This window comes from Tasmannia lanceolata, unplaced genomic scaffold (genome assembly GCF_043159265.1).
Source record: "Tasmannia lanceolata isolate RefF3 unplaced genomic scaffold, GAP_Taslan_0.1 ptg000004l, whole genome shotgun sequence".
In the NCBI taxonomy this organism is placed as follows: domain Eukaryota; kingdom Viridiplantae; phylum Streptophyta; class Magnoliopsida; order Canellales; family Winteraceae; genus Tasmannia; species Tasmannia lanceolata.
The window spans coordinates 7,012,216-7,083,782 of record NW_027518681.1 but is presented as its reverse complement, the minus strand read 5'-3'; the positions used below and the strand labels follow the sequence as shown (position 1 = coordinate 7,083,782).

At 40.7% G+C, this 71,567-nt stretch overlaps 5 protein-coding genes across 5 annotated transcripts; all 5 read left to right on the top strand.

The window, feature by feature from the left end:
- The first annotated feature begins 5,461 nt into the window (after positions 1–5,461).
- LOC143875965 (agamous-like MADS-box protein AGL62) lies at positions 5,462–6,138 on the top strand. Its single transcript, XM_077377543.1, has 2 exons — positions 5,462–5,545; positions 5,719–6,138. Exons 1-2 carry the CDS (start codon positions 5,462–5,464, stop codon positions 6,136–6,138), a joined length of 504 nt encoding a protein of 167 aa, XP_077233658.1.
- Positions 6,139–16,124: 9,986 nt separating this feature from the next.
- Positions 16,125–16,837, top strand: LOC143875964 (agamous-like MADS-box protein AGL61). Its single transcript, XM_077377542.1, has 2 exons — positions 16,125–16,208; positions 16,382–16,837. Exons 1-2 carry the CDS (start codon positions 16,125–16,127, stop codon positions 16,835–16,837), a joined length of 540 nt encoding a protein of 179 aa, XP_077233657.1.
- Positions 16,838–18,946: 2,109 nt separating this feature from the next.
- LOC143875782 (agamous-like MADS-box protein AGL61) lies at positions 18,947–19,860 on the top strand. The gene is made up of 2 exons (XM_077377384.1): positions 18,947–19,044; positions 19,218–19,860. Exons 1-2 carry the CDS (start codon positions 18,961–18,963, stop codon positions 19,671–19,673), a joined length of 540 nt encoding a protein of 179 aa, XP_077233499.1. The 5' UTR covers positions 18,947–18,960; the 3' UTR covers positions 19,674–19,860.
- Positions 19,861–41,209: 21,349 nt separating this feature from the next.
- On the top strand, positions 41,210–41,911 carry LOC143875963 (agamous-like MADS-box protein AGL61). The gene is made up of 2 exons (XM_077377541.1): positions 41,210–41,281; positions 41,456–41,911. The coding sequence occupies exons 1-2, from the start codon at positions 41,210–41,212 to the stop codon at positions 41,909–41,911; spliced, it is 528 nt and encodes a 175-aa protein (XP_077233656.1).
- A 13,317-nt stretch (positions 41,912–55,228) lies between these two features.
- On the top strand, positions 55,229–57,885 carry LOC143876170 (formin-like protein (DUF1005)). The gene is made up of 2 exons (XM_077377858.1): positions 55,229–56,197; positions 56,844–57,885. Exons 1-2 carry the CDS (start codon positions 55,569–55,571, stop codon positions 57,541–57,543), a joined length of 1,329 nt encoding a protein of 442 aa, XP_077233973.1. The 5' UTR covers positions 55,229–55,568; the 3' UTR covers positions 57,544–57,885.
- The last annotated feature ends 13,682 nt before the right edge of the window (positions 57,886–71,567 follow it).

Below are 71,567 nucleotides of genomic sequence, written 5' to 3'. Positions count from 1 at the left end.
TTTAATTTTATAAATTGTTTTAGAAAAGAAGGAGATCAGATAACTACTCTATTCGATATTATCGACATGAGTACTGTCTGATTTCAAGGCGGGATTAGAAATATTATCATGTGTATTATGATATCAGATGATTACTTTAGCATCATCTGATTTCATCCCCATATTGGGGTGGTGTTTGTGTTTGGGCATAGAAGTGTTTGATATTGTTTTTGCTTTATTAGGCTATCCAGCGGCTGGTCTGGACTAATTAATGAGTGTTTATCATTTTATGATTGCTACAGGTTGTGCACTCTTTAGTTGTAAATTATACTTTGCTAATACTTGATTTGTTTTTATAATAATTGAATGGAAATTTGAGATTACCTGGTAGCCTTTTTCTTCTCTATTTTGATTAGACTAACACAGTCTTCTAGATTTCTTTTAGACTTCTTTAGATACTAGAACCTGTACTAGAAGACATACTTTGTCTCGTTAGGCGATCGTCCTTTGGAGGCAAGCCTCATTTTTAGCTTAACCTCAGGGAGGTTGCTTTGATTTTGATAAATGATTAGCCTTTAGAAGGCCTGCTTGGCCTCATTTGTAGAATCCTCTCTGAGGTTGCACCTCAATTTGTACCTCTGTTAATTAGAGACCAATTTGGTCAATTAGTTGTCTCAGCCTTGCTTCCCCCTTGCAAGGGCAATGATAAGGTTACTTGGAGCCCATCTTTGTGTGTGTTTGGGAGACCCGCCCGGTCTCATTCTCTTGCTAAACCTCCTCTTTGTGCGCCGTTTGGTTTTGGAAGAACACCCTACTCGGCTTGGCTTCATACCCTTACCCTTATGGGTATTGGGTTGCACATTTGTTGCACCCTAGGGCTAGGTAGCTGTCCGGCCCGGTTGGGTGTTTTACCTTTGCCAAATATGCACAAGGTCTCTTATTCCTTTTACTTGTAAGCTTCTCCGTAGTCGATAGTCCATTCGCATAGGAGTCGGCCTTGATTAGAGAGTCTTTGACTCATTCATCCTTTAGATAGTGTTATTAGAGAGTCTTTGACTCATTCGCCTTTTAGGTGGCGTTATTAGAGAGTCTTTGACTCATTTGTCTTTTCAGTAGTGTTGTAGGAGAGTCTTGGATTCATTTGTCTTTCAGGTGTTGTTATTAAAGAGTTCTGACTCAATCTTTCTCTTTTAGAGAGTCTTTGACTCATTTATCCTTTAGTCGGTGTTTTTGGAGTCTTTGACTCGTGTTTCCATCTCTTAGAGAGTCTTTGACTCGTATATCCTTTAGTCGGTGTTTTTGGAGTCTTTGACTCGTGTTTTCATCTCTTAGAGAGTCTTTGACTCGTGTATCCTTTAGTTGTTGTCAGTGGAGTCTTTGACTCGTGTGTTCTTCTCTCTTAGAGAGTCTTCGAATCGTGTTTCCATTTCTTTCAGAGAATCTTTGGCTCATTTATTCCTTTGGTGATGTTATTAGAGAGTCTTTGACTCATTTATCTTTTTCGCAGTTTTCTTAGAGAGTCTTTGACTCATTTGTTCTTTCAGTTGGATTTATTAGAGAGTCTTTGACTCGCCTTTCCTTTTGCAGTATCATTAGAGAGTCTTTGACTCCGTTATCTCATTTTCAGTGTTATCAGTTGCTCTTATTAGAGAGTCTTTGACTCATATATCCTCCAGTTGCTCTTATTAGAGAGTCTTTGACTCATTTATCCTCTAGTTGCTTTTATTAGAGAGTCTTTGACTCGGTTGCTTCCTTTGTGCTGTTATTAGAGAGTCTTTGACTCATTTGCTCTTATAACGGTATTATCAGAGCATAGTTTCCCTTATTCACCCTAGGGTTTGTCCCTAGGGTGTTGTTTTTGTATTTTCCCTCCGGTCTTTGGCCAAAAGGGTGAAAACATCAGAAATTTTAAAATCCATAAACATTGAAATCATTAAAAATCTCAAAAACATTAGAAACTTAAAACATAAAAAATAGTTGATTTGCTGTAAGTGTTTGTTAGGTAGAGAGTTCGTTTCGAACTACGTTGGCTTGATCCTCTCCCATGAGGTACGTAGCGCAGCTTGGGATTTATATCCCAAGTCCAGCCAAACTTTTTGTAAATAATATTTTAAAATCTTTTTCTTTGAATAAGCAACCTTTCTAATCTTGTTTTCAAAAGATCTTCCTCTAGAGTTAGGAGTTTCTCCTAGATAGAGAGTTTTAGAGTTAGGATTTTCTTTTTTAGGTTGCTTGATTCTTTGTTTTGTTGTGTGCTTGTTTGTGATTGTTTTAGAGTTAGGGGTCTGTCCTAGAGTTATAAGAGCGCCTCTGTCCGGTCAGTCGGTGATACACATCGCCGAGTGATGACTAGAGTAGGATACGCTAGTCCACCCTTTGTTTTCCTTAGGAAACGCAGCCTAGTTACACATAGGTTATAGGAACCGCCTGCATTAGCCTAGGGCTAACCTGTATTTAGTTAGGGCATATAGGGTATCCTAAAATCTACAATTCACTAGAATTTAAATAATCATTCAAGAAACTTTAATAACTAGTCCGGTCTTTTAGATCGAGTCTAGGATAGAGGGCTAGGTGTCTTAGGCATCATAGCTTAGAATAGGAGCGAAGAACTACGTTGCCTTGATTCTCGTGGAGGCGGGGATACGTAGGCTTCTTTGGATGAATACCAGACCATCCGAGGACTCGGGCTAATAATTTAGAGTCTTAGGATTTGTTGTGCAGTTATTGTATTTCTTTTGATGTGTTTTCTTACTTTATCGTACTGATCTTATACACTTAGCTATAGCTTGCATGTGTTTGCATCAGAACTTAGACACCCTTTAGGCATGTCACTCATAACCTAGCTATGCTTAGGTGACACATCTTTCATTTTATTTTATGTGTGTTTATTATCTTTATCCTCAAGAAATGCATGCTTAGGTAGACGATTCCTGAGGATTGTTCCCATTTCACATGATTTTTACCCAAACTTCTTCGAAGTTAATGAAAAATGGCATAAGAGACCAAGTGTTCGCACTCGGGCGAATTGGGGGCGCTCTTCGGACCTTCTCCATTCGTCATCAGGCACGGACCTTTTGTATCTCTGGTTATCCATTGCAAACAGAGCATTTGTTTTGGTTCCATGGCGCATCCATGGATGGCGACTCTGAGTTTATTTCAGGTATGTCTTGGTTTCGAGCCTTGGCTCCGGATCGAGACATATCTCTTTCTTTTTATATCGCCACTCGTGCTATGCTATGAGGGTGGCATCCGTTTTGAGAGTTCCTTGGTAGAGCTCTCCACACACGTGGATGATCCAGATGGTGTTAGGGACCCGTTCCCTCGCCGCCTATCTCGGATCGGGGTCCACAGGCTGGCGACTCTGAGTTTATTTCAGGTATGTCTTGGTTACGAGCCTTGGCTCCGGATCGAGACATATCTCTTTTTTTTTATATCGCCACTCGTGCTATGCTATGAGGGTGGCATCCGTTTTGAGAGTTCCTTGGTAGAGCTCTCCACACACGTGGATGATCAATATGGTGTTAGGGACCCGTTCCCTCGCCACCTATCTCGGATCGGGGTCCACAGTTATATGACAGATTTATTCCATTTACATTAGTAAATTAAATAATAATAAAAGAATGTTACGAGAAGGGTACGCATCGTGCATGCTACGTCGTCGGCGACCATTCTTTACCCTGTTTTTTAGGTTCATTAAATGAGAAAAAAAGTCGGAACAAGGCAGTTAGGCAACCTGGATCCGGAAATCCCATTTCTCCCATTTTCGCCATGTATATCCATATAGAATTGGGTCTTGAAACTATTTTTATTAAATCCAGATGGGGTATTTACATTTAAATCTTAAGTAAATGTACATTTACTTAAGATTTACATTTAAATACTAAGAAGAGGAAAGAAGAACAGACAAAAAAAGAGAAGAAAGAACCAAATTAAAATGGTGTGTTTCGGACGAAACACCATGTTGTGGCCTAAATGAACTGAAATTATGAAGGAAACGGAATTTGGGTGTGTTTCATTCCAGTTTTTAGAACGAAACAAAATGAAATTAATAACTAGGATTGGATTTGATCTTGTGCATAGTGTAGACACTGATGTTTATGTATATATACAGACAATTTGAATATAAGGAAATTTTTAAGAGAAATTCTAGATAATGTTTGCTACCCTGAAATTTTCTTGTCTTTCCCGAATGAAAAGGAGAAAAAAAAGATTGGGTCTCAGTAGGATTCGAACCATTTTGTGCAACAGCCCTTCCTATCTGATAGAAAAGGATCCCATGATCCTGAACCGATCTTACCTCGGATCGCAAATCCCAAGTTTGTCTATGAAGAGCTGAAATGGAATCTGTTCCAAACATATATGCCATGGTTCCTTACTTCGACAGGGTGCAAATATCTCAATTTCACCCTTTTAGATACTTTTTCAGACCCATTGCCGTGGAAGTTTTATTTTATAGAAAGTAAAGATGCAACTATTCTTCATCCGCATTTTATGGAGCATAGAACACTAGTAAATTGGAAAGATGTCATTCAACAACCCCTTGGATTTCAGCTATTTGGGCGGCAAACATGATATTTTTCGAAGTGAGTCAAAGTCCTTTATGAAGATTCTCATTATCTTGATTCCGCCCATTTAGTCGGGAGAGAATGACAGCCGCCGTTGTCGAACAAGAATTTTCTATCCTTCCATAAACTCATTTTCTACCGAATTTTATTTTAAAAAAATTTTATTTCAAAGAAAATTACATGCCTACTATGCTATGGACTTTATTTAATTTCAATGGAATTTTTTTCCAAAGTTACAAATGTACCTAGACCAGCTTTTGTAATTGCCAACGCGGCAAAGGGCGAAGGAAAATTCAAAAAAAGAAAAGAAAAGAAAAAAGGATGGTAATCCCCAGACTACCAAAGTTGGTAGCCCGCCCTAATCTCCATTGCAAACGGTGACTGCGTTTTGGAACTAATCACCATAGTTAAAAAAATACTCAATAGGATGATTGAAGCCGTCCAATCGCCAAACGTTCACAATCATCCAATCACACACTATTCTACATTATTGTTTCGACTATCCCAGTGGCAAGATACCAATCGAATGGCTGAGATCAAAAGAATAAAAAACAGGTGGGACCTAAGCCTCATTGCCCAGTATTCAGTGGGACCGGCCATCCAGTGACTGGTTTCATTCACTGTATCTATATACTACGTGTATATAGAATGAATACATATAGGGTGGAGAAATACTAAATTCGGTAGTCCAAGTGCTCCAAAACCAGACCTCATTAAAGCCTTACCAGATTTTCTGCAGCATGAATTTATAGTAATACACATATAGAATCCAAGATAGATTAAGACCTAAAAAACGATCTTAGACAGCTATAACCAAGCCTTCTTCTCCCACATTAAACTCCTCTCCCTATATAAGTACACGGACTCCTGTCTCTTTCTTCACCACTTCTCCTTTTCCAATCTTCATCATCTTCCCCATGTCGTCCTCCATAGTAAGAAAACGTAGCTTGGGCCGCCAGAAAATAGAGATCAAGCGAATCGAGAACAAAGACGCCCGCCAGGTCTGTTGGATCGCATGCCCATGTGCCCTCGATTGGAAATCCGTGATGGTGATGATCATCACGTGATACTCCCTAGACACATATTCACATACTCACATGCATTGATTTATAGATTATAATATATTTATCATTTTGTATTGAAAACTGATTTCCAACTGGGTGTCTTTATTTAGGTTTGCTTCTCGAATCGTTGGTTTGGGCTCTTCAAAAAGTTGACCGAGCTATGCATACTTTGCGGGGCGGAGATTGCCATTATTGTCTTCTCGCCAGGCGGAAAACCGTCCTCCTACGGGTACCTATGTGTGAATTCTATCGTGGATCGTTACCGCTATCACGATACTCCATCAATCACCCTAGGAAATAAGATTAATTTTTCAAACGGGATGCAACGTATGAATATGTTGAGTGAGCTCAATCAGCAGTGTTCGGAGCTTTTAAATCAGTTGGAGGCTGCGAAGAGGACGAGGATCGAGCTCGAAGAAGCGGCAAAGGCCAGGAAGGTGGATGGGTTTTTGTTGGGCCGTGAGATTGGGGAACTTGAAATGAATATGCTTCAACAGTTTCAAGCATCAATGGAAGAGCTAAAAGGCTGAGGTTGTGAAGAGAGCCGACGAGATCATTAAGGGGTAGCCTTTGGTGGCGACTTTGCTGTCATCTGAGGTTCTTCGTGATCTGGTTCTTAATATCGGTTGCAACCTTTTCTAATGATCTCTTGGCATGAGTTGGTGGCTTTTATATCGTCATCATCTTCTTCTTCTCTATGTTTTATGAATTGGTTATCTGCTTTTAAGCTTTATATGCGACTATCTACTGTTATCTTGTGTATTTTAAGAAATAATTTCCGTACTAAGTAGATGAGGCACTCATGATTTGGAAATGATATTAGCATGATCTTGACCATTCATTGAATAGGTTTCGTTTTAGTGAAGAATTTTGGAGATTTTCACGAATCTTGGATGATTTACAATAGAGCTCAAGGTGTGCTTATATTGAGCACATATATGATAAACATAGAAAGAGATCAAGCAGACTATGGAAAGAGATAATGATGGAATATTCTAATATAATCTACTTACTAATTAAATCTAGCTGCCTATTCTAATGGGTTGCCTCATTAACCAACTTGCCTAATCTCCCACAAGAAGATCTAACGGTGAGATCTACACCTAATCCAACAGTGGATCTCACATATTCTAACATGCCCCCTCAAACGTATATGGATTGAAAATCGATATATGTTTGATTACAATAAAAATCCCCAATATGAAAAATAAACCTCCACTTGAAATTCCCATAGGAAAATAGAATCCTATGATTTGAGCACGCTGACGAATTTTGATGATGAATATCCCTTGATGTTATAATATCCTGATGTTGTTGATGAAACACTGCTTGTTGATATGCCGCCAAGAGGGCTTATAAAAGCCAATGGATCATAGATCCTAGAGAAGACTCAAGCCTCGTTGGGCGAGTAATAATGAGTCACTACGGACCAATGCCGGAATGGGCAAGAAATGGTGGGTCACTATGGACCGATGCCGGAATAGGCAAGAAATGGTGGGTCACTATGGACCGATGCTGGAATGGCCAAGAAATGGTGGGTCACTATGGACCGATGTTAGAATTGGCAAGAAAATGGTCACTATGGACCAATGCCAGAATGGGCAAGAAATGGGTCACTATGGACCAATGCCGAAATGGGCAAGAAATGAGACCTTATGGACCAATGCCGGAATGGGCAAGAAATGGGTCACGATGGACCAATATCGGACCATGGACAAATGCCGGAATGGGCAACAAAGATGAGAAAAAAAAAAACGAAGAGATGGGCAGCTATTAGCGGCAAAATATGAACAAACAATGATCTGCAAACATCAAAGATCAAACGAAAACTTTTGTTTTTTAGGAGAAATAGGACAGTGTAAAAATGGAGGTGTGCAAATATCAAATTTTGGAACTGTTTCTTAAGATGAGAAAAGGGGTGTGAAGATCAATATTGGGTTGGATATATAGGTAAAGACCAAGAGGTGTGTTAATGAAAAATAGGAGATGCTAATTTCACACCTCCTCTCAAGGCCTAGACTAGCTTTACTTTTCATCACCAGGATAAAGAAAGGCCTTTGGCAAGGGTGTAGTCACCAATAGTGCTGTAACCATCACAGCTAGAAAAGTTGACAGGTGAATAAAATTGAATGGGTGCAATTTTCACATATGAGAAAATGAAAATCAATATACTGTAATCTCTCTGTTCCTCTCGCACTAGGTTTGGTTTTGCCTCTTTTTTTTTCTTTTTTTTTTCTATCAAATTAGCTAGCAGGCATACTCCAAACCAAAAAAACAGATTCTGATGGTAAAGATCATCAAGGAAGATGTAGCCGGAGGAGAGCAAAGGAGCAGAAGCGGAAGGCGAGTTGTGAATAATGAAGATGAGGAAGAAATAATCTTAATGAGATATAAGAGTTATGCAACCAACGAAGGAAGAAGGCCTGGTGGAATTGAATACAACCACAAGGTGTTTGTGAGAGGGTCTAAGAGAGACTTAGGAAGGGGAATGAGGTTTAGAAATCCAGCGGTAGTGGGGATTAGATGGTGGCCGGGCGGACGGCTCGATCGGCCGCCCGCCGGAGGACGAGTGCACGGATTTGTGATCAGGCCAGAGGATCCAAGATGATGCAGTGACATATCCAAGTGGCACCGTAAGATAATACCATTTGTCATCCATGTGGCACATCTATGTGGTTTGACTTGGTCTTGGGTTTTGCATGGGAATTTAGATAAGCAATTACTATGTCTAGTTTTTAGTATGTGTTAGTTAAGTCTTTCTTTAATGATTTATAGGAACTTTGTTAAGACTTATTGGTATTGTCATGAAAATTGTCCTAGAAGTTATTATAGGGTATTGATAATAGGTATAGAAGTTATTGGTAAGTCATTTTCCATGTATCTCATTTAATTCTTGTATCTTCAAATATATCAATGAGAATGAGCAAAGAAGGGATAATAGTTTTTGGTTAAAAAAAGAAAGCTTTTCTAAGCATTTAGCAAGAGTTCTACTCTTGTGTTTTTTTCCACAACCCTAAGGATTGCGATCGTCAATCCGAACGGTATGAAAGTGGTATCAGAGCATCTAGGTGTAACCTTACGACAGTGATCGTGAGGCGATCCTACGCTACTGCTTACCAACGAGAAATTTGTGCTAGTTCAAGTTTCTCAATGGCCAATCGACGTCGCCAAGGTCTGATTGAACGAGAGGCTCCTAATCGAGAGAGGGATCTTCGTGATACCGAGATTGAGGAATTGAGGCATCAAGTCCAAACCCTCACCAAGAGGTTAGCTCTTCAAGAGCCTCAAGATGAGGTGGAGGAAAGCAATGGATCGGAGTCGGACGTCAACCCTTTCGCTCGGCCACACCAACGCCAAGGAGACAGTGACGATTCTTCTTTGAGACATCCCCCTTTACGTCAACGCTTCACCAACTTTAAGATGGAGGTTTCCGAGTTTGAAGGTAAGATACGATCGGATATCTTTGTTGAATGCCCTACTTCCGTTGTATTGAATGTTCTAGATGAACAACCACATTTTGATGACTACAATGATGAGGAGAGTGATGAGATCATTTGGAACAATCGTGGCGAGGCATTAATTATTCGGCATGCTATGAATATGGCCAAAGTAGAAGAAAATCCTCACGGGTTGTCGCATATTGTTTTTTATATAGGATATATGTCAAATGAAGAGTTGTGCAATCTTATCATTGATAAGGGGCGTTGTGAGAATGTGGTGGCACAAGAGATTGTCGGCAATGTCAATCTTGAGACCAAGATGAAGCCTATGAATTTTGAACTTGCATGGTTCAAGAAAGTGAAGGAGAGTAACTATCTTCTTTACGAGAACAAATTTGATCAAGAGACCAAGGGTAATGGCATATCTTATGCTCTACTTGATGTTGAAGCTAATGAGGAGCACAAAGAACTTCATCGACAATTTAATGAATTCATCACCAAAGGAATTGGATTGGACAACATATTAGGTGAACCGATGGATATTGAAGAGATGGGTAAATGGAAAAGAATTACATCAATTTTTTCATCCAATTACATTGATACATTTTTATTCGATCCGACATCGAATCCTATAACATATTTTCATGAATTCAAGCATATTCAAGATGGAGACATATTCTATTTTCGTCTTTGAAATTATGTAGGAGGATTTGTTCATCGTCTTTGGAATTATGTAGTAGGATTTGTTCATCAAGAGTTTAAGATTCTTCGACACATCAAAACTCGAGGACGAGTCTTCTTGAACAAGGGACGTTTTGCGAACTTCAAGATTGTGCGGGTGGTTCGTTTCGAGTTTAATCATCCGAAGATTATGGCGTTTCAGCTACTCTCAATATTTTTGATCTTATTCCATATCATGTGGCCCGGTCAACTCAGGGACGAGTTGACGTTCAACCGGGGGAGAATGATACAGTGGCATATCCAAGTGGCACCGTAGGATAATGCCATTTGTCATCCATGAGGCACATCTATGTGATTTGACTTGGTCTTGGGTTTTGCATGTGAATTTAGATAAGCAATTACTATGTCTAGTTTTTAGTATGTGTTAGTTAAGTCTTTCTTTAATGATTTATAGGAACTTTGTTAGGACTTATTGGGTTTATATTTTGACTACTTAGGAAATGGTATTGTCATGAAAATTGTCCTAGAAGTTATTATAGGGAATTGAGAATAGGTATAGAAGTTATTGGTAAGTCATTTTCCATGTATCTCATTTACTTCTTGTATCTTCAAATATATCAATGCGAATGGGCAAAGAAGGGATAATAGTTTTTGGTTAAAAAAAGAAAGCTTTTCTAAGCATTTAGCAAGAGTTCTACTTCTTGTGTTTTTTTCCACAACCCTAAGGATTGTGATCGTCCATCCGAACGGTATCACAAGAGCTTTGATACCATGAAGAATTTTGGAGATTTTCACTAATCTTGGATGATTTACAATAGAGCTCAAGGTGTGCTTATATTGAGCACATATATGATAAACATAGAAAGAGATCAAGCAGACTATGGAAAGAGATAATGATGGAATATTCTAATCTATTCTACTTACTAATTAAATCTAGCTGCCTATTCTAGTGGCTTGCCTCATTAACCAACTTGCCTAATCTCCCACAAGAAGATCTGACGGTGAGATCTACACCTAATCCAACAGTGGATCTCACATATTCTAACATTTTAGAGATGCCATAACTTGTATTCTTTCGAAGATCTTAACATCCTTTCATTGGGTTAATTACTAATGGATCGTTAAAAAGAATTGAGCAACAATCCATTTTCAAGTCCTAAAAAATTGTTGGGATGATTTATAAGTGGGACATATAGGCTATGACATCTCTCCATGGTAGGGCTCAAGACTCGGATGATCATGTACAAGGCATGCGAGTAGCCCTCATGTGTTTCATTTAGGATTTTACTTCATATTATTTTTTCATTTTGGGTTTTACTTAATATTGTTTCCTCATGTGTTTCATTACTTAGGGGTTTTTTCTGAGTACGGTTTCCTCCTCATTTTTTGGCAATATTATTGTAGTTTGCACCTCTCATATCTAAATTGGAAGAATACATGTGAGAACATGGGATTTTATGTTGTATAATCTCCTTTAAATCTCTACTAGCAAATGAAGTAAAAAAAGACATGACAGTGTGATCAATAAAGCCCTAATTAATTAGAACAAGATGTTAAAAGTAAAATGTTGTAGATCTATTACTCCATACTGGTAAAATGAGGTATTTCAGATTGTATGCTTAATAATTTAGAAGCGTTATATGACAGATTTATTCCATTTATATTAGTAAATTAAATAATAATAAAAAAATGTTATGAGGAGGGTACGCATCGTGCATGCTACGTCGTCGGCGACCATTCTTTGCCTGGTTTTTTAGGTTCATTAAATGAGAAAAAAGTCAGAACAAGCCAGTTAGGCAACCTGGATCCGCAAAGCCCATTTCTCCGATTTTCGCCATGTTTATCCTTATAGAATTGGGTCTTGAAACTATTTTTATTAAATCCAGATGGGGTTTTTACATTTAAATCTTAAGTAAATGTACATTTACTTAAGATTTACATTTAAATACTAAGAAGAGGAAAGAAAAAGAGACAAAAAAAGAGAAGACAGAACCAAATTAAAATGGTGTGTTTCGGACGAAACACCATGTTGCGGCCTAAATGAACTGAAATTCTGAAGGAAACAGAATTTGGGTGTGTTTCATTCCAGTTTTTTGAACGAAACAAAATGAAATTAATGACTAGGATTGGATTTGATCTTGTGCATAGTGTAGACACTGAATGTTTATGTATATATACAGACAATTTGAATATAAGGTAAATTTTTATGAAAGTTTTATTTTATAGAAAGTAAAGATGCAACTATTCTTCATCCGCTTTTTACGGGGCCGAGAACACTGGTAAATTGGAAAGATGCCATCCAACAACCCCTTGTATTTCAGCTATTTGGGCGGCAAACATGATATTTTTCGAAGAGAGTCAAAGTCGTTTATGAAGATTCTCATATCTTGATTCCGCCCATTTAGTCGGGAGAGAATGACAGCCGCCGTTGTCGAACAAGAATTTTCTATCCTTCCATAAACTCATTTTCTATGGAATTTTATTTTAAAATAAATTTTATTTCAAAGAAAATTACACGCCTACTATGCTATGGACTTTATTTAATTTCAATGGAATTTTTTTCCGAAGTTACGAACCTACTTAGACCAGCTTTTGTAATTGCCAACGCGGCAAAGGGCGAAGGAAAATTCAAAAAAAGAAAAGAAAAAAGGATGGTAATCCCTAGACTACCAAAGTTGGTAACCCGCCCTAATCTCCATTGTAAAGGGTGACTGCGTTTTGGAACTAATCACCATAGTTTAAAAAATACTCACCAGGATGATTGAAACCTCCAATCGCCAAAAATTCACAATCATCCAATCACACACTATTCTACATTATTGTTTCGACTACCCCAGTGGCAAGATACCAATCGAATGGCTGAGATCAAAAGATTAAAAAAGCAGGTGGGACAAGTGGGACCCATCCAGTGACTGGTTTAATTCACTGTATCTATATACTACGTGTATATAGGATGGATACATATAGGGTGGAGAAATACTAAATTCGGTAGTCCAAGTGCTCCAAAACCAGACCTCATTAAAGTCTTACCAGATTTTCTGCAGCATTAATTTATAGTAATACACATATATAGAATCCAAGATAGATGAAGACCTAAAAAAAGATGTTAGACAGCTCTAACCAAGCTTTCTTCTCCCACATTAAACTCCTCTCCCTATATAAGTACATGGACTCCTGTCTCTTTCTTCACCACTTCCCCTTTCCCAATCTTCATCATCTTTCCCATGTCGTCCTCCATGGTAAGAAAACGTAGCTTGGGCCGCCAGAAAATAGAGATCAAGCGAATCGAGAACAAAGACGCCCGCCAGGTCCGTTGGATCGCATGCCCATGTGCCCTCGATTGGAAATCCGTGATGGTGATGATCATCACGTGATACTCCCTAGACACATACTCACATACTCACGTGCATTGATTTATAGATTAGACTATATTTATCATTTTGTATTGGTAACTGATTTCCAACTGGGTATCTTCATTTAGGTTTGCTTCTCGAAGCGTTGGTCCGGGCTCTTCAAAAAGGCGACTGAGCTATGCATACTTTGCGGGGCGGATTTTGCCATTATTGTCTTCTCGCCAGCCGGAAAACCGTCCTCCTACGGGCACCCATGTGTGAATTCTATCGTGGATCGCTACCGCTATCACGATACTCCATCGATCACCCTGGGGAATAAGGTTACTTTTTCAAACGGGATGCAGCGTATGAAATTGTTGAGTGAGCTCAATCAGCAGTGTTCGGAGCTTTTAAATCAGTTGGAGGCTGCAAAGAAGACAAGGATCGAGCTCGAAGAAGCGGCAAAGGCCAGGAAGATGGATGGGTTTTTGTTGGGCCGTGAGATTGAGGGACTTGAAATGAATATGCTTCAACAGTTTGAAGCATCAATGGAAGAGCTAAGGGCTGAGGTTGTGAAGAGAGCCGATGAGATCATTAAGGGGTAGCCTTTGGTGGCGACTTTGCCGTCATCTGAGGTTCTTCGTGATCTGGTTCTTAGTATCGGTTGCAACCTTTTCTAATGATCTCTTGGCATGAGTTGGTGGCTTTTATATCATCATCATCTTCTTCTTCTCTATGTCTTATGAATTGGTTATCTGCTTTTAAGCTTTATATGCGACTATCTACTGTTATCTTGTGTATTTTTAATAAATAATTTCCGTACTAAGTGGATGAGGCACTCATGATTTGGAAATGATATTAGCATGATCTTGACCATTTATTGAATGGGTTTCGTATTAAAGATGCCATTACTTGTATTCTTTTGAAGATCATAACATCTTCTCATTGGGCTAATTACTAATGGATCGTTAAAAAGAATTGAGCAACAATCCATTTTTAAATCCTAAAAAATTGTTGGGATGATTTATAAGCGGGACATATAGGCTATGGCATCTCTCCATGGTAGGGCTCAAGACTCAGATGATCATGTACAAGCCATACGAGTAGCCCTCATGTGTTTCATTTAGGATTTTACTTCATATTTTTTTATTTTGGGTTTTACTTAATATTGTTTCCTCATGTGTTTCATTACTTAGGGGTTTTTTCTCAGTACGGTTTCCTCCTCATTTTTTGGCAATATTATGGTAGTTTGCACCTCTCATATCTAAATTGGAAGAATATATGTGAGAACATTGGATTTTATGTTGTATAATCTCCTTTAAATCTCGACTAGCAAATGAAGTAAAAAAAGACATGACAGTGTGATCAATAAAGCCCTAATTAATTAGAACAAGATGTTCAAAGTAAAATGTTGTAGATAAAATGAGGTATTTCAGATTGTATGCTTAATAATTTAGAAGCGTTATATGACAGATTTACTCCATTTACATTAGTAAATTAAGTAATAATAAAAGAATGTTACGAGGAGGGTACGCATCGTGCATGCTACGTCGTCGGCGACCATTCTTTACCCTGTTTTTTAGGTTCATTAAATGAGAAAAAAAGTCAGAACAAGCCAGTTAGGCAACCTGGATCCGCAAATCCCATTTCTCCCATTTTGGCCATGTATATCCATATAGAATTGGGTCTTGAAACTATTTTTATTAAATCCAGATGGGGTTTTTACATTTACATCTTAAGTGAATGTACATTTACTTAAGATTTACATTTAAATACTAAGAAGAGGAAAGAAGAAGAGACAAAAAAAGAGAAGAAAGAAACAAATTAAAATGGTGTGTTTCGGACGAAACACCATGTTGCGGCCTAAATGAACTGAAATTCTGAAGGAAACGGAATTTGGATGTGTTTCATTCCAGTTTTTCGAACGAAACAAAATGAAATTAATAACTAGGATTGGATTTGATCTTGTGCATAGTGTAGACACTGAATGTTTATGTATATATACAGACAATTTGAATATAAGGTAAATTTTTATGGAAATTTTATTTTATAGAAAGTAAAGATGCAACTATTCTTCATCCGCTTTTTACGGGGCCGAGAACACTAGTAAATTGGAAAGATGCCATGCAACAACCCCTTTGATTTCAGCCATTTGGGCGGCAAACATGATATTTTTCGAAGAGAGTCAAAGTCGTTTATGAAGATTCTCATTCTCTTGATTCCGCCCATTTAGTCGGGAGAGAATGACAGCCGCCGTTGTCGAACAAGAATTTTCTATCCTTCCATAAACTCATTTTCTATGGAATTTTATTATATAATAAATTTTATTTCCAAGAAAATTACACGCCTACTATGCTATGGACTTTATTAAATTTCAATGGAATTTTTTTTCCGAAGTTACAAACCTACTGAGACCAGCTTTTGTAATTGCCAACACGCAAAGGGCGAAGGAAATTTCAAAAAAAAGAAAAGAAAAGAAAAGAAAAAAGGATGGTAATCCCCAGACTACCAAAGTTGGTAGCCCGCCCTAATCTCCATTGTAAAGGGTGACTGCGTTTTGGAACTAATCACCATAGTTTAAAAAATACTCACCAGGACGAATTGATACCTCCAATCGCCAAAAATTCACAATCATCCAATCACACACTAGTCTACATTATTGTTTCGACTACCCCAGTGGCAAGATACCAATCGAATGGCTGAGATCAAAAGATTAAAACAGCAGGTGGGACAAGTGGGACCCATCCAGTGACTGGTTTCATTCACTGTATCTATATACTACGTGTATATAGGATGGATACATATAGGGTGGAGAAATACTAAATTTGGTAGTCCAAGTGCTCAAAAACCAGACCTCATTTAAGTCTTACCTGATTTTCTGCACCATGACTTTATTGTAATACACATATATAGAATCCAAGATAGGTTAAGACCTAAAAAAGATGTTAGACAGCTCTAACCAAGCTTTCTTCTCCCACATTAAACTCCTCTCCCTATATAAGTACATGGACTCCTGTCTCTTTCTTCACCACTTCTCCTTTCCCAATCTTCATCATCTTCCCCATGTCGTCCTCCATGGTAAGAAAACGTAGCTTGGGCCGCCAGATAATAGAGATCAAGCGAATCGAGAACAAAGACGCCCGCCAGGTCTGTTGGATCGCATGCCCATGTGCCCTCGATTGGAAATCCGTGATGGTGATGATCATCACGTGATACTCCCTAGACACATATAGACATACTCACATGCATTGATTTATAGATTAGACTATATTTATCATTTTGTATTGGTAACTGATTTCCAACTGGGTATCTTTATTTAGGTTTGCTTCTCGAAGCGTTGGTCCGGGCTCTTCAAAAAGGTGACCGAGCTATGCATACTTTGCGGGGCGGATTTTGCCATTATTGTCTTCTCGCCAGGTGGAAAACCGTCCTCCTACGGGCACCCATGTGTGAATTCTATCGTGGATCGCTACCGCTATCACGATACTCCATCGATCACCCTGGGGAATAAGGTTACTTTTTCAAACGGGATGCAGCGTATGAAATTGTTGAGTGAGCTCAATCAGCAGTGTTCGGAGCTTTTAAATCAGTTGGAGGTTGCGAAGAAGACAAGGATCGAGCTCGAAGAAGCGGCAAAGGCCAGGAAGATGGATGGGTTTTTGTTGGGCCGTGAGATTGAGGGACTTGAAATGAATATGCTTCAACAGTTTCAAGCATCAATGGAAGAGCTAAGGGCTGAGGTTGTGAAGAGAGCCGATGAGATCATTAAGGGGTAGCCTTTGGTGGCGACTTTGCCGTCATCTGAGGTTCTTCGTGATCTGGTTCTTAGTATCGGTTGCAACCTTTTCTAATGATCTCTTGGCATGAGTTGGTGGCTTTTATATCATCATCATCTTCTTCTTCTCTATGTCTTATGAATTGGTTATCTGCTTTTAAGCTTTATATGCGACTATCTACTGTTATCTTGTGTATTTTTAATAAATAATTTCCGTACTAAGTGGATGAGGCACTCATGATTTGGTAATGATATTAGCATGATCTTGACCATTTATTGAATGGGTTTCGTATTAAAGATGCCATTACTTGTATTCTTTTGAAGATCTTAACATCTTCTCATTGGGCTAATTACTAATGGATCGTTAAAAAGAATTGAGCAACAATCCATTTTTAAATCCTAAAAAATTGTTGGGATGATTTATAAGCGGGACATATAGGCTATGGCATCTCTCCATGGTAGGGCTCAAGACTCAGATGATCATGTACAAGCCATACGAGTAGCCCTCATGTGTTTCATTTAGGATTTTACTTCATATTTTTTTATTTTGGGTTTTACTTAATATTGTTTCCTCATGTGTTTCATTACTTAGGGGTTTTTTCTCAGTACGGTTTCCTCCTCATTTTTTGGCAATATTATGGTAGTTTGCACCTCTCATATCTAAATTGGAAGAATATATGTGAGAACATTGGATTTATGTTGTATAATCTCCTTTAAATCTCTACTAGCAAATGAAGTAAAAAAAGACATGACAGTGTGATCAATAAAGCCCTAATTAATTAGAACAAGATGTTCAAAGTAAAATGTTGTAGATAAAATGAGGTATTTCAGATTGTATGCTTAATAATTTAGAAGCGTTATATGACAGATTTACTCCATTTACATTAGTAAATTAAGTAATAATAAAAGAATGTTACGAGGAGGGTACGCATCGTGCATGCTACGTCGTCGGTGACCATTCTTTACCCTGTTTTTTAGGTTCATTAAATGAGAAAAAAAGTCGGAACAAGCCAGTTAGGCAACCTGGATCCGCAAATCCCATTTCTCCCATTTTGGCCCTGTATATCCATATAGAATTGGGTCTTGAAACTATTTTTATTAAATCGCTTTTTATAGAAAGTAAAGATGCAACTATTCTTCATCCGCTTTTTACGGGGCCGAGAACACTAGTAAATTGGAAAGATTCCATTCAACAACCCCTTGGATTTCAGCTATTTGGGCGGCAAACATGATATTTTTCGAAGAGAGTCAAAGTCGTTTATGAAGATTCTCATTCTCTTGATTCCGCCCATTTAGTCGGGAGAGAATGACAGCCGCCGTTGTCGAACAAGAATTTTCTATCCTTCCGTAAACTCATTTTCTATGGAATTTTATTTTATAATAAATTTTATTTCAAAGAAAATTACACGCCTACTATGCTATGGACTTTATTAAATTTCAATGGAATTTTTTTCCGAAGTTACAAACCTACTTAGACCAGCTTTTGTAATTGCCAACACGCAAAGGGCGAAGGAAAATTCAAAAAAAGAAAAGAAAAGAAAAGAAAAAAGGATGGTAATCCCCAGACTACCAAAGTTGGTAGCCCGCCCTAATCTCCATTGTAAAGGGTGACTGCGTTTTGGAACTAATCACCATAGTTTAAAAAATACTCACCAGGATGATTGAAACCTCCAATCGCCAAAAATTCACAATCATCCAATCACACACTAGTCTACATTATTGTTTCGACTACCCTAGTGGCAAGATACCAATCGAATGGCTGAGATCAAAAGATTAAAACAGCAGGTGGGACAAGTGGGACCCATCCAGTGACTGGTTTCATTCACTGTATCTATATACTACGTGTATATAGGATGGATACATATAGGGTGGAGAAATACTAAATTTGGTAGTCCAAGTGCTCCAAAACCAGACCTCATTTAAGTCTTACCAGATTTTCTGCACCATGAATTTATAGTAATACACATATATAGAATCCAAGATAGGTTAAGACCTAAAAAAAGATGTTAGACAGCTCTAACCAAGCTTTCTTCTCCCACATTAAACTCCTCTCCCTATATAAGTACATGGACTCCTGTCTCTTTCTTCACCACTTCTCCTTTCCCAATCTTCATCATCTTCCTCATGTCGTCCTCCATGGTAAGAAAACGTAGCTTGGGCCGCCAGAAAATAGAGATCAAGCGAATCGAGAACAAAGACGCCCGCCAGGTCTGTTGGATCGCATGCCCATGTGCCCTCGATTGGAAAACCGTGATGGTGATGATCATCACGTGATACTCCCTAGACACATATAGACATACTCACATGCATTGATTTATAGATTAGACTATATTTATCATTTTGTATTGGTAACTGATTTCCAACTGGGTATCTTTATTTAGGTTTGCTTCTCGAAGCGTTGGTCCGGGCTCTTCAAAAAGGCGACCGAGCTATGCATACTTTGCGGGGCGGATTTTGCCATTATTGTCTTCTCGCCAGGTGGAAAACCGTCCTCCTACGGGCACCCATGTGTGAATTCTATCGTGGATCGTTACCGCTATCACGATACTCCATCGATCACCCTGGGGAATAAGGTTAATTTTTCAAACGGGATGCAGCGTATGAAATTGTTGAGTGAGCTCAATCAGCAGTGTTCGCAGCTTTTAAATCAGTTGGAGGCTGCGAAGAAGACAAGGGTCGAGCTCGAAGAAGCGGCAAAGGCCAAGAAGATGGATGGGTTTTTGTTGGGCCGTGAGATTGAGGGACTTGAAATGAATATGCTTCAACAGTTTCAAGCATCAATGGAAGAGCTAAGGGCTGAGGTTGTGAAGAGAGCCGATGAGATCATTAAGGGGTAGCCTTTGGTGGCGACTTTGCCGTCATCTGAGGTTCTTCGTGATCTGGTTCTTAGTATCGGTTGCAACCTTTTCTAATGATCTCTTGGCATGAGTTGGTGGCTTTTATATCATCATCATCTTCTTCTTCTCTATGTCTTATGAATTGGTTATCTGCTTTTAAGCTTTATATGCGACTATCTACTGTTATCTTGTGTATTTTTAATAAATAATTTCCGTACTAATTGGATGAGGCACTCATGATTTGGAAATGATATTAGCATGATCTTGACCATTTATTGAATGGGTTTCGTTTTAAAGATGCCATTACTTGTATTCTTTTGAAGATCTTAACATCTTCTCATTGGGCTAATTACTAATGGATCGTTAAAAAGAATTGAGCAACAATCCATTTTTAAATCCTAAAAAATTGTTGGGATGATTTATAAGCGGGACATATAGGCTATGGCATCTCTCCATGGTAGGGCTCAAGACTCAGATGATCATGTACAAGCCATACGAGTAGCCCTCATGTGTTTCATTTAGGATTTTACTTCATATTTTTTTATTTTGGGTTTTACTTAATATTGTTTCCTCATGTGTTTCATTACTTAGGGGTTTTTTCTCAGTACGGTTTCCTCCTCATTTTTTGGCAATATTATTGTAGTTTGCACCTCTCATATCTAAATTGGAAGAATATATGTGAGAACATTGGATTTTATGTTGTATAATCTCCTTTAAATCTCTACTAGCAAATGAAGTAAAAAAAGACATGACAGTGTGATCAATAAAGCCCTAATTAATTAGAACAAGATGTTCAAAGTAAAATGTTGTAGATAAAATGAGGTATTTCAGATTGTATGCTTAATAATTTTGAAGCGTTATATGACAGATTTACTCCATTTTCATTAGTAAATTAAGTAATAATAAAAGAATGTTACGAGGAGGATACGCATCGTGCATGCTACGTCGGCGGCGACCATTCTTTACCCTGTTTTTTAGGTTCATTAAATGAGAAAAAAAGTCGGAACAAGCCAGTTAGGCAATCTGGATCCGCAAATCCCATTTCTCCCATTTTCGCCATGTATATCCATATAGAATTGGGTCTTGAAACTATTTTTATTAAATCCAGATGGGGTTTTTACATTTACATCTTAAGTGAATGTACATTTACTTAAGATTTACATTTAAATACTAAGAAGAGGAAAGAAAAAGAGACAAAAAAAAGAAAAGAAAGAAACAAATTAAAATGGTGTGTTTCGGACGAAACACCATGTTGCGGCCTAAATGAACTGACATTCTGAAGGAAACGGAATTTGGGTGTGTTTCATTCCAGTTTTTCGAACAAAACAAAATGAAATTAATAACTAGGATTGGATTTGATCTTGTGCATAGTGTAGACACTGAATGTTTATGTATATATACAGACAATTTGAATATAATGTAAATTTTTATGGAAGTTTTATTTATAGAAAGTAAAGATGCAACTATTCTTCATCCGCTTTTTACGGGGCCGAGAACACTAGTAAATTGGAAAGATTCCATTCAACAACCCCTTGGATTTCAGCTATTTGGGCGGCAAACATGATATTTTTCGAAGAGAGTCAAAGTCGTTTATGAAGATTCTCATTCTCTTGATTCCGCCCATTTAGTCGGGAGAGAATGACAGCCGCCGTTGTCGAACAAGAATTTTCTATCCTTCCGTAAACTCATTTTCTATGGAATTTTATTTTATAATAAATTTTATTTCAAAGAAAATTACACGCCTACTATGCTATGGACTTTATTAAATTTCAATGGAATTTTTTTCCGAAGTTACAATCCTACTTAGACCAGCTTTTGTAATTGCCAACACGCAAAGGGCGAAGGAAAATTCAAAAAAAGAAAAGAAAAGAAAAGAAAAAAGGATGGTAATCCCCAGACTACCAAAGTTGGTAGCCCGCCCTACTCTCCATTGTAAAGGGTGACTGCGTTTTGGAACTAATCACCATAGTTTAAAAAATACTCACCAGGATGATTGAAACCTCCAATCGCCAAAAATTCACAATCATCCAATCACACACTAGTCTACATTATTGTTTCGACTACCCCAGTGGCAAGATACCAATCGAATGGCTGAGATCAAAAGAATAAAACAGCAGGTGGGGCAAGTGGGACCCATCCAATGACTGGTTTCATTCACTGTATCTATATACTACGTGTATATAGGATGGATACATATAGGGTGGAGAAATACTAAATTTGGTAGTCCAAGTGCTCCAAAACCAGACCTCATTTAAGTCTTACCAGATTTTCTGCACCATGAATTTATAGTAATACACATATATAGAATCCAAGATAGGTTAAGACCTAAAAAAAGATGTTAGACAGCTCTAACCAAGCTTTCTTCTCCCACATTAAACTCCTCTCCCTATATAAGTACATGGACTCCTGTCTCTTTCTTCACCACTTCTCCTTTCCCAATCTTCATCATCTTCCCCATGTCGTCCTCCATGGTAAGAAAACGTAGCTTGGGCCGCCAGAAAATAGAGATCAAGCGAATCGAGAACAAAGACGCCCGCCAGGTCTGTTGGATCGCATGCCCATGTGCCCTCGATTGGAAATCCGTGATGGTGATGATCATCACGTGATACTCCCTAGACACATATAGACATACTCACATGCATTAATTTATAGATTAGACTATATTTATCATTTTGTATTGGTAACTGATTTCCAACTGGGTATCTTTATTTAGGTTTGCTTCTCGAAGCGTTGGTCCGGGCTCTTCAAAAAGGCGACCGAGCTATGCATACTTTGCGGGGCGGATTTTGCCATTATTGTCTTCTCGCCAGGTGGAAAACCGTCCTCCTACGGGCACCCATGTGTGAATTCTATCGTGGATCGTTACCGCTATCACGATACTCCATCGATCAACCTGGGGAATAAGGTTACTTTTTCAAAAGGGATGCAGCGTATGAAATTGTTGAGTGAGCTCAATCAGCAGTGTTCGCAGCTTTTAAATCAGTTGGAGGCTGCGAAGAAGACAAGGGTCGAGCTCGAAGAAGCGGCAAAGGCCAGGAAGATGGATGGGTTTTTGTTGGGCCGTGAGATTGAGGGACTTGAAATGAATATGCTTCAACAGTTTCAAGCATCAATGGAAGAGCTAAGGGCTGAGGTTGTGAAGAGAGCCGATGAGATCATTAAGGGGTAGCCTTTGGTGGCGACTTTGCCGTCATCTGAGGTTCTTCGTGATCTGGTTCTTAGTATCGGTTGCAACCTTTTCTAATGATCTCTTGGCATGAGTTGGTGGCTTTTATATCATCATCATCTTCTTCTTCTCTATGTCTTATGAATTGGTTATCTGCTTTTAAGCTTTATATGCGACTATCTACTGTTATCTTGTGTATTTTTAATAAATAATTTCCGTACTAAGTGGATGAGGCACTCATGATTTGGAAATGATATTAGCATGATCTTGACCATTTATTGAATGGGTTTCGTTTTAAAGATGCCATTACTTGTATTCTTTTGAAGATCTTAACATCTTCTCATTGGGCTAATTACTAATGGATCGTTAAAAAGAATTGAGCAACAATCCATTTTTAAATCCTAAAAAATTGTTGGGATGATTTATAAGCGGGACATATAGGCTATGGCATCTCTCCATGGTAGGGCTCAAGACTCAGATGATCATGTACAAGCCATACGAGTAGCCCTCATGTGTTTCATTTAGGATTTTACTTCATATTTTTTTATTTTGGGTTTTACTTAATATTGTTTCCTCATGTGTTTCATTACTTAGGGGTTTTTTCTCAGTACGGTTTCCTCCTCATTTTTTGGCAATATTATTGTAGTTTGCACCTCTCATATCTAAATTGGAAGAATATATGTGAGAACATTGGATTTTATGTTGTATAATCTCCTTTAAATCTCTACTAGCAAATGAAGTAAAAAAAGACATGACAGTGTGATCAATAAAGCCCTAATTAATTAGAACAAGATGTTCAAAGTAAAATGTTGTAGATAAAATGAGGTATTTCAGATTGTATGCTTAATAATTTTGAAGCGTTATATGACAGATTTACTCCATTTTCATTAGTAAATTAAGTAATAATAAAAGAATGTTACGAGGAGGGTACGCATCGTGCATGCTACGTCGTCGGCGACCATTCTTTACCCTGTTTTTTAGGTTCATTAAATGAGAAAAAAAGTCGGAACAAGCCAGTTAGGCAATCTGGATCCGCAAATCCCATTTCTCCCATTTTCGCCATGTATATCCATATAGAATTGGGTCTTGAAACTATTTTTATTAAATCCAGATGGGGTTTTTACATTTACATCTTAAGTGAATGTACATTTACTTAAGATTTACATTTAAATACTAGGAAGAGGAAAGAAGAAGAGACAAAAAAAGAGAAGAAAGAAACAAATGAAAATGGTGTGTTTCGGACGAAACACCATGTTGCGGCCTAAATGAACTGACATTCTGAAGGAAACGGAATTTGGGTGTGTTTCATTCCAGTTTTTCGAACAAAACAAAATGAAATTAATAACTAGGATTGGATTTGATCTTGTGCATAGTGTAGACACTGAATGTTTATGTATATATACAGACAATTTGAATATAAGGTAAATTTTTATGGAAATTTTATTTATAGAAAGTAAAGATGCAACTATTCTTCATCCGCTTTTTACGGGGCCGAGAACACTAGTAAATTGGAAAGATTCCATTCAACAACCCCTTGGATTTCAGCTATTTGGCGGCAAACATGATATTTTTCGAAGAGAGTCAAAGTCATTAATGAAGATTCTCGTTTTCTTGATTCCGCCCATTTAGTCGGGAGAGAATGACAGCCGCCGTTGTCGAACAAGAATTTTCTATCCTTCCATAAACTCATTTTCTACCGAATTTTATTTTTAAAAAATTTTATTTCAAAGAAAATTACATGCCTACTATGCTCTGGACTTTATTTAATTTCAATGGAATTTTTTTCCAAAGTTACAAATGTACCTAGACCAGCTTTTGTAATTGCCAACGCGGCAAAGGGCGAAGGAAAATTCAAAAAAAGAAAAGAAAAGAAAAAAGGATGGTAATCCCCAGACTACCAAAGTTGGTAGCCCGCCCTAATCTCCATTGCAAACGATGACTGCGTTTTGGAACTAATCACCATAGTTAAAAAAATACTCAACAGGATGATTGAAGCCGTCCAATCGCCAAACGTTCACAATCATCCAATCACACACTATTCTACATTATTGTTTCGACTATCCCAGTGGCAAGATACCAATCGAATGGCTGAGATCAAAAGATTAAAAAAGCAGGTGGGACAAGTGGGACCCATCCAGTGACTGGTTTCATTCACTGTATCTATATACTACGTGTATATAGGATGGATACATATAGGGTGGAGAAATACTAAATTCGGTAGTCCAAGTGCTCCAAAACCAGACTGTCACGCCCCGAACCCAGAATTTTAGGTATGGCGCACGTGAAAGCCGCCGCACGCCCATAGGGTCACCCCCACAAGCATGCAAGGTTCCTTTACAATCAACTATTCTCAACATTCAGAGCGACTAATAAATGCGGAAATTTTAGTCTCAATTAAAGATCAAATGAAATACATATATAGGTCCAAAAGTCTAAATCCAAACAATTCTTCTTCGACGACAATCACCTTAATAAAGTAACAAAAGTCTCTAACTGGAATAATAAAAGAAAGCAAGAAATCTCCTAAGCTCCAATCCAAGTGCCTGATCTCAACAAGTCTACTGCCGCTCCTCTATATCTGAAAATTGTTAAACTACAGAATGAGCTAATAGCCCAGCCGGTTTTCCAAATCCAAGCCAGCTAATAGGAAAACGAAAACAATGCTGGTGCGGAAAAGAAGTAACATGCCATAAAATTTTAGTCTATGTAGAAATTGATAAGAAGCAAGAAAATCATTTCTACATAAGCTACATAAGAAAAATACATGTTTTTACAAAAACGGTTCCAACCACTCGGTTATGCAGTTTTCCACTTTGAAAACAATGACAAAGAATATATATTTTCAAACACTTGGTTTTGCATTTTTCCACTTGGAAATCAAATACTTAACAGTCTTCTCTGTGGCCAATTTCCAACCTTATTGGCAAGTAGCGTAACCCAAGGCGAACACTCGTTCGCAGGACTCACAAGTCCAAAAGCGTGCAATGTAATATTATCAATAGCCAGAGGACTCCCTACTGGCCCCCCGAGATCAATCTTACGGGCAGATAAAATTTGACCGGTCTACGTGATCACGTCCAGTGTACTCATCCACTGGCAGGTTGGGCACTTGATCCCCACCAGAGATCAACCTTACTGGCGGAATCCATTCCATACCAAGACTGTATACAAATATAGAGAGAAGCAATTTAATGTTTGCAATACCGTGCCATAAATTTTGTAGACGTTTCAAACCATTGGGGGCTCCCCCATTCCAAACCATTGAAACCATTTCATATATAAAATGCTTTTCAATAGTGTTTCATGAACTTGAGTTTCCAAAAATCATGTTAGTCACAAAGCTCTTTTTTTTTTTGTATAGATAAGGAAGCATGTTAAGAATAAAGCATTTCATGGATAATGACAATTCAATCATTTGGAATGACATGCTAAAAGAAAACAGTGAGAAACCTTTTCAAAACAAGTTCCATGTAATGAACTGTAATAAAAGCTTGCAACAAATCTAAGTATATGAAATATACATAATACACTGACATAGGGTAGGATCACCTACTTCTTGCACGAATTTCTGATTTTTTTTCCCTTTAGGACGACGTTGACCCGACAAAAACTCCTCTTTTTCCCCTTCACATCAGTAAGTAAACCAAGGTCATTTAACTATCCTAATGTGTAACAGTCCCTATGAAAGTTTGGTTTTATGCTTATTAACGTATATTTGTGAAAGTTTCGCATGGACCTAGTTTATGCAGCACCACATTTATTTTTAAAAAATTGCATGGAGCTGGTTTATGCAGCACCACACTAAAAAAAATAATCTTTGGATGTTTGGTTTTGTAATATCTGTGAAGGGTTCATATGGATCTGGTTTTTGCAGAACCATAAGAATCTGGATTTGTAAGGAGCTGGTTTATGCAGCACCGCATAGTAAAAAAAAAACTCTTTTAGTGTTTGGTTTTATGCTTGTTTTTGAATATCTGTGAAAGGTTCATATGGATCTGGTTTGTCCAGAACCATATGAATTTGGATTTCATGGAGCTGGTTTATGCGGCACCATATAAAGAAAAAATTCTGAGTGTTTGGATTTTATATTTGTTTTGAGAAGGTCTTGATATAAAAATCTTAGAGTGTTTGTGATTTGTGTTTATTTGTTTAGTTGAGTCATGAGCGTTGGAGAGAGGCTATCTCTTTGAGATGTCATGGTTACTTTTTTTTTAGGGTTAGTGAGAGATCACTTCCCTATTTGCTTTGAGTCTTGTAGTGTCTTTTTGTTGTTTTACTTTTGTGGATATCATCTTTGAACCGAAAAACTCAAAAATTACTTTGTTTTGTTTTCGGGTCGATCAAAATGAGTTGTCTGTTCGGCTTTGGGATTCACGCGACAAGCACGCTCTGCCAAAGAAGGGCATCTGTAGACACCTCATTTTGACCGTGCCCTTCACCTTCCAATTTTATGCAAAACCGCATCAAATGAATGAATTAGGGTCCCAAACTTCACCCTAAGCTAGGTTAGGGTCTCATCTAGGTCCCTGCAAAATTTCGTCAGAATCCGAGCACGTTTGCCTAGCGATCGAGCCGAGGCGGTGTCGTAGTGTAAACCAGAAAGGGGGGTGAATTTATCCTGAAGGGAGGGGGGCGAATTTATCCTGGAAAAGACGCGGCCTGGGGCAGAAAAGACACGATTTCTTCGTGCGCCCATCAAATTTTGGCGCGAACCGCGCGCCTATCAAAATGGTAGTGCCAATATCAGTACCCCCATCTTACCTATAAAAATAAATAAAAATTCATTTAGAAGTGATTCTCCATTTTTTTCTAAACTCTAGCAGAGAGAGAGGGAGAGAAAGCAAGAGAGGGAGAAAATCCTTGTTGAAACCCTAACACTTCGTGCTTCTTCTCCGACAGAAATCCGCCGGAATCCGGTCAAGCTCCGATTGTTCAAGATATTGTCATTTCCTCCACATTCTCTACACTCCTAATAGTCCTTAAACCCTAACCTTAAAATTCTAGTTCTTTTCAAGCCCTAAATCTGTCATAGAAAACCTTAGATCCATATTTAAAACAGCAGATCTAAAAATCTTTGATTCGAAACCCTACATTCGCCTTCTCCTTCGTCAAAACCTCTAAGATCCAATCAAAACTCTATTATTTTTAGTCTAGATCTCTGTAAATCTGAGAGAATAAGAGGAATTACAGAAATAGAGAGATCTATGAGAATGAGGGTTTCAGAGAGGAAAGAATTCCAAAGAGATAGAGAGGAACTTGTGTTAAAGGAGATCGAACGACCTAATAAAAATCAGTGAAGAAAGAAAGAGAAGCTGAGGAGAGGGATTGAAGAAGATCAATAGATTTTAGGAGATCTGAAAGAAATCCGAAGGAGAAGAAAGAAAAATCAGGTTTGCTCTGTTGGAATTTCGATTGAGCATCGATTTATGTGGATTCCGTCTTTAATAGAAAGGAAAATCGTTGAATTGAGGTAATATCCTTTATTCTCTTTGTTGAATTTTTGAGAAGGTATTTTATTTCATATTTGATGAATATCTGCCTGGATTTGTTTAATTCATGCTCAGATTTATTGAACATAAGCTCTGATTTGTTAAATATACTCGGCTCTGTTGAATGCATGCTTAAATTTGTTAAATGTTTGTATAGTTTTGTTGAATACAAACTCAGAACTGCTGGTTATGTGTTGAAAGAGTATTTAGAACTATTGAATGTATAATGAAGGCCTGATGAGATTGGATGAATGCATAAGTAGGTCACTTAAATACGTGATTGTTACACGTTAGCTCATGAGTTTTGATTTTGATTGGTATTTGTGTTTGAAGTTTAATGGAAAGCAAAGAAATTGAAATATGATGGAGAACGGGTTCAAGAAAAATATAAGAAATCAGAGCTACATGTTATACACCTACTGTTTTGTGAAGTGGATGTAATGAATTCTTAATGAAGCTTTCATAGGGGAGGGTTTCCATTTTGTCTTAGGTTTGAATTGTGAGAATCAAAGTGAGGTAATCTCTTTATGGAATTTTAGATATATCATATGGCTGGTTGAAGTGTGTTATAAGGTGTATAAATGATCGCGGGATATTGGATTAGCAAGAATCATTTCATCAAATGATTTCCATTGAAAAATTTTGAGTTTGTCCATGTAGAAAAATCACATAGTATGTTCTGTTGAGTTAATATTGCAAGGGGTTCTCATGTCTGTTAAAACCCATCATAATTCAAGTCATTGCAGCTCCTACACACCTTTGATTGCAGCAGCCTTTTTTTTTCACTTTAATATTTGCAGCCCACTCATTTCACTTTAATATTTGCAGCTCTACACTTGTAAATCAGCCCCTGCTTTTAGCATTTCAGCCCATGGTTGTACTCTCTGTTTTAGTACATTTCAGCCCATGAATTAGCTTATGTTTCAACCCTTGTTTTGATACAGTTCAACCCCCGAATCAGCCCTGTTTTTATCACAATACAGTCCATGGCGATACTCCTTGTTTTCATGTAAACTCAGTCCATGTTTGGCCCCAGTTTTGGCACAATTCTGTCCATCATTTAGCCTCAGTTTTTGCGCAAATCTGTCCCTGTTTAGCACAATTTCTATCCACCAAATCTGCCCCCTGTTTGGCACAAGTTCTGTCCACCAATTCAGCCCTCATTTTGTTGGCTGAGCATGATGATATCCATGGCAGCCACTTCTTCATTTTGGTAATGACAACACTTACACTCTTGGTGCTAACAGCCCATGGCCCTTTACAATGGCAGCCCCACCTTGTTTTGGCATGCGCAGCCCCACATTGTTTTAATATGTGCTGCCCCGCCTTGTTTAGCATGTGCAGCCCCCACCTTGTTTTGGCATGCGCAGCCCCGCCTTGTTTTAACATGTGCAGCCCCCGCCTTGTTGTAACAAGTTTAGCCCTCATTTCAGCCCTGTTTTACATAGGTTCAGCCCCCGTTTTAGCCCCTACTTTGGAATATCTGTATAACCACATTTTGATGATTCATGCGCTCCTCTTTCCCTTCCATCCTTTTGATTGACATGTGAGAATGATAGAGATGTTGGAGTTTCAACTAATGGAAGCCCTTGCACACCTTGATGTTGTTTCTCATCATTATGTTTTAAATACAATTTGATCAATATTTTCCACTCAAATATATGTTTACTATTTCATTTTTATGGAATCAGTAGCTCATGGAAGCTTTGGATGATATGTATTAAAAAAAAAAAAAAAAAACTGTACATGCTTGCTGTCCGGTTTTGAGTTTGCTCATTTTCGACCTCAAACGCTGAAAACTTTTAAAAACAAACATCATCAATCTTGTAGATCTCGTCGAGCCGGTTAGTTCGACATATGGCGGCCCAAATTTAGCCAAAAGACGAGAGAGTTATGCCCGTTTAAAGTGTTCAGCCCATAACGTCGTTTGTCAAGTTTTTTTTAGAAATTTTCGTGTCGAGTAACTTTTGGGCTGCTTCTGATCGGAATTGTTCGAAACTATCAACTGGAAAAGTGTTCGTTATAATATCTCCTAAAACTGTCTTATTGAGCAAATTTTTCCATAAATGCTTTTTAATATGTCAAAAACGACTTGCAAGCTTCAGTTTTTCTGAAACAAGTCATTTATGCAACAGCAGCTTGTTGGCCATTTTTAGGCTATTCCAGGTCTGTTTCGTCCGAAGCCATACAAAGAAAAAATGTTCTTCAAAAGATTTTCTAATACTTTGTGCTTGAGTGAATTTTTCCAGAAGTGATGTTTTGAGTGTCAAAACTAAGCCCGAACTTTCAGTAAAAACACTAATATGTCTTTTAATGGCGATGGATCGGAAGAGGCCATTTTCCGGCCACTTCTGGCTTGATCCAAACGAAATGGTCAACTGAGAGAATGTCTCTTATGCTGAGATCTACAATTTTGATTAGTAGTGTTTTTGATGGTTTTGATGTTTGAGGGGTCCAAAAGTCACTGCAAGGTTGCATTTTTTTACACTATATGTCATAATTGTGCTATTTCTTGAAAATCATGGACAACTTGAGCTCTATTCAATTTTAATGATTGTTTTGGATGTTTTGAGCTTGGTAGCAAGTTTTAAATCATATATTGAATCATTCCCATGATTTGTTTGGCATTTTTGACAATTTTTGGTGAAAATTACATGTTGGGTAAAAATTTCACCTTTTCTTTTTTCTTTTTAGATTGTTTTGAGCCTATATTGATTCTAATGCTTGTATTGGGATATGATGAGCATGCTAGCAAGTCACAAATCATATATTGATCAATTTTCATGATTTACTTTATATTTTAGAGCCTTATTTGCGAAAATTGCATGTTGTGCAGAGTGCTTTCAAATTTTTTTTTTTTTATCCTAAATGAGTGGAACCCGTGCTATATGTCAACCTAGACATCTAAACTTCTAGAATCACTTCCAAATCATGTCCAGACCTTCTAAATTCCATGAGTCTCATTTTAGGGGACACACTTTGTCTCATTAGAATGTTTTCTTTTTTTTGGAGACAAGTCTTGTCTCATTTAGAGAGTTTTCCCTTTAGAAGGCTTACCTAGCCTCATGTTAGAGCCCTCCTTTCTAGAGCGAGCCTTTGACTCATTTGACCTCCTTTATAGAGCAATAGAGAGTCTTGGACTCATTTGCTTCCCATTTAGAGTTGGTTATCCTATATGTTAGGAGTATGCCCCGTAGCCTTTTAGTTCGTCTGTTAGATAGGAGTTTATCCTTTAAGATGCTTTTACCTGCTAGGGATCTTAGATCATTTTCATTATTCTTGGGACACCAGTTACTTGTTGTGGACCATCTCTTTGAGACACTAGTTGCTTGTTCGGGGTTTTCCCTTTGGATTTAGGGCTTTGCCCTAGTTTGTGGTGTTACTTGCGTGTTCCCTTTAAAAGTGAAAACATTTAAAGGTCCGAAGCATTGGAAAAGCTTTAAAATCCAAAAAACATTAGAAATTTGAAACTCAAAAATATTTGAAAAACATTAAAACCGTTAAATCATTTGAAGTGTTAGGAGAGTTCGTTCCGAACTATGTTGGCTTGATCCTCTTTCACGAGGTACGTAGTGCAGCTTGGGATCCATATCCCAAGTCCAGCCAAACTCTTTGTAAATAAATGCTTTAACCCTTCTTCTTCAAAGCCTTGTTTCCAACAAGATCTTCCTCTAGAGTTAGGAGTTTCTTTTTTATAGGGTGTTTGATTGTTTGTTTGTTGTGTGCTTGTTTTAGAGTTAGGGGTCTGTCCTAGAGTTATAGGAGCGCCTCCGTCCGGTCAGTTGGAGATTCACATCGCCGACTGATGACTAGGTCTTGGATACGTTAGTGATCCCATTGTTTTCCTTAGGAAACACAGCCTAGTTACACATAGGTTGTAGGAACCACCTGCATTAGCTTAGGGCTAATCTGCATTTAGTTAGGGCATATAGGGTGTCCTAAAATCTACAATTCATTGGAATCTAAATGATCGCTTAAGAAGCTTTAATAACTAGTCCGGTCTTTTAGGTCGTGTCTAGGATAGAGATTTAGATGTCCTAGGCATCATAGCTTAGAATAAGCGCGAAGAACTACGTTGCCTTGATTCTCGTGGAGGCGGGGATACGTAGGCTTCTTTGGATGAACATCAGATCATCTAAGGACTCGGGCTTAAACATTAGAGTATTAGGGTCTGTTGTTAGCTCTTAGGGCTTATGTTTGTATATCGATTCTTACATAGGATCATGATAGTTTGTGTTCATCTCCTTGCTTACTTACGTATTTAGCTATAACATTTATCTGCTTATGTGTTTTACCTAGTTGCTTAGTTGTAGCTCTTACTTGCTTAGTTGTAGCTCTACCTGCTTAGCTGTAGTTCTCACATGCTTAGCTGCAATTCTCTATCGCTATTAGGTTATTGATTATTATTTCTTTACTATCATCTACTGACGTTTGCTCATTGCGCAGGTTTATCTTCTTAGCTGTAACACTTTACGGTATTACTGCATTTTTTATCTGTTATTTACTGCTTTCTAGATGAGATGTGTTAGGATTTTATATTAGGCTCTATGTATTCGCCACATTGTAGATAGGCGCTATGTGCACGCCATAGGTTTTTATTACTGCATTTCCTATCTGTCATTTACTGCTTTCTAGATGGGATGTGTTAGGATTTTATATTAGGCGCTATGTATTCGCCCCATTATAGATAGGCGCTATGTGCACGCCATAAGTTTTTATTACTGCAATTCCTATCTGTCATTTACTGCTTTCTAGATGAGATGTGTTAGGATTTTATATTAGGCGCTATGTATTCGCCACATTGTAGATAGGCGCTATGTGCACGCCATAGGTTTTTATTATTGCAATTGCTATCTGTCATTTACTGCTTTTTAGATGAGATGTGTTAGGATTTTATATTAGGCGCTATGTATTCGCCCCATTGTAGATAGGCGCTATGTGCACGCCGTAGGTTTTTATTTCATTATTCTGTTATTTGCCTGGCATTTTGTTTATTCCTTATTTCATTTACTATTCATGATTAACTGTTAATTTTAGATTTACTTTCATGTACAGATCATATACCTTTAGCTGTAGCTTGCATGTGTATGTCCACCAAAACTTAGACACCCATTAGGCATGTCACTCATAACCTAGCTTTGCTTAGGTGACACATCTCTCATTTCATTTTGCGCATGCTTATTTCTTTATCCTCAGGAAATGCATGCTTAGGTAGACGACTCTTGAGGATTGTTCCCATTTCATATGATTCTCGCCCGAAACTCTTCGAAGTTAATAATAAATGGCATAAGAGACCAAGTGTTCACACTCGGACGAATTGGGGGTGCTCTCAGACCTTCTCCATTCGTAATCAGGCACGAACCCATATATATTTCTGGTTATCTATGGTATACGGAGCATATTTTGTTTAAGGATCCATGGCCGTATACCATGGATGACGACTCTGAGTTTGTTTAGGTACGTTTCGAATCCGGACTTATTCCCGAATCGAAAGGTATCTCTTTTATATCGCCACTCGTGCTATGCTATGAGGGTGGCACCTGTTTCGAGAGTTCCTTGGTAGAGCTCTCCTTCACACGTGGATGATCCAAGAGGCCGCTGGGGGCTCGTCCCCCACCTCTCTCCCGGATCGGGGTCCACACCTATTAAATAAGATTTCATATCTGATTGTGCCTCTTAATAAAAGAAAAAGAAATTAAGACGGCTCTAAAAACTCATTTCTAACACATCGTACCTAAACTCTAATCCCATCTGCCCAACCAAATTAATTAATTAAAACTACTCTTTTCCTCCTTTTTCTTCTTGGCAAGGAAGGGAATTTGCAAAGCCGAAACTAGAAGGTACCTGGGTAAGAATATGAACTTACAGAATTTTGGCGATTGTTCACGATGAATATCCACCCAACCGTAGTTGATCTCAAGATATATGTGATGGAATATGAGGTCTTGTAGGCCCTGATTCTCGGACGCAAGGTTATGGCAGCAAGGGGACGAAAATGGTCGAAAAGATCATGAGAAATAGGGTTGTTCTACAGTTCTAGAAGGACATGGATGCTAGAAGTGTTGAGAAGTTCTAAAAGCCGATAGGATTGAGAGCATGAAACTCTACAAGTTGGGAGGTTAAATTTGGTTGATGATTTTGTGTGCAAATTGAGGTGGGTATTAGCATAAGGTATACGGTGAAGAAAAACAAAAATCAGCATAGTGAGCCTTTATCACATTACAAAGGAAATTCTAAGCTACATGGCAGTGAGTGGTTGTACAATCCTTAATTAGCCTTCCCATTGCCATTTCCACCCTTTCCATTAGATGTCACAAAAGGTAGAATCTTTTACATTTTAAAATTGGGGAGAGGCAAGGAAAGCATCGTGCACAGTAATCTCCAATTATAGCATGAGTTTCTAATTGATAGCATTGTTTCCAACAATAACAAAAATCTCTTCCTTCATCCATGCCCAAGTCAAAATTTGCTTAATTCTAATAAGCCCCAATTGGAAGGTCTGTTTCTAATGGAGTGAAGATTCCATATCCCACTTGTCTCTTAAGGTCCCATTATTACCACCGTCCATTTCCATCTTTAATTTGCAGCTACACTAGCCCAAAAGTCATAGCAATAGTTTAGGGATTATGATGTGCTAATTAGGCTAATCCAAACCATCCATCCATTCAAGTTACATACCCTTTTAACTGATAAAGGCACACTTTCAAGAAAATTTCACAAGTTTTATTTGATACTGACACCCATTTCTAGCAATTAATCTTGGGCTTGATTTTTGATAATGACACCCATTTCCAAGCAATTATTCCTAAACTCGATTTTGGTAATGGCACTCATTCCAATGAAATTAATCTTAAGTTCATTTGATATTAACACCCATTACAAGTAGTTAACACATGTTCAAGCACTGGGGCTGGGTGTTACACAGACCTCATTAAAGCCTTACCAGATTTTCTGCAGCATGAATTTATAGTAATACACATATATAGAATCCAAGATAGATTAAGACCTAAAAAAATATGTTAGAAAGCTCTAACCAAGCTTTCTTCTCCCACATTAAACTCCTCTCCCTATATAAGTACATGGACTCCTGTCTCTTTCTTCCCCACTTCTCCTTTTTCAATCTTCATCATCTTCCCCATGTCGTCCTCCATGGTGAGAAAACGTTGCTTGGGCTGCCAGAAAATAGAGATCAAGCGAGTCGAGAACAAAGACGCCCATCATCTCTGTTGGATTGTGTGGCCATGTGCCCTCGATTGGAGATCCATGTCACGTGATACTCCCTAGACACATATTTCACGTACTCACATGCATTGATTTATTGATTATGTTATATTTATTATTTTATATTGAAAACTGATTTCCAACTGGGTGTCTTTATCAAGGTTTGCTTCTCGAAGTGTTGGCCCGGGCTCTTCAAGAAGGGAACCGAGCTATGCGTACTTTGTGGGGTGGAGATTGCTATTATCATCTTCTCGCTGTCCGGAAAACCATTCTCCTATGGGCACCCATGTGTGAATTCTATCGTGGATCGTTACCAATATCGCGATAATCCATCGATCACCCTGGGGAATAAGATTAATTTTTCAAATGGGATGGTGCGTATGAATATGTTGAGTGAGCTCAATCAGTAGTATTCAGATCTTTTTAATCAGGTGGAGGATGAGAAGAAGATGAGGATCGAGCTCCAAGAAGTGGCAAAGGCCAGGAAGAGGGATGGGTTGTTGAGGGGCCGTGAGATTGATGAACTTCAGTTGAATGAGCTTCAGCATTTCAAAGCATCAATGGATGAGCTGAGGGCTGAGGTTGCAAAGAGAACCAACGAGATCATAAAAGGGTAGCCTCCGGCGGCGACTTTGACCTCATCTGAGGTTCTTCATGATCTGGGTCTTAGTATTGGTTGCAACCTTTTGTGGTGATCTCTTGAGTTGGTGGCTTTTATATCTTCTTCTTCTCTATGTTTTATGAATTGGTTATCTGCTTTTAAACTTTATATGCAGCTATCCATTGTTATCTTCTGTATTTTTAATAAATAATTTCCTTAGTAAGTAGATGAGGCACTTATGATTTGGAAATGATATTAGCATGATCTGGACCGTTCATTGAATGGGTATCATTTTAGAGATGCCATAACTTGTATTCTTTTGAAGATCTTAACCATCCTATCATTGGGTTACCAATGGATCGTTGAAAAGAATTGAGCAACAATCCATTTTTAGGTCCTAGAAAATTGTTGGGATGATTTATAAGTGGGACATATAGGCTATGGCATCTTTCCATGGTAGGGCTCAAGACTCGGATCATTTTCAGGCCATACAAGTAGCCCTATCTAAAACTGTCTTTGCAAATTTTTTATTTAGGATTTTGTCATGCCCCGACCCCACTGTGTAGATATTATCCGGTTCTGGGTCATCTACCCTCCCCGGTTTTGTTTTCCGGCAGCACTAACTGTGCTTGACCCACTCCGCGGGGCCCGCCCCTTGGAGATCTAAAAACACATCTACAAAGGGAAGGGGGAAATCCACATATATAACCCAATAACTTTTCCTCCCTTTCCGATGTGGGATCTCACAATCCACTCCCTTAGGGTCCAGCGTCCTCGCTGGCACACCGTACTGGATGGGAGGTCCCTCTTTGACACCATTATGTCACGCCCCGGCCCCGCTGCGTAGATATTGTCCGGTTCTGGGCCGCAACCCTCCCCGGTTTTGTTTTCCAGCAGCACTAACCGTGCCCGACCCACTCCGCGGGGCCCACCCCTTGGAGATGCTGAAAACGCGTCTACATGGGGAGAGGGGAAATCCACATATATAGCCCAGTAACTTTTCCTCTCTTTCCGATGTGGGATCTTTCAGATTTTACTTCGTATTTTTTCATTTAGGGTTTTACTTAGTATTGTTTCCTCACGTGTTTCATTATTTAGGGGTTTAGGTGTGATCGTAACACAATCATAATAAGGTAAATGATATTGGTTATCTTGTTTTACTAATGTACGTCATCTTCAATTTATAGTTCACTAGTTATGTGTTAAATATTGATATTTTGCAAAAGCAATTTCCCAACCCCTCCTTTTCACGAGGAAGTGTTATCTAACCTCTGACTTTATGTTTTTCATGTAAGAGAAATTATATGATGCCCGACCGTCAAAATGTAAAGGGCGGAAGGAGACAAAAACTGTTGCCTTGGTTTTTGAACCAAGGAAAAGTAAAAACGGTGCTTTCCCTTGGGAAAGAGAATTTGTCTCTCTCTGCCCTTTATTTTGACTGTCAAGCATCATATAATTTCTCTTCATGTAATACCCTTAAACAATCCTATAGATAACTCTCCTCTCGAGAAAAAGATGGGCTACGAAATCGCCTAGACGCTTTTGTAATAATAATAATAATAATAATGATGACGATGATACTAAATAGTAAGAGCAGATCTGCTCGCTTTCTTTACCCGGGTTTTTAGGTTCACTAAATAAGAAAAAAATCGGAACAAGGCAGTCCGGCAACCTGGATCCGCAAAGCCCATTTCTCCCATTTTCACCATTTGTACAGTTAAAAAAAAAAATGAGAGAGGATAAAATTTTGCAATCGAAGATTCTCAGTCTCGTTTCCCCGTTTAGTCAAGCGGAGGATGAGAAGCCTTGCCAAACAAGCCCTAATAAAGAACTAAATTTGGCAAGTTTTCAGCTAGTCTATAACTAAATCAACTTTTAGATTTCGTTTCTTCAATGGAATAGGCTTACAAGAGATATGAAACCAATTTATATTAGGAACGGCTTGTGCGCATAGTATATACACCTAAACTTAGGTGTATATGAGTGTGATCCTATCACAATCATATGCCCATGACATATTAGACCAACCTAATGTGGTGAATGAATGAAGATAGCAAAACCCAAAACCGAAAATAAATTCAAACAAGCTGTGTTACATTTTTGCAAAACCATAATACAAGAAAAGAGGAAAAAACTTGAGTCAAACCTCAAATTAACTTGAGAATTCCAATGGATATGAATTCCGTTTGGTTTGCCATTTTGTTTTGGCCAATGGAACGGAACGCTTCAGTGTGCTACGACGACTGATGTTTTTTTAGTAGTTAAAAAATATGAAAAAATCCAGAAAATTAGAAATTGTTAAAAAATATAAGAAACAATTAAATGAACCAAGTATGTAAAAAACCTCTTTATTACTTAAAAAATTAAATTTAGTGCAATACAAAAAAATTGTTAAAAATTGGAATAACAGAGTCATCCTTTGCAACCCAATCCATCAAAACATCAATGTTGCCTGACTAGATGAAAATTTTTTAGAGACCCAATTATGTGATTTTACTAGACTTTTGGGATTTGATAATGTTTGGACATGAGAATTTAAGAATTTTTAAAATTGGAAGAATACCACATCATTTGGAAATTAAGATTTTTACCCGGCTTGAAAGAAAAAGAGACGAGAACTAAGGAGACTAAAAAAAGAGAAGAAAAAACCAAAATGGTATGTGTCGGGCGAAACATCATGCTGCGGCTGAAACGAACCGAAATTCCAAAGGAAATGGAATTTGGGTGTGTTTCGTTCCGGTTTTTCGAACAAAACGAAACGAAATTAATAACTAGAATTGGGAATGATCTTGGGCATATTTTATACAATGAATATTAATGTATATACCTTATGTACATGGAGACAGTTTGGATATATGGAAAAATTTTATGGGAATTTTTTTATAGAAAGTAAAGATGCAACCATTTTTCATCCGCTTTTTAAGGGGTAGAGGAACACTAGTAAATTGGAATGATGATGTTCAACAACGCCGACTCTTCAAGCCCGATGCTTGGATTTTTCGAAGTGAGTTAATTAAAGTCGCTTCCGAAGATTCTCATTATCGTGATTCCACCCATTTAGTCGGGGGAGAATGATAGCCGTTGTTGAACAAGAATTTTCTATCCTTCCATAAACTCATTCTCTATGGAATTTTATTTTAAAATAATTTTTTACAAAGAAAATTACATGCCCACTACGCTATGAACTTTATTTTCTATGGAATTTTTTTCCAAAGTTACAAACCTATTTAGACCAGCTTCCCCCGACTACCAAAGTTTGTAGCCCACCCTAATCTCCATTGTAAAGGGTGACTGAGTTTGGAACTAATCACCATAGTGGGGCGCGCGCTCAAACTTTAAGAAATACTCACCTGGATGATTGTAACCGTCCAATCACCAAACATTCACAATCATCCAATCACACACTATTCTACACTAGTAAAAATGCAAGTGCATTTGCACGTGTTATGCTATTAGTTGCTGGAAAACAAAATTTTGAGGCCATTATCAAAGAATAAAAACTCGAAGTCCAAGTTCAGATTGTAAAAAATATCTAACTCTTGCAAGACCTAACCATATCCTTGCCGGTTTCAATAGAAGAAAAAGCCTATACAAGTCAAAGAGAAAGCAAAATGCACAAAAATGTAACGTGTACATGTTACACAAAGTCGTTTAACTAATGCTTTCCAAGGTGGCTGTAGAACCACCATATATGGAGCAATCAAAAGAGGAAGAAGAGGCTGGAATAGAGTAGACCTTCTAGTTATAGGTACTCTCGGCGCTTTTCCACAATAGCTGCTCTTTGAGAAACATCCAAAGGCTGTAAAAGACGCAAAGCTACAAGACCATAATTGAAAGACTGATGTCTAATTAGCCTGAAATTTAAAAGAGAACTAAAAACGGTTTCAAATTATCATAATGAAACATAATTTATGCATATTTTATGGAATTTATATTGAAAAGAAAGAAAGATCGATAAACTATCCGTCCTTAATCAATTGCTTTCAATCTCAGCTTTGCCACTTTAGATTAATATTAGACTAATAGGGATCTTTTGTCCGAAAACCATGTCCTGGGCTCCTTTTAAAACTCAAGTAAAAAAACACCGCAAACAGCTTAGTTCTCACACTTCCCTAATCTCCCTCGCTTCAAACTACATTGCTCTGTATGATGTTAGCAAAAATTTTAGAAGAACAATAGCCATAAATAGCGAATAGAAGGCTCCATCTTCATGGGTGTGAAACAGTAACATAGGTAGATATTAACTTATTCAATTATTGGATTTGTTAAAACTACTCTGCCACTGTTTCAACATCAAGCTTAATTACAAGAAGTGTGAGTAGGAAGAGTATCATGGCTCTGTTAAGATACTACCATATGCAAATGTAGCTTGAATTACTGCAAAATAAGGAATTTGTAAAGATCCTCCAGTCAGGGTTTGGGTTAGGATGTGCAAGAGAGGACTTGGGGAATAGCTTCTACATAAAATTTTGTATTTTGAGTGTTCATATTGCTGAAAATAGCCACTTGATAAATCACAGTCGGAAGTACACAAAAGGAATTAATGTGAAAGGTCACAGCGAAATAATAGTATTCTCACTTTACTCTTATGAGAATTTATATGATAAAGATTTTATTGTTTCGACGACCCCAATCGCAAGCTACCAATGGAATGGCTAAGATCAAAAGATAAAAAAAAGAAGGTGGGACCTACGACTCATTGCCCACTATTCAGTGGGACCCATCCAGTGACTGGTTTCATTCACTGTCTCTATATACTACGTGTATATAGGATGGGTACATATAGGGTGGAGAAATACTAAATTTGGTAGTCCAAGTGCTCCAAAAAACCGGACCTCATTATAGCCTTAGCAGATTTTCTGCTGCATGAATTTATTGTAATACACACATATAGAATTCACAAGATAGATTAAGACCTAAAAAAAGAACTTAGACAGCTCTAACCAAGCTTTCTTTTCCCACATTAAACTCCTCTCCCTGTATAACTACATGCCCTCGTTTCTCATTCTTCCCCAATTCTCCTTTTCTAATCTTCATTATCTTCCCTGTGCCGTCTGCCATGGCTAAAAAACCTAGCTTGGGCCGCCAGAAAATAGAGATCAAGCGAATCGAAAAAGAAGACTCTCGCCAGGTCTGTTGGATCGTGTGGCCATGAGCCCTCGATCGTAGATCCGTGATGGTGATGACCATCACGTGATAATGCTGAGACACATATTTGACATACTCACATGCATTGATTTATAGATTATATTATATTTATTATTTTGTATTGAAAACTAATTTTCAATTGGGTGTCTTTATCTAGGTCTGCTTCTCCAAGCGTCGGGCCGGGGCATTCAAGAAGGCGAGTGAGCTATGCATACTTTGCGGGGTGGAGATTGCCATTATCGTCTTCACGCCGGCCGGAAAACCGTCCTCCATCGGGCACCCGTCTGTGGATTCTGTTGTGAATCGTTACCACTATTGCAATACACCATCCTTCAACCTGGGGAGTAAAAATAATTTTTCAAATGGGACGCTGCGAATGAATAGGTTGTGTGAGCTTAATCAGCAATGTTCAGAGCTTCTTAATCAGGTGGAGGCTGAGAAGAACAGGAGGATTGTGATCAACAAGGCGGTGAAGGCAGGGAAGGGGGACAGGTTTTTTTGGGCCCAGGAGATTGGCGAATTTGCGTTGAATGATCTTCGAGACCTTAAAGCATCAATGGAAAACCTGAGGGCTGGGGTTGTGAAGAGAGCCGACGAGATCTTGAAGGTGTAGCCTTCGGAGGCGACTTTGCCGGCGTTTTTCCTGTTTCTTCTCATGATCTGGGTCTTTGTATTGGTTGCAACCTTTTCTGATGATCTCTTGGTTGTAGTTGGCGGCTTTTATATATTCTTGTTTGTGTTGGTTGCAACCTTCTCTGATGATCTCTTGGTTGAAGTTGGCGGTTTTTATATATTCTTCTTGTTCTTCTTCTCTACGTTGGATGATTGGGTTATCTGGTATTAAACTTTATGCGGCCATCCATTGTTCTTCTATATATTCAATATATATTTTGGCAAATGATAAATGCGCCCCTTTTCATTACTTGGGGCAAGCATCTGCAGTGTGTCTATGACAGCAAAGAGGCTGATGTACTGAACATTTGAAGGAGTGAATGGACCCGATCGCCATAATGTACAATGCAGTTGTGTGTCCCAAGTAATGAAAAGGGGCGCATTTATCATTTCCCTATATTTTCCTTACTAGTAGATGAGAGACTCATGATTTGGAAATGATATTAGCATGATCTTGATCGTTCATTTAATAGAGATGCAATAACTTGTACTCTTTGGAAGATCTTAGCCATCAGATCACTGTGTTACCAATCAATAGCTAAAATAATAGAGCAACAATCCATTTTTAAGCCCTAGCAAATTGTTGGGACTTAAGTGGGACATTCAGGCTAGGGCACTGCTTCATAGTAGGGCTCTAGAAATGAACGATTCATATCATGTTCAAGTCATATGAGTAGCCCTAAAACTGTCTTTGCAAGTGTTTCATTTAAGGTTTTACTTAGCACTGTTTCCTCATGTTGTTCATTTGGGGTTTTTTCTTAGTAGTGTTTCCTCCTCATTAATATATATTGTAGTTTGAACGATTCAGATTATTTAAATTGGAAGAATGTGAAACATTGGATTTTATGTTGCGTGTTATATAATCTTCTTTCAATCTCTACTATATGAAACATTGGATTTTAAATTGGAAATTTTTGTGCTTATTTTGTGACAAAATTTTAAATTGAAGTTACTTTCTATATGTAACAACTAGTTGAAGAAAGGAGAAAATATATTTTTCCCTCACGATTTGTGTTACTGGAGGTGTCAGGTTTCCCTCGAAGCAAACCTAATTTCTTATTCTTCTTCTACCTTCCTAGATTTAACCTATCCCTATTTTTATTTTCCACAAACACAATCCTTGTCATACATTGCTCCTTGCGAATCGTCCGCCAACAAGAACTGCTAGGTGTGAAGGTAACACAATAATAATAAGGTACCGGATATTGGCTATTTCTTGTTTTACTAATCTTCGTCATCTTTATTTTACATTTTTCTAATTTGTGTTAACGAATGATATTTTGCAAAAGCAATTTCGCAACCCCTATTTTTCTGAAGGATTTATTATTCATCGTTGACTTAAGTTTTGGGTGATGATAAATTCACACCCCTTTAACGTGAAAAAGCATAAAAGTCTGCCATATCAAGTCAAGTTAAAGGGATGCGAATTATCTTTCGGGGGTCCGAATTTATCATCGCCCTAAGTTTTTCGCCTATTAAACCATTTTGTAGGTAGCTTTCCTCTTGTGAAAAAGAGGGGCTAGGAAATCATCTAGACGCTCTCATAATAATAGTAATGATAATATAGAGTAAAATCAGATCTAACCGATTCCAGAAAGCGGCTTTAAATTGTTGTTTCGCCTATGGAAACAACTATCTTGCATAAAACGTGCGAATATTGTGGCCGAATGACATAAATCTTGGTGTGTGAATCTTGTGGCTTGTTTTATTACTGGTTTGTTCTGTGGTGCATGATCGGATTGGATTTTTCCTAGTGGATTTCTCTACAAATGCCTAACAAAAGATTTTGACGCTATTCCCATTGTTAGGAGGAGAATTTTGTGAATATGAGATCAACTTTACCTTTAGGCATAACCTATCGACTGATCTAATTTGTGCTCACTTCTAACTATTCCAGTTTTCTTAATTTGGAAAACTAGTGCCACATTTGAATACTATATTTACAATGCTTCATTCCTTAAATGAAAAAAGCTGATTTCAACAACATGAGAAATACTAAAGAAGAAGAGGAAAATGAAAGAAGATATTTATAATGCTTCTTGCCTTAAATGAAAAAAGCCGATTTCAATCACATGAGAAACTAAAGAAGAAGAAGAAAGAAGAAGATCTTAAAAATGTTTACTTTTTGTGGTCAGTATATAGGCCATTCTCTTAGATTAATAAGTGTTTAGCAACTGGTTGTTTCCTTTTGACTGGTATTGGGATTTGGTAAGTTGCTAAGTAAGCAACTATGGGAGGCAAAATCAAGAGGTTAAGATTGGGAGGAGAGGAGGCTTATTATATGGAAGCTTTGCTCCATCTATAAATATAGCTTAATGTCCCTCTTCCCGCACCTAATGAATTATTAGTAGTTGAATAAGTCTCAATAGGAACGATAATGGAAGATATATGTGAAGGTCGTTATCTTGATAAGTTTTAGGAGATTTTTATGCTTATTTTATTTCTAAGTTTTAGATTGAAACTACTTTATACATGTAACAACTTGTTGAAAAATGAGGAAAAGATATTTTACCTCGGGTTTTGGGTTAATTGAGGTATTGGGTTTCCCTGGAAGCAAACCTACTTTTTGATTCTCCCTATTGTTAACAGTGGAAAATAGATACAGGGATAGCTTAAATAAAGCAAAAGGAAATCCTGGAGGTAAAATATCTATGTTACTGTTTCCAAATGAATGCTTTAAGCTTAACATTGATGGGGCAGCAAAAGGAAATCCTGGAGAATTGGTATGCGGAGGCATTCTTAGAAACGAAAGAGCAAAAATCCAGTGGGCCTTCTCTTATTACTATGCTAAGGGATCTAATACGGTGGCCGAAACTCAAGCCCTTCTTGATGGATAAGATGTTACCCGGCCTTCCACACAGGAAGACTGATAGTAGAATTAGACAGCAAGGTCCTCATCGACCTCATTATGGGAAAGGGTCAAGTCCCTTGGGCTATCCAATACCTTTGGAAGGAAATTCAATCCCTGCTTACCCTGATTAAACCATTTTGTCAACACCAATATAGGGACGGGAATTCGGTTGCAGATGCACCTGCTAACTTTGGGTGCTCTTCAAGGAGAAACATTATCTACAGGGAATGGTATGAAATGCCGAGTCAGGCGAGAGGAGATGCAAGATGAGACTACTTTGGGTTCTCCCAATCACTAGCCACGAATTAGTGCCAACTGCCAAATGATGTTCAGCAGTTCGTCAAGTTGGTTGCTTAGCTCTTGATAGTAGTTTTTCAAGGTTCCAGGCCAACTAGGCTGCTGCATCTGCCCCTCATGTCCTATTTAGGGATTGTAATCGTCTGTTCTGGCTATGTTTAGGAGGCTCGTCCCTCCTGCATCTCTCCATAAATCAATACATACCAAGTCTGCCTCGAGGCCTTCAAATTTCAGGTTAAAAAATGCCTGTTTTTAAAGACCAAATTATGAGATTTTTTACCGGACTTTTGGGATTTGATAATGTTGGGACAAGAGAATTTATGAATTTTTAAAATTGGAAAAATACCACATCGTTTGGAAGTTATGATTTTGACCCAGCTCGATTTTTTCGAATGTTGTACTAGAATTGAAAAGTTGACTTCTTATCCTTATAGAATTGGGTCTTAAAACTATTTTAGTAAATCCAAATAGGGGTTATTCCCTTATTTACATATAAATCTTAAAGTAAATGTCCGATTACTTAAGATTGACATATAAATACTAAGAAGAGGAAAGAAAAAGAAAAGAGAACTAAGAAGAAACAAAAAAAGAGAAGAAAAAACAAAAATGTGTTTCGGACGAAACACCGTGTTGCGGCTGAAACACACCCAAATTCCGTGCGAACCAAAATTCCGAAGGAAACTGAATTTGGGTGTGTTTCGTTCTGTTTTTTTTTTCGGATGAAACAAAATGAAATTAATAACTAGGATTGGGAATGATCTTTTGCATAGTGTAGACACTGAATATTTGTGTATATACAGACAGTTTGGATATAAGGAAAAAGTTAATGGAAGTTCTTTTATAGAAACTAAAGATGCAACCATTCTTCATCCGCTTTTTACGGTTCAGAGAAACACTATTAAATTGGAAAGAAGCTATTTGGGCGGCAAACATGATATTTTCGAAGCGAGTCAAAGGAGCTTCCGAAGATTCTCATTATCTTGATTCCAGCCATTTAGTTGGGGGAGAATGACAGCCGTTGTCGAACAAGAATTTTCTCTCCTTCTATGGAATTTTTTTTTAAAATAGATTTTTTTTCAATGAAAATTGCATGCCTACTATGCTATGGACTTTATTTACGAAGTTACAAACATACATAGACCAGCTTTTGTAATTGCCAAGGCGGCAAAAGGGCTAAGGAGAATTCAAAAAAAGAAAAAAAAAGAAAGAAAGAAAGAAGAAAGGGAAAAAAAGAAAAGAAAGAAGATGGTAATGCCCACACTACCAAAGCCGGTAGCCCTCCTTAATCTCCATTGTAAAGGGTGATTGCATTTTGGAACTAACCACCATAGTCCATAGTGGGGCTCACACGATCTCATACTTTAAGAAACACTCACCTGGATGATTGAAACCGTCCAATCCCCAAATATTCACAATCATCCAATCACACGCTATTCTACATTATTGTTTCGACGACCCCAATCACAAGCTACCAATTGAATGGCTGAGATCAAAAGATAAAAATACAGGTGGGATCTGTGACTCATTGCCCAGTATTCAGTGGAACCCATTCAGTGACTGGTTTCATTCACTGTATCTATATACTACGTGTATATAGGATGGATAGATAGAGGGTGGAGAAGTACTAAATTTGGTAGTCCAAGTGCTCCAAAATCAGCCCTCATTATAGCCTTAGCAGATTTTCTGAATGTATTTATAGTAATACAAATATATAGAATCCAAGATAGATTAAGACCTAAAATAAGATCTTAGAAGCTCTAACCAAGCTTTCTTCTCCCTCATTAAACTCCTCTCCCTGTATAAGTACATGCACTTCTGTCTCTTTCTTCCCCACTTCTCCTTTTCCAATCTTCATCATCTTCCCCATGTCGTCCTCCATGGCAAGAAAAACTAGCTTGGGCTGCAAGAAAATAGAGATCAAGCGAATCGAGAATGGAGATGCCCGCCAGGTCTGTTGGATCTTGTGGCCATGCGCCCTCGATTGGTGATCCGTGCTCGTGATGATCATCACGTGATACTCCCTAGACACATATTTCACATACTCACATGCATTGATTTATAGATTATATTATATTTATTATTTTATATTGGAAACTGATTTCCAACTGCTTGTCTTTATCAAGGTCTGCTTCTCGAAGCGTCGGACTGGGCTCTTCAAGAAGGCGACCGACCTGTGCATACTTTGCAGGGCGGAGATTGCCATTATCGTCTTCTCACCAGCCTGAAAACCGTCCTCCTACGGGCACCCATGTGTGAATTCTATCGTGAATCGTTACCAATATCGCGATACTCCATCAATCACCCTGGGGAATAATTTTTCAAATGGTATGGTGAGTACGAATATGTTGAGTGAGCTCAATCAGCATTGTTCGGATCATTTAGATCAAGTGGAGGTTGAGAAGAAGACAAGGATCGAGCTCGAAAAAGCGGCAAAGGCCAGGAAGAGGGATGGGCTTTTGTGGGGCCATGAGATTGATGAACTTGAGATGAAAGAGCTTCAGCATTTTAAAGCATCAATGGAATATCTGAGGGTTGAGGTTGCAAAGAGAGCCAATGAGATCATGAAGGGGTAGACTCAGGCGGCGACTTTGCCGTCATCTGAGGTTCTTCATGATCTTTTTCTTAGTATTGGTTGCAACCTTTTCTGATGATCTCTTGGCATGAGTTGGGGGCTTTTATATCTTCTTCTTCTTCGATCTTCTTCTTCTTCGCTATGTTTTATGATTGGGTTATCTGCATGTAAACTTTATATGCTGCTATCTATTGTTATCTTCTATATTTTTAATAAATAATTTCCTTACTAAGTCGATAGGGCACTCATGATTTGGAAATGATATTAGCATGATCTTGACTGTTCTTTGAATGAGTTTCGTTTTAGAGATGCCATAACTTGTATTCTTTCGAAGATGTTAACCATCCTATCATTGGGTTACCAATGGGTCGTTAAAAAGAATTGAGCAACAGTCCATTTTTAAGTCCTAGAAAACTGTTGGGATGATTTATAAGTGGGACATATAGGCTATGGCATCTCTCCATGGTAGGGCTCAAGACTTAGATCATGTTCAAGCCATATGAGTAGCCCAATCTAAAACTGAAAAAAGTTTTTTATTTAGGATTTTACTTCGTATTTTTTTCATTTAGGGTTTTACTTAGTATTGTTTCCTCATGTGTTTCATTATTTAGGAGTTTTTCCTCAGTACGGTTTCCTCCTCATTTTTTAGCATTTATATTGTAGTTTGCACCTCTCTTATCTAAATTGGAAGAATATGAAAACCTTGGATTTTATGTTGCAATGTTATATAATCTCCTTTAAATCTCTACTAGAAAATGAATTGAAAAAAAATATTAGTGGGATCAATAAAGCCCTAATTAATTAGAACAAGACGATAATAGAAGATTGATGTGAAGTAGCTTAATTGGGTCATTATCTTGTTATGTTTTAGGAGATTTTTATGTTTATTTTGTTGCAAAGTTTTACATTGAAGTTACTTTCTATGTATAACAACTCGTTGAAGAAAGGAGAAAATGATATTTTTCCCTCTTGTCTTGTGTCAATGGAGATATTGGGTTTCCCTCGAAGCAAACATGATTTCTTATTCTTCTTCTACCTTGCTTCATGTAGGCTATCCCTGTTTCTATTTTCCATCATTAATAATAGGGAGACACAAGTTTGCGAATTGCCCAGCCACAAGGCCTGTTACTTGTGAACGTAACACAATCATAATAAGGTAAATGATATTGGCTATCTCTTGTTTTACTAATGGACGTCATCTTCATTTTATAGTTCTCTAATTACGTGTTAAATATTGAGATTTTGACAAAGCAATTTCCCAACCACTCATTTTTCACGAGGAAGTGTTATCTAACCTGTGACTTTAAGCTTTCATGTAATACCCTTAAACCATTCTGTAGATAACTCTCCTCTTGAGAAAAAGATAGGCTACGAAATTGCCTGGATGCTTTCATAATAATAATAATAATAATAATAATAAATAATAATAAGAGCAGATCTAATTGCTTCTAGAAAGCTACTTTAAATGGTTATTTCGCTTATGTAAACTTTTATCTTGCCTTAAACGTGTGAATCTTCTGGATTAATCACGTAAATCTCAGTGTGTGCATCTTGAGGCTTGGTTATTTACAGTTTTGTTTCTTTGTGCATGATCGGATCGGATTTCGCCAAGCGGATTTCTCTACGAATGCCTACCAAATGATTTTTAGGGTATTCAAATTATTAGAAGAAGAACTTTGTGAATTTGGGAGATCAACTTTACCTTTCAGCATAACCTATCCATTGATCTGATTTGTGCTCACTTTTAACGGTTTTAATTTCTTAATTTAAGAAAATAGCGCCGCACTTGAATACTGTTGTTACAATGCTTCATGCCTTAAACTAAAAAATATGATTTCAATCCCACGACATACTAATGAAGAAGAAAAAGAAGAAAGAATAAGAAGTTAGAAAGTTTCCTTTTTGTGGCCACCATATAGGCCATTCTTTTAGAATAGTAAGTGTTTAGCAAATAGTTGTCACCTTTAATTTGCATGGTTTTTGGAGTTTGGCAATTTGTTGAGTAAGCAACTATGGGAGGTAAAATCAAGAAGCTAAGACAAGAAGGAGTGGAAACTTGATATATGGAAGCTTCTCGATCTCCATCTATAAATCTAGCCTTGGGTCCATTTTCCTGCATCTAATGAATTAGTAGGAATTTTGAATAAGTCTCGATGGGAGGCGATAATAGAATCTTGACGTGAAGGGGCTTAGGTCATTATCTTGAAATGTTTAAAGATGTTTTTACGCTTATTTTGTTTCCAAGTTTTACATTGAAGTTACTTTCTATAGATAACAACCCCATGAAGAAAGGATATATATATGATGAAAAGAGAAAATAACAAAAAAATTTCATTCATTTAAATACTGAAATGTTTATGCAGTAGTGGTTTACTCAGCTGAGTATTCAAGTTTATTAGAGTTCCTTTTAGGGAATTGAGTTTTAGATGTATACATAGGGAAAGCCGTGTGCAATGAAAACTGCAAGCACGGTTTGGGGAGGGATCTTTTTCTACTATTGCAAACAAGGAAATTATCTACTCCATCTGACTAGTTACGGGTTCGAGCCCCGGGCAACCCATTATCATACGTTAAAGTAAATCCAAAAAAACATTTGTTATTGCATAAATCTGTATGCCATCTTTTTTTTTTAATTCACTTCATTCAGAAATCGTGTATATAATACATTCTAACTATCTTGCCCAAAACGTGTGAATCTTGTGGCTGAACTACTTAAATCTCGTTGTTTGCATGTTGTGGCTTGCTTTTTATTGTTTGTTTATTTGTGCATAATGGAATCAGATTTTGCGTAGCAGATTTCTCTACAAATGCCTAACAAAAGATTTTGAAGGTAATCACATTATTAGAAGATGAATTTTGTGAATATGGAGAGATCAACTTTACCTTTCGGCATAACCTCTCCAGATTTTTTGCTCACCTCTAACAATTTCAATTCCTTAATCTAGGAAAATAGTGCCACATTTGAATACCATGGTTACAAAGTTGTATGCCTTAAATGAAAAAAGCTGATTGCAATCACGCGAGATATTAAAGAAGATGTTAGAAAGTTTCCTTTTGTAGCCACCGTATGGGCCATTCTTTTAGATTAGCTAGTGTTTAGCAAATGATTGTTACCTTTTGCATGGTTTTTGGAGTCTGGCAAGTTGCTAAGTAATTAACTATGGGAGCCAAAATCGGAAAGAGAGGAAGTTTGATGGTAGCTTCTATTCATCTATATTTATAGCCTTCTCTTCCGGCACGTACTGAATCTAGTAATGTATAGGAGTGATTTCCACGTCCAAACACATGGTTTTCCATCCTAGGCTCAGTGAGAGGCAAGAGAAGGCCCGGGCACTCCTTGGGGCATGTTTTGGATTCAAAAAACACGAGTACACACGTCCAAAAAGCTCAAGGATGAAGATGGACGCCACGGCTCCTGGCACGCTATTTACCTCTACTAATAATGGTTGTTTTTTGTTTTTGATGGCCAAAGATCCCAAGGATCCAACCAGAAAGTATATGTTTAGAAGAAGAAGAAGAAGAAAAACACAATCCCGTTGGGCTACAAGAAAAACTAAAATTAGGAACGGTTGAAAATTAAACATTTATATCTTAAAAGAAGAAGACAATAATGGTTTACATTCCCAAAGTAAATTTTAGAGAAAGTTTATTCAAATATCCAATATCGATTTCAAATAAAGGGCTTAGGCTCAAAACAAATACGAATGTTAAAGAACGAGAGAAAACTTTATCTTAGCATTGCCATTTTTCATATTCATTTGAAGCATGCTGATATGTTCAAGTTAATAGTGTATATAGGATTAGTTATTATCTAGTTATTATGTAGTGGCTATGTGTTTAGAGTTATGGGGTTAGTTATTGATGATGTGTCTTGTAAGTGGGTAGATGGACTTGTGATGTGGCATTCTCTTTTACTTGTATTTAAGTAGTTGTAATTGAATGAAAGGAAAAAAGAAGAGTAAATTACAGCAAACAAGGGAAACTTTGTTTAGGAGAGTCATGATTCCTCTCGATTTGAACCACTAGGAGGTCCCGGTTGCCTCGAATCAACCATTCCCTCATCTTTTCTGTTTTTTTTTTCTTGTTTATTTCCATTACGGCAGATTAGGCACGTAACAAGTGGTATCAGAGCCGTCGATCCTGCACCATGACTGCATCTTCAGAGTTTTTGGGAATCCATAAGTAAAGATCTGCATGAGATTAAAACATTGGTTTTTAAAATAATGGAAGGACAACAGCAATTCGTAGAAGGCTTGAACAAAATCAGCATAGCGGTTGAAGAAATCTGCAAAGACGAAAGGGAGTTGAATCTTGAGAAGGTTGATCTTGTGGTGGAGAAAACGCAAGCATTGATGCTAACGAAGATGATTTAGTTGAACACCTTGTCATAATTCGACCTTGAGGGCAAGGTCGTTTCTAAGGGGGGAGGAATGATATGTGCATGTTAGTGGGGTTTGTTAGATTGTGGTTATTAATTATGTGGTTATGGGTTTAAGGTTGTGGATGTTAGTTATTTCCTATGTGTTATGTAAGTGGGTTAGTGGGGTAGTGGCGTGGTGATGTAAAACTACCTTTATGTTTGTATTTAAGTTTGTATTTTAATGGAATGAAGAAGAAAAGAATTCTACAGCAAAGGAAACTTTGTAGGAGAGTCATGGCTCCTCTCGATTTGAACCACTAAGAGGTCCGGTTGCCTCGAATCAACCTCCCTTCCCTTCTCTTCCTATTTTCTCTTTGTTTATTTCTGTTACGGCCAATTAGGCACGTAAAACATGCAAACAATCAATGGCCGGGATGAAAAGATATTTTTTTGTCACACTTGATCGAGGGTCTAGGTTCTCCTATAAGCATTGGGACCAAGAGCAATGGATTGGACTTGTGATATCTGAAATCATCGATGGACCCCACAATTGTATACATGGCAGTGGGCCCACACAATACAAGGACCAATAGTAGACCAGGCAAAATCAACCTGTGCTCGCGGGTCGACCCAACCCACCCGCAAATTTGCGGCTATGGGTAGGCATTTGAGTGACCCATCAAAATTGACCCGAGGGGTCACTTAACCCGCCAAAACATGGGTCGGGTCAGGTGAACCTGTGGGTACCGCATTTCATTTTTTCTTTTCTTTTTTGGTTCGAGTAGATATCGGACCCATTTCCTAACTCGCAACAAAGGGCGGTTTCAAATAAAATAGGAGATTTCTCTCTTTTGGAGCGTACTCCAGGTATTTTGTGTTACTTCATTGAGAAGCAATCCATACTAACTGTGAGATCAAAGAAAAACAGAAATGAATGGTCTAGATTAAGAGGAAACACAACCTAGCATAAAAGGGACAAGGGTTCGTTACAATTTGTGTGTATGTGTGAGGGAAACCAGAGAGAAGAAGAAGATAGAGAGCGAGGCCACCCGAACACGCTTCCCTCAAAAAAAAAAAAACTCTCTTTGGCAAAAAATTGTGGGTTACCCACGGGTTGACCCAATCCACCCGTAGTGGGTGTGGGTCACCTAAGTGCTAATACGTAGGGATGTGGGTCATTTTTTACCCAACCCGTTTGACCCACACCCGCATGAATATTTCAACCCAACCCGCCCGTTTGCCATGTCTAACCAATAGAACAATATCCGTTTGTTTTTTAGCAACTGACAATGTGCGAGTAGCCTTAGCTTGTTGCCTTACTTTCTTATTACAAAATAGAGCACGTGACAACTGAGTTGACTCGGTTAACCTCCGTTCCGTGGATAGAGAGTCCTTGGGAAGCCTTTATTTCAAAAGAAGATAAAATTCTAGGCCCAGGCCCAAAGTGAATTGAATCTGCCATGGCTTGAATGATATTGGATTCCTTCCTTGACCGAGGCCCAACAGATGGATTCTTTCGAAAAAGGCTAATCATAGGTGAAAATCACATTAATCCAACGGTTAAGATCATCCGATCACAATGTTATTAAGATTGTGTAATCCACTATCTGCCAATTGATCCAACGGTCCCAAGAGCACGCAGATGGAAAATTAAATTTTCAGTCCCTACAAAATCGAGGGTTTGAATTATTTAATAATGTCACCCATATTATAGGACCCACTAGACGAAATGTTTTTTTTATCACCAATCAATAGGGCCCCACTAAACATGAAGTTTGGTTGTGAATAGGGCCCACTAAATGAGCGAGGGATTATCGATTGCGGTAGCTTCGAGTGGACTACGGCTAAAAATTAATTTTCATCTCTATGGCCGAAAATTCGAGCGGGAGAATAGCTGTGGAGGGCCCTTTAGTCATTTCAAAATAAAATTAAACAAAAGGTGGCAGGTGGGGACAGAGCTCTCAAAAATCGGGTGCAATCTTGTCCTAGTCTGTTATAGGCTAATAGCTTTATAATTTATTCTTAAATCCGCATTACCTTCTTTTAATAACGACACTCACATTTATTATTTATTATTCTTGTTAGCTGTTAAAAGTCTGGCATTATTTATTTATTATTTATTATCGGCCTGCGCAGTGGACGAGATCATGACTAAAAAATGTGCCCCACGAATGCACATATTTTTTAATATCTTAATTGAGAAATTAAATGGTGGACGGCCGTGCATGCACGTGGTTTCCAAAATACCGTGGGACCCACATTATTTGGGTGATCCCGACCAATCATTTGCCGGGCCTCGAGATAAGACGTGCCTGGAAAATCTTTTCCACAGGATGATCATCCTATGGAAAGGATTTTTCTTGACACATTCTATCAACAAATGAATGGATTGGATCGGCAAAACTATGTAGGCCCCACTGCTTAAAACCATGGTTTTAAATTTCAATTTTGGTAAAATTTCGCTGCTCGCCGGATCCGAAATTTTGGCCGAAATCGGTAAATTTCTGCCGAAATTTCATAACGAAATAAAAACGGGCATTCTTTCCAGAATTTCAGCCAAATTTCGGGAATTTTGATTTCGGTACATTCCGGTTTCGGACTAGTAATTACGTCGGCTAAAATTTAAAACCATGGTTGCAAAATCTCTTTCTCACAGGAGATATCTGAGATTTTTTCTAGTGTTTGAGCGTGAAGTCCAGTATTTTTTAAAGCGTACTGTGGGACCCACTTCATAAGATGATTCAAAGCGTTTGTTTATTTGGCAAAACGTAGATAGGCTCTATCATTTCCAAAGGATGATTCTAACCCTCCAATCTTTAGAGGGACTGAGAGTTTTATCAGAGGGTTAGGATCATCCTATGGAGATAATCTATGGTGTACACCTACTAGCCATACAAATGAACGGTTTGGATTATCTTATGAAGTCGACCGCCCTTTTTGTAAAAGTGCTAGACTTCACACACATACAGCATATAAAAACTCGGTAAAGGGGTGCGAATTATCCTACAGTGGGAGCGAATTCATCATTGCCTTATTATCACAGAAGCCATCCGAGGAATTGAAAAAGGTGAATAAGAAAAGAAATACAACAAAGGGTGGTGTTATTAAAAAAAAGAGGGAGTGGTGGATATCCTAATTCTTCGTTTTTTTCAGTAATCCAGATAGGATAGCGTCAACCTCTCCAGGCTGTACACAGCTGTATCCAGCCTAGAAAGAAACACTAATTAATGCTCTTCTCTCTCTCCCTCCTCCTCCTTCCCCGTACAGCTAGGGTTTTAGCAGAGAGAGAGAGAGAGAGAGAAGAAAATAAGGAATCAAAGATCACACAAGAGAGAGAAGAAAATTTCCAGTACGAACACAGCTCCTCTCACGTTTTCCCATGAATTTCTCATTTCTGTCTCCAGCTATATTATTCCAGCCTATTCTTCACCTCTCAAAACCCTAACCCTAACCGTAATCCTTAAAATCAAACCTTTCAAAACCTAACCCTAGCCAAATCAATCACATTCACCAGATCCATGGATCCCTGCCCTTTTGTTCGGCTCCTCGTCGGAAACCTAGCTCTCAAGATTCCGGTCGCTTCAAAACCGGCCAGATCTGGAGTTCATCCTTCAACATCTCCATGCTTCTGTAAGATCCGTCTCAAAAACTTCCCACAACAAACCTCAATCGTACCTCTAATTCCTCCAGAAAATCCTTTCCCTGAAGGACAATCTCAATTCCATACAGTAGCCGCCAGTTTTCATCTCAATAAGTTAGATCTCGACAAACTCGTTGGAAAATCCATTTTTGCGAAGAAAGTTTGCTTAAAAGTTGCGATCTATACTGGCCGGAGAGGGACGACATGTGGAGTGAACTCCGGCAAGCTTTTAGGGAGGGTTTCTGTGCCGTTAGATCTTTCCGGGACGGAATCTAAGGTTTCTGTGTTTCATAACGGTTGGATCTCGGTTGGAAGGGATTTGAAAGGATCTTCGGCTCAGTTACATCTAAGTGTTAGGGCAGAGCCTGATCCGAGATTTGTTTTTCAGTTTGATGGTGAGCCTGAATGTAGTCCTCAGGTTTTTCAGATCCAAGGGAATATCCGGCAACCGGTTTTTACCTGCAGATTCAGTTTTCGTAGTATGAGTGACCGGAACCCTAGATCAAGGTCAGTTTTTCCGGCAAGCTAGGGTTTTTACTCTCTTTTTTTTCCTTGAAATCTTTAGAAAGAAAGAAAATCTATGATTTGTGTTAGTACGGAAAGTTAAATTCAGATCTCATGAGTATATTTGCATTTCTTCTTTAGCTTTCCTTTATCTTTTCTTTCTTTCATTCTTCTTTTTCAGCTTCGACAGTTTGTAAATTCAAATGGGAAAAGAGAGATGAAATTTCAAAAAAATCTTTTCTTTGAAGGGTTTCTTGGTATCTTATTGAGTTTCAGCTTTGTCTTGGTATTTGAAAATTCTTTTCAATCTCCTTTCTGTTTGGTTGCACAAAAGCCGGGATTATGCATTCAATTCGGTTGTTGTAATTTATAAAAAAATCCGCAGAGTTCCGATTCCAGAAAATAATTTCCCCAATTTCTTTCTGATCAGCAGTCTGCATTTTCCAAAATCTCCAAAACTCTTCAAATTTCTCACAATCTCTTTTATTACTTACATTTCCCATTGTGTCCTTTTCTCTGCATTTTCATCACACATATGTTATGGGAATCTTCTGTTTTACTTGTCTTCAGGACTTTATTCTTCAAATTTCTCACAATATCTTTTCCTTTTTATGAATTATGCTCATTATTTCCTTTTCCCTGCAAACAGATCATCCCAATCAGAAACAAGCACATCAAGAAGCTGGTTAAGCTCTCTGGGTAGTGAGCGAGAGAGACCGGGCAAAGAGCGAAAGGGTTGGTCGATCACCATCCACGATCTCTCCGGCTCTCCGGTCGCCACCGCCTCCATGGTCACCCCCTTCGTGGCCTCCCCAGGCTCTGACCGAGTCAGCCGATCCAACCCGGGTGCTTGGCTAATCCTCCGCCCGGGCGATGGCACATGGAAGCCATGGGGCCGTCTCGAGGCCTGGCGCGAGCGGGGTAGCACGGATGGCCTCGGCTACCGATTCGAGCTCCTCCCCGACATGAGCTCTACCGGAATTCTCCTCGCTGAGTCCACCCTCGGAACAGGAAAGGGCGGGAAATTCATAATAGACATTGGCGGGAACAATGGGAAATCAAATAATTCGAGTACTTCGCCCGCGTGTAGTCCTAGGGGGAGTGGGGATTTTGGATTTGGGCTGTGGCCTTACTGTGTTTATCGGGGGTTTGTAATGTCGGCGACTGTGGAGAAGGAAGGGAAGTGTAGTAGACCGATGGTGGAGGTGGGCGTGCAGCATGTGAGCTGTACGGAAGATGCTGCTGCTTATGTGGCTTTAGCTGCTGCCATTGATCTCAGTATGGATGCATGTAAGCTCTTCTCGCATAAGCTCAGGAAAGAGTTGTGCCAACAGCAGGAGCAGAGTTAGGATTTGAATTCCTCTGTTTTTTATGAGCTTTCATTTTTTTAGAAGCTTTTGGTTTGGAATTGAATTGGTGGGTTTGTTTTTTTTTTTTTTTTGGTTTTGTTTCTGGGGTTTGGTTGGTGTTGAAATTGGTGTGAGAGAAAGGAGATTGATGAGAGAGTGGTGTGTTATAGAGAACGACTCTGTTATTACTGAATTAAAACTAACCAGTAGGTCTAGATGATGTTCTGTTTTTTGTAGACTGTACATAGAGGGAAGAGTAGAAGAAAGAACTGTTATTTTTCTTGACTATATTTGTTTTTGTGGGTTATTGATTTTAATCTGAACTTCTGATTCTTGTTGGTATTACTGTTTTTTGTTGGGATGGAAAGTGGAATGTACTCTAATGGTGTGTTAGGTAATTGGATTTCCTAACAAGGGCTTTTGATAGCCACACATACACTTCCACACCTCCTATGTTTGGTAACTGTGCTGAGACTTCGATTGCATATCTCAGAGGGCATTGCTTAGAAAAGTAGGCCGATTGTTCCTATTTTTAATGGGGGTTTGGAAGTTTGTTGGGGTTTTTGTTGCTGTAAAGCTGTAAGCCTGTAACTACATCACGTGGTGGTGGGGGCTGAACTTCTGTGGCGCCCATGTGACTCTTTTTTCAATGAGCAGTTAGTAGGCATGTGGTAGGAAGGGGAATCATATATTCACCCACCTAACCTTGTGAAAATAGCTGCATATCAGCTGCTGCTTGTTGGTATTCCCCCTGAAGATATAGTGATTTTCATGAAACGACAAAAATTAGGTTGATCCCTATATATAGGTTGATCTTAACCCTCTATAGATTGAGGGGTTTAGATCAGTCTATAGAGATGATTTCTGTTGCACAACAAATTTAAGTACCCAACAAATGATATGAAACTTTGATGAATTGGGGATGTGCCTTTACAGGATGTACAGGAGAAACGATGTGGTACTCAGTACCCTATGCGGTTATCTGGTTTATATGGCTTGAAAGAAATAATAGAATTTTCAACGGCAAGTAGAGGGCAGCCTCATATATCTCTCTCACTATTAAGATTGCCATTTTTCAGCGGGCGAAAAGCAAGGGGGAACTTCCATATTCGGTTGACCAATCTTTACAGAAAGGTCAAATTGTTTTCTCTCAACGAAAAGTATCAAAGAGCATATGTCCACAATGGGTAGCTCCTCCAGACAGTTTTGATGGAAGTTCTCTGAAAAATCCAGGTCTTGGGGGAGTTCTGATTGATGCAAATGGCACGGTTATCATGACGTTTTCAGGGCCGGCTGGGTTCAGTGACGCAAATGAAGCTGAGGCAAAAGCCTTACTGTTCGGTTTGAGGTGGTATAAGTCCCAAAACATAGGCCCGCTAATCTTTGAAGGGGATTATACAAATGTAATTGCTTGGGCCGGGAGTAAATGTGATGGGCCGAGACGGGGTTACATGAAATCTATTATGATTTTTTTTTGTACATTCACAGGGACAGCTTGTCCCAGTATGTCAGTATGTAAATTTATACTTATGAAATGAAATAGTTACCTTCAAAAAAAAAAACGCTCATCGTATGAAACTCAGAATTAGGTTTCAGCAGAGAATTTCCACTGCTGTAAACAGATAGTATGTGGATGAAAACTGCCAACCTCCCGCTCCCCCGCCCCTCCCCCCACGCCTCCCCCTGTCTCGTCATGCTTCACGGGTTTTTCAATAGCCCATTTTACCGACCAACAGAGATGGTTCAACGAACTTAGTCGTGCATGCATTTTGCATGGACACGTGTATTGACCTGGTGGGCCACCATAATAATAAGTCTTCCTTATGATGACCAGCCCCAACTTCATCAAATGATGTTAACCCTCCGTTGACATATTTGCAGGCATGATCAAAGGGGTTAAGATTGTCCAATCTCAGTGGGACCTGGCATATTAAAAGCTTACCTAATAACCCATCGTACACTTTTGCGGCCGTTTGGGTACATGGATTTTATAATCCAAAGGTTGCAAACTTGCAATATTCCAGATTGTACTATGCAGGTTGTTGGGAAAGTTGCCTTATTTCCCAGGTGGAAGGCAAACAGAAATAGAAAGTAGCCGTTTAGGGTTTTTTATAAACCTAAGTAAAGAAGAGAAAGTTTGTTCTCCTAGGTTATACAAGAGAGCGAGAGTGAGAAAAAGGGAGAGGAGTAGCTACACGAGAGAGGGAGAGTGAGAAAAAGGGAGAAGAGGTTTTTCTTCTCGGGTTTCTTATCGGGGTTTTCTCTTGGGTTCTTTTTCGGGTTTCTTCTCGAGTTATCTCTTGTATGATCTTGAGTTTGAGAAGCAAGGAAACGGTTGCGGGTTTTGTTTTAAATCCATTGTAATCCTTGTATATGGTTTTTCTCATAGTGGAAGATCGTGTTTCTCGCTTGTGGGGTAGGCTTCGCTGAACTACGTAAAATCTTGGTGTTCATCTTGTGGCTTGTTTTGTTTATTTTTCTTTTCTGTTTAATTTGTGCACGATCAAATTGTTTTGCCCTGCGGATTTTTCTCAACCAGTGATATCAGAGCTATGGTTGGAGCGATCATCGAGGTCAGGTAGGGTGATCGTGGGTGTTGTGGTTGGATCGCAGTTAGAGCGATCTTTGGGAGTAGAAAGATTGTCTAAGAAAAATTCTCGTTCGAAGTGGAGCGCTACACAGTGAGTGCAGAGTAATTTGAGATGGCAGTAAAATCAAGTTCTACTCAGTTCAACATCGACAGATTTGACGAAAAAGGCAGTTTGACCCTATGGCAGATGAGGGTGAAGGACATCTTAGTTCAATAGGGCTTGGCTGAGGCGTTGAAGGGAAATGATTGGAATAGGGCTACAACAGGGTCGGGTTTTTCAAAACCCTAGCGCAACCCTGGATCCCATTATCTCTGCCCTGGCCCGCCTTGACCCTTAGTCAGGGCTGGAAAACCTCAACCCATTACCCGCCCTACAGGGTATTGTGCTGGCCTTGGCCCGCCCTGATTGGGTAGGGCCGGGCCGGACCGGCCCTAATTGACCCTAGTGCAAATACCTGTTAAGAGTGCCAAAAATAAAGCAACCACTTATCATATGGAACAAAATGATCAATAAACAGAGAAAGGGAACAAAATAAGACAATATGAATTCAACAACATGCGGGCAACATAGACAATTAATAATAATAATCTAAAGAAACATCAATCCAAGATAATAGAAAACATTAGCAATAGCAACATGCACAGATAGTTCAATTATATAATAGAAAACTCAGGGTCGGGCCGGGTCAGGGTACCCGAGGCATTAACTCAAAACCAGCCCGACTTGAGTCAGGGTAAAAAAAATAAACCCTGACCCGCCCTCGGGGTTAGAAAATCCAGCCCGACCCTGTTCAGGGTCAGGGCTGATAGGGCCAAACTTGCACCCCTAGATGGGAAGATAGAGAAGATGACGGATGCCAAGTGGGAAGACATAGAGTCAAAGGCGATCAGGCCGATTCAACTATGTCTGGCAGATATCGTTATGTTTAACGTTATGGAAGAAGAAGATGCGCCTAAAATATGGGAGAAGTTGAAAAAGCTCTACATGTCAAAAAGCTTGGCCAACCGATTATATCTGAAGCGGCAATTGTATGGGCTGAAGATGTAGGAAGGCTGTGATCTTGTGAAACACATCACGGTGTTCAACGGGCTTGTGGATCAGCTCCACAAGGTTGACGAAAAGTTGAAGGAAGAAGACAAGGCCCTTTTGCTTCTTACTTCACTTCCTTATTCGTAAGACAACTTGGTGACAACTTTATTATACAGTAAGGATACAATAAAGTTAGAGGAAGTCACGGCGTCGCTCTTATCGAATGAGATGCGAAAGAAACTTGTTCTTAGTGCAAGTGAAGAGCATGGGTTGGTTGTTCATGGAGGAAATCAAAGAGGAAGGTCGTCTGACAGGGGATCTGGAAAAAGAAGGTCAAGATCCAGGGTCAGTGGAAAGGGCGTGCAGTGTTACCATTGCAAGGAATATGGCCATATCAAGCGGGATTGTCCAAAGAGAGCTGATCAGGCGGACAATGGTGCTACGAATACGGGGTGGCGGTAATGGATTAACATGGTGAAGAGTTTGGAGACGTTCTCACAGTCTCCACAGATAATCACACTTCTCATTATGAGTGGATTTTAGATTCAAGGTGCTCTGTTCATGTATGCTCTAGGAGAGAATATTTTGATACGTTCCAAGAGACAAGGGCGGGTGCAGTGTCCTTGGGTGACGGGTCTACTTGTGACGTCACGGGAGCTGGAACGGTGAAGATCAAGATGTTTGATGGAGTGGTTCATGCTTTGGGTGGTGTGGCGTATGTCCCAAAGATACGAAAGAATCTAGTATCTCTTAGCCGGTTGGACTCCAGGGGTGTTTTTAACTCTGACCCTTGTGTTTTTCCTTGTTTTCTAGACCAGCAGTGAACATTCCTTGGGACGAGCAATATGCATAGCACTTTCCTTTTCTTTTCTTTTGTTGAGCTGTGCCTAAAGCCAGGGATTCCCAGAACCACAGCAAAGTGGCTAAAGTCTCTGGATGGGTTCTAGGTCATCGAATTTTATGGCTTGCCTGGGAAGGAGTGGAGTGGTTGATTCACCGGGAAAAGGGTTTTGGTGGGGTTTTAAGCTAAGACTTGTACAGATGTATTTTCCGGTGAAAAGAAGGCATTTTAACAGTATGTTTCTCATCGGAGACATTCTGTTATGACAGGTTGGTAACCACAGATATTGGCCGAAAGAAGAATTACTCTTCCTTCAGAGGTTGAGAAGTTTTTAGTAGAGTTGGAAGAAAATGCGAAAACAGGGATAGTTGTGGCCAATAAAGTTATGCCCTTATCATGGTAACAGGGGGTGATTGGAGGACAGCACGGGCTGTGGCTAAGGAGGTTAGTCTCTTTTGTCTACTGTCTCTGTAGTGTGTCAAATATATTGGCATCAAAACATAGGTTGTGTAAGTTGATGAACAACATATCTGAGGAGTATCATGGTTTGCTATTTTGTTGTATACCTGTGAGTTTCCCTGTGAAGTCAATTTTGAACCAAAAAACTGGTGTTAAAAAATATTTATGTTGAACACTGCAACATGCCATGAACGATGATGTGCAGGGTGCTGGCCAGACCCCTCAGCAACGCCTTTCGTCTGTGATTATTTAACTCCATCCATAGATTGATAATGAAAAGAGGGGTTCAACACCAACACCTAAGACTTCCCTGGTTTGACCTCCTCCTAGGTCATCCTTTTGAGATTTGTGGCGCTTTCATGAGATATGGGTTCTGATGGGGTCCGGACTCAGCACTGATGGGATCCGGACTCAGCACTGATGGGTCCGAACTCGGCATCCAATTGGCTGCTGCCACGTGGCCCTCACAAGGACCGTTGGAAGGCCAACACCTGTCCCTACTAGGTGTGACACCTGTACCAATCAGGGATTTCCACCTGCCCTCCTTAGGTATGAGACCTGGCCCATACAGAGGCCACCACCTGTCCTAGACAGGTGGCTCAGAATCACTATAAATAGCCTTCACTTGTGCCAAGGTGAGGGATCTGAAAATCAAAACTCTAAGCTTTTGCTCTGACATTGCTCTGCACTCCTGCTCATACTGACTTGAGTGTCGAAGCGCCCGTCCGGAGTACCACTCCGGGTTGGTCCTCTGACCCTTTTCTTTCTTGTCTGTGCCCTTGTGCAGCGCAGGACTCCACCAGCCCTTCAGCCGTGACTTGTTAGCTCAGCCCATCCAGCCCTACCATAACCTGTTACCAATTTTAGACCTAACAGATTTGGCGCCATCCGTGGGACCCGAAACATAAAGCTGTTCGGAACCTCACTTAAGCAATGGTAGGAAAACACGGAAAGCATAAGCCAACCTCGCGGACGACCCGGGCTACAGCCCCCCGCGAAGGGAGAAGCGAGCGACTGGCCTCGCAGATAGAGGTCGGGGCGCCAGGGGAGCGCAGTCCGACTCGATCGGACCGTTCAGACCCTACCCCGACCCCAAGGGAGATGCGGGCCCTTTTTCAAGAGATGATTGCTGTAATTGCGCAGTTTAGAAATCCGGCCACCGCACTCCAGCAGCACCCAGCCGAAACCTCTCAGCCCGCCCAGGGGAGGGGAAGCTCCCGCCGAGAGCGCACGCCTCCGCCCCGGGAGCAGACTCGCCACTCTACAAGACGAGATCGTCTCTCTCGGGACAAACATGTGCGTTCCGAGCCTCGCTTACATCACCGGTCACGATCGCCCTCCGTACAAAGGCATGGCAGCAAGAGAGACGCCACGCACGGAGAGGGATCGCGGCACCGGCGAAGGAGTCCGGCTAGTCAGTCCGGATCGGCTATGAGCCCGCCGGCAAGGAGAGGGAGGCCCGCCTACCGGGCTGAGGAGCGAGAGGACCCGGTATTGCGAAGGATCCAGCAGATCGACCACCGGATCGAAGAGCTCGCCAGAGAGCAGGGCCGACCTGCTTCCCGCATCTTCACAAGCGCTCAACCATTTTCAGACAGAGTGCTCAGCGCGGAGGCCCCCGCGGGCTGGAAGATGCCCCAGGTTCCGCAGTACGACGGGACCACCGACCCCGTGGACCACCTGGAGACTTTCAGGACCACAATGCTCCTCCACGGGGCGTAGAATGGATTCCTTTGCCGGGCATTCCCCACCACGTTAACCGGAGCAGCGCGGGACTGGTACTCGCGGCTTAAGCCCAGGTCCGTGGACAATTTTGATGATTTTGGGGATAACCTGGCCCGCCATTTCATGAGCAGCAGGAGACCCAGGAAGACGATGGCTTCGCTGATGGCCCTCAGGCAGGGAGATGATGAGGCCTTGAAAGTGTTCGTTGGTCGCTTTAATAGGGAAGCCCTTCAGGTTCCCAACCTGGATCCCTTCGCGGCCACGAATGCCCTTCTGGCCGGCGCCCGATCAACTGACTTCAGACGAGCCGTGGCTCGGCGCAACCCGCAGTCTCTCGCAGACCTGATGGCCGGGGCGGAGGAGTACATCTCGGTGGAGGAAACTCTCGCCGCCCTGGACTCCGCTGGCAGGAGAAGGCCCGAGGAGAAGAACCCTACCAAGCAGCGTAGGGATGACAAGTCTCAGAAGAAGGAAAGAAGCCCTCCCCGCAAGGAGATAAGCCCTTCTCGAAAGGGGAGAAGCCTCCAAGCGAGAGAGCATTACACGCGGCTGACCGCGTCCAGAGCACAAATCCTGGCAGTCATTCGGAAAGAGGACTTCATCCGTTGGCCGGAGAGGCAGAACTCATCGATGAAGAAAAACATGTCTCAGTACTGCAGGTTCCACAAGGACCACGGCCACGACACCAACGCGTGCCTTCACCTGAAGGAGGAGATCGAGCAGCTGATCAGCAGAGGGTACCTCGGAAGGTACTTAAAAAATGATGACAACAGAAAAGAGCGCAAGGACAAGCCGAGGCCCAGAGGCAGAAGCCCCCGGGGCGCTCAACCTCTGGGCGACCACATCCAAGCTCCTGCCCTGGCCAGCCCCCCTCCTCAGGTACCTCAACCTCAACCTCATGGTGTTATTGGTACCATTTCACGAGGGCCGACCGCAGGAGGAACCTCTTCATCAGCCCGCAGGACTTATGCCCGGCAGGTCAACGCCGTCCATACCTGCAGCAATAAGGCCAGGCTAGAGAACGTGATATCCTTTTCAGATGCAGATCTCGACGGCCTGATCCTCCCGCATGATGATGCCCTGGTCATCACCATGCTGGTGGCGAACTGGAAAATGAAGAAGATCTTGGTCGACAACGGGAGCTCCGCAGACATCCTCTATTATCACGCCTTCGAGCGGATGCTGATCGGAACTGACCGTCTGAAGCCAGCCAACTCTGATCTGTTCGGGTTCTCCGGAGAAGTTGTCAAAGTTGAAGGGCAGATCGAGCTTCCAGTTCTTATCGGGGAGCCGCCCTGCCAGTCCTTCGCCATGGTGAACTTCTTGGTGGTAAGGACCAAGTCGGCCTACAATGCGATCCTGGGACGCCCCGGCCAGAATCTCCTCCGAGCTGTTCCCTCCGCCTATCATCAGAAGATGAAGTTTACTACACCAGGAGGTATAGGGGAAATCAGAGGGTATCAGCCCCAGTCGAGGCGGTGCTATGCAGCGGCACTGAAAGGGAAGAATCCGTCCGAGCCTCTACCAATCGAACTGTTTGATCTAAGGGATGAAGCCCAGATCCCTTTCTACAGCGATGACGACCAGAGGCTTGTCCGGATCAGCTCTGCCTTGTCAGAGGCCGCGCAGCAGGATCTTGTTGAGTTCCTCAGAGCCAATGCTTGAAGGCCTGTAAAGAATCTCTGTAATGAAAGTTCAAAAAGAAATAAAGTGGAGTTGTCACTAAACTGTGTCCCTCACTTTTGAGTCACTAATATATGCCAACTCCGCCAAAAAGACTCTAAGTGTTTGCAGACTTAGCTCTTATTCTAAGTGTTTGCGGACTTAGAGAACAGCAGTGGAGCACTCCGACGCGTCCAATTTGGTGTGGAGACCAGTTCCGACCACATGGACCCGCCCTAGTGAAGCCACCTCAAAAGACCTGCCCGGCCTAGGCATCTACATCCGAAGCCGGCCAGGATATGGCGCAACCGCTAAACGCCAAAACACCTGTCCGGCCTAGCCGTCTACAGCCTTAGCCGGACAGGATGCGGCGCAAACGCCAGGCGCCAAAAAGACTCTAAGTGTTTGCAGACTTAGCTCTTATTCTAAGTGTTTGCGGACTTAGAGAACAGCAGTGGAGCACTCCGGCGCGTCCAATTTGGTGTGGAGACCAGTTCCGACCACATGGACCCGCCCTAGTGAAGACCACCTCAAAAGACCTGCCCGGCCTAGGCGTCTACATCCGAAGCCGGCCAGGATATGGTGCAACCGCTAAACGCCAAAACACCTGTCCGGCCTAGCCGTCTACAGCCTTAGCCGGACAGGATGCGGCGCAAACGCCAGGCGCCAAAAAGACTCTAAGTGTTTGCAGACTTAGCTCTTATTCTAAGTGTTTGCGGACTTAGAGAACAGCAGTGGAGCACTCCGGCGCGTCCAATTTGGTGTGGAGACCAGTTCCGACCACATGGACCCGCCCTACTGAAGACCACCTCAAAAGACCTGCCCGGCCTAGGCGTCTACATCCGAAGCCGGCCAGGATATGGTGCAATCGCTAAACGCCAAAACACCTGTCCGGCCTAGCCGTCTACAGCCTTAGCTGGACAGGATGCGGCGCAAACGCCAGGCGCCAAAAAGACTCTAAGTGTTTGTAGACTTAGCTCTTATTTTAAGTGTTTGCGGACTTAGAGAACAGCAGTGGAGCACTCCGGCGCGTCCAATTTGGTGTGGAGACCAGTTCCGACCACATGGACCCGCCCTAGTGAAGACCACCTCAAAAGACCTGCCCGGCCTAGTCGTCTACATCCGAAGCCGGCCAGGATATGGCGCAACCGCTAAACGCCAAAACACCTGTCCGGCCTAGCCGTCTACAGCCTTAGCCGGACACGATGCGGCGCAAACGTCAGGCGCCAAAAAGACTCTAAGTGTTTGCAGACTTAGCTCTTATTCTAAGTGTTTGCGGACTTAGAGAACAGCAGTGGAGCACTCCGGCGCGTCCAATTTGGTGTGGAGACCAGTTCCGACCACATGGACCCGCCCTAGTGAAGACCACCTCAAAAGACCTGCCCGGCCTAGGCGTCTACATCCGAAGCCGGCCAGGATATGGCGCAACCGCTAAACGCCAAAACACCTGTCCGGCCTAGCCGTCTACAGCCTTAGCCGGACAGGATGCGGCGCAAACGCTAGGCGCCAAAAAGACTCTAAGTGTTTGCAGACTTAGCTCTTATTCTAAGTGTTTGCGGACTTAGAGAACAGCAGTGGAGCACTCCAGCGCGTCCAATTTGGTGTGGAGACCAATTCCGACCACATGGACCCGCCCTAGTGAAGACCACCTCAAAAGACCTGCCCGGCCTAGGCGTCTACATCCGAAGCCGGCCAGGATATGGTGCAACCGCTAAACGCCAAAACACCTGTCCGGCCTAGCCGTCTACAGCCTTAGCCGGACAGGATGCGGCGCAAATGCCAGGCGCCAAAAAGACTCTAAGTGTTTGCAGACTTAGCTCTTATTCTAAGTGTTTGCGGACTTAGAGAACAGCAGTGGAGCACTCCGGCGCGTCCAATTTGGTGTGGAGACCAGTTCCGACCACATGGACCCGCCCTAGTGAAGACCACCTCAAAAGACCTGCCCGGCCTAGGCGTCTACATCCGAAGCCGGCCAGGATATGGCGCAACCGCTAAACGCCAAAACACCTGTCCGGCCTAGCCGTCTACAGCCTAAGCCGGACAGGATGCGGCGCAAACGTCAGGCGCCAAAAAGACTCTAAGTGTTTGCAGACTTAGCTCTTATTCTAAGTGTTTGCGGACTTAGAGAACAGCAGTGGAGCACTCCGGCGCGTCCAATTTGGTGTGGAGACCAGTTCCGACCACATGGACCCGCCCTAGTGAAGACCACCTCAAAAGACCTACCCGGCCTAGGCGTCTACATCCGAAGCCGGCCAGGATATGGCGCAACCGCTAAACGCCAAAACACCTGTTCGGCCTAGCCGTCTACAGCCTTAGCCGGACAGGATGCGGCGCAAACGCTAGGCGCCAAAAAGACTCTAAGTGTTTGCAGACTTAGCTCTTATTCTAAGTGTTTGCGGACTTAGAGAACAGCAGTGGAGCACTCCGGCGCGTCCAATTTGGTGTGGAGACCAGTTCCGACCACATGGACCCGCCCTAGTGAAGACCACCTCAAAAGACCTGCCCGGCCTAGGCGTCTACATCCGAAGCCGGCCAGGATATGGCGCAACCGCTAAACGCCAAAACACCTGTCCGGCCTAGCCGTCTACAGCCTTAGCCGGACAGGATGCGGCGCAAACGCCGGATTGCCTCGGCTTCTTAGGCACATGAGGAACCGGCCGGCACATCTTTTCAATCGAAATCCCAATCAAAGACAAGTTATACCAAGGCCAGGATCTGAAAGAGAAGAAAAACTTTCCGGAATTCCAAGGCGCCAAAAAGACTCTAAGTGTTTGCAGACTTAGCTCTTATTCTAAGTGTTTGCGGACTTAGAGAACAGCAGTGGAGCACTCCGGCGCGTCCAATTTGGTGTGGAGACCAGTTCCGACCACATGGACCCGCCCTAGTGAAGACCACCTCAAAAGACCTGCCCGGCCTAGGCGTCTACATCCGAAGTTGGCCAGGATATGGCGCAACCGCTAAACGCCAAAACACCTGTCCGGCCTAGCCGTCTACAGCCTTAGCAGGACAGGATGCGGCGCAAACGCTAGGCGCCAAAAAGACTCTAAGTGTTTGCAGACTTAGCTCTTATTCGAAGTGTTTGCGGACTTAGAGTACAGCAGGGGAGCACTCCGGCGCGTCCAATTTGGTGTGGAGACCAGTTCCGACCACATAGACCCGCCCTAGTGAAGACCACCTCAAAAGACCTGCCCGGCCTAGGCGTCTACATCCGAAGCCGGCCAGGATATGGCGCAACCGCTAAACGCCAAGACACCTGTCCGGCCTAGCCGTCTACAGCCTTAGCCGGACAGGATGCGGCGCAAACGCCAGACGCCAAAAAGACTCTAAGTGTTTGCAGACTTAGCTCTTATTCTAAGTGTTTGCGGACTTAGAGAACAGCAGTGGAGCACTCCGGCGCGTCCAATTTGGTGTGGAGACCAGTTCCGACCACATGGACCCGCCCTAGTGAAGACCACCTCAAAAGACCTGCCCGGCCTAGGCATCTACATCCGAAGCCGGCCAGGATATGGCGCAACCGCTAAACGCCAAAACACCTGTCCGGCCTAGCCGTCTACAGCCTTAGCCGGACAGGATGCGGCGCAAACGTCAGGCGCCAAAAAGACTCTAAGTGTTTGCAGACTTAGCTCTTATTCTAAGTGTTTGCGGACTTAGAGAACAGCAGTGGAGCACTCCGGCGCGTCCAATTTGGTGTGGAGACCAGTTCCGACCACATGGACCCGCCCTAGTGAAGACCACCTCAAAAGACCTGCCCGGCCTAGGCGTCTACATCCGAAGCCGGCCAGGATATGGCGCAACCGCTAAACGCCAAAACACCTGTCCGGCCTAGCCGTCTACAGCCTTAGCCGGACAGGATGCGGCGCAAACGCCAGGCGCCAAAAAGACTCTAAGTGTTTGCAGACTTAGCTCTTATTCTAAGTGTTTGCAAACTCGGAGACAGAAGAGGATCAGTCCGGCTAATGACATCCGGTTAACCACTCCGGCTCGGCAGAGAAATGAGGAAGAAGCACAGACAACTTACGCACAAAAACAAGACAGCCGTACAGACAGTTAGACAAAATTGAATTTGTATTCGTATTACAAAAGTGCTCTTTTTCGCTGAGCTGGCTTACATAGATTGAGCCTCTCGGGCCATTACAAAAAATCTACAAAAATAAGAACTGGAGGCGTGCCCGGCCACTCAGGCCTCCCCGTCGGCCGCCTCGTCAGCGACCACCTCTGCAGTAAGGGCTGCATCCTGGCCGGCCTCGGCGGTTGGAGGGGTGACCTCGGAAGCCAGAGCGACTTCCTGTTCTGCCTCGTTGGGTTGGGAGGAGCCCACTTCACCTTCTTCCTCCTCGTCCTCTTCATCCTCTGGAGGTGCGTACGGGACGTCCAGGCCGTCCAGAGAGATGTCGGGGTAAGCCTTCTTAACCTGCTCAGAGCAGAGGAGGAACCCCGCCCTATAGGCTTGGAGGCCCAGGTTGAAGAACTGTGTGTCCTTCCTCTCTTCGGCCTCCCGTACTGCCACTTTTACGGCCGCCTCGATAGCCGTCTTTTCCCTCTGGTCGGCTCTCTCCCTCGCAGTTAGGAGATTCTGGACGGCTTGGTTCTTGACCCTTTGCACCTCGTCCTTGAGGCTGTTGCACTCGGCCTCTTTGACCTGGACGATTTCACTAAGCCCGTCCTTGTCCCTCTGGAGCTCGCCCTTCTCAGACTGTATCTGTGTGAGCGTCTCAGAGAAGAGATAACTCTTCTTTGCCATATCTCTGGAATATACTTGGAGCTGATAGAGGGCGGAGGCGATCGCCTCTGCGCAGGTCTCCGGCGCCTCTTTCTCGACTTCTCGTCGGTCATTCGGGAGGACGCCCTGGAACATCAGTTCTGTGGACACCCGGCTATCACCCAGGCCGGTGTCCGTTTTCTGCACGGCCCAGTTCGGACGAAAAACATTATCCGCTCTCGCCGCCGTGGCGGCGGGTATACCCAGAACTGGCCCGCCGTGCCGGGGCTCTACCGCCTGTGCAGACCCTGAGCTCTGCCCGGTCAGGCTTGGCCGGCTCGGCTTTACTGCGAGCTTGTGAGTCGCCCGGCTACTTTTGAGGGGATTAGCCAGTGCGACCATCGCCGGGGTTGACTCCGGCACCTTCCTTTTCTTGCCCTTAGGTTGGGGCTGCTCATGCGTTGGGGACGATTGGGAGCTCTGCCTTATTCTGTCCATCATGGACATCTGCTTCACCATTTCTGAACGTGAAAATAGAACAGAGTTAGAATTATAAAAAAAGAAAGGAAAAGAAAGGAACGGTTCAAAACATAATAGCTGGCCTAAGAACATTTACGTACGTGCCGGCGTCGCACGGCTGACACCGAGCTCCACCAGGGCGGCCTCCTCGGAGAATTCCGAGCAGTTTGTTTGACCGCGCTTCAGCTCTTCTTTGATCAGAACAAAGGTCATGTAGTCGTAGCCTTTGAGGACCGGCTTTCGACTAAGACTCTTGGTGTCCGGCGTTCTCCATTCCAACGAGAACGGCCAGTGGGAGCTCTGCTCGGTGTCCCAAGCATAGAAAAACCTGTTCTTCCATGTGTGAATGGAAGTAGGTATGCCGGTGATCATTTTCACCTCGGGCCGTTGGCTGATGTAGATCCAACCGCCGTCTTTATGCCTCTTCAGATGTGCACACATTCTGAAGACGGGCAGGGTAGGATTCCTACGGACCCGAACTACCAAGAGGTGCAGGAAA

Excerpts from the sequence above, each read along its gene's own strand:
- LOC143875964 (XM_077377542.1), top strand. The coding sequence starts at position 16,125 with ATGTCGTCCTCCATGGTAAGAAAACGTAGCTTGGGCCGCCAGATAATA. Across the intron at positions 16,209-16,381 it reads AGAACAAAGACGCCCGCCAG|GTTTGCTTCTCGAAGCGTTG; the intron begins GTCTGTTGGATC and ends ATCTTTATTTAG.
- LOC143875782 (XM_077377384.1), top strand. The coding sequence starts at position 18,961 with ATGTCGTCCTCCATGGTAAGAAAACGTAGCTTGGGCCGCCAGAAAATA. Across the intron at positions 19,045-19,217 it reads AGAACAAAGACGCCCGCCAG|GTTTGCTTCTCGAAGCGTTG; the intron begins GTCTGTTGGATC and ends ATCTTTATTTAG.
- LOC143875965 (XM_077377543.1), top strand. The coding sequence starts at position 5,462 with ATGTCGTCCTCCATAGTAAGAAAACGTAGCTTGGGCCGCCAGAAAATA. Across the intron at positions 5,546-5,718 it reads AGAACAAAGACGCCCGCCAG|GTTTGCTTCTCGAATCGTTG; the intron begins GTCTGTTGGATC and ends GTCTTTATTTAG.
- LOC143876170 (XM_077377858.1), top strand. The coding sequence starts at position 55,569 with ATGGATCCCTGCCCTTTTGTTCGGCTCCTCGTCGGAAACCTAGCTCTC. Across the intron at positions 56,198-56,843 it reads GACCGGAACCCTAGATCAAG|ATCATCCCAATCAGAAACAA; the intron begins GTCAGTTTTTCC and ends CCCTGCAAACAG.
- LOC143875963 (XM_077377541.1), top strand. The coding sequence starts at position 41,210 with ATGGCTAAAAAACCTAGCTTGGGCCGCCAGAAAATAGAGATCAAGCGA. Across the intron at positions 41,282-41,455 it reads AAAAAGAAGACTCTCGCCAG|GTCTGCTTCTCCAAGCGTCG; the intron begins GTCTGTTGGATC and ends GTCTTTATCTAG.